The sequence below is a fragment of the Telopea speciosissima genome, chromosome 5 (assembly GCF_018873765.1).
Source record: "Telopea speciosissima isolate NSW1024214 ecotype Mountain lineage chromosome 5, Tspe_v1, whole genome shotgun sequence".
Lineage (NCBI taxonomy): Eukaryota > Viridiplantae > Streptophyta > Magnoliopsida > Proteales > Proteaceae > Telopea > Telopea speciosissima.
Genome location: NC_057920.1, coordinates 14,287,425 through 14,358,583, shown reverse-complemented (window position 1 = coordinate 14,358,583; position 71,159 = coordinate 14,287,425). Strand labels below are relative to the sequence as shown.

The 71,159-nt window shown below is 40.0% G+C and overlaps 4 protein-coding genes and 1 non-coding gene across 7 annotated transcripts; 2 read left to right on the top strand and 3 right to left on the bottom strand.

Moving 5' to 3' along the window:
* The first annotated feature begins 10,728 nt into the window (after positions 1-10,728).
* Positions 10,729-12,753, top strand: LOC122660993 (pathogenesis-related protein 5-like). The gene is made up of 3 exons (XM_043856270.1): positions 10,729-10,880; positions 10,967-11,663; positions 12,457-12,753. Exons 1-3 carry the CDS (start codon positions 10,820-10,822, stop codon positions 12,650-12,652), a joined length of 954 nt encoding a protein of 317 aa, XP_043712205.1. The 5' UTR covers positions 10,729-10,819; the 3' UTR covers positions 12,653-12,753.
* Positions 12,754-40,498: 27,745 nt separating this feature from the next.
* On the bottom strand, positions 40,499-40,582 carry TRNAL-CAA. The gene has a single exon. It is a non-coding gene; the product is annotated as a tRNA-Leu (tRNA).
* Positions 40,583-44,012: 3,430 nt separating this feature from the next.
* LOC122660946 (thaumatin-like protein 1) lies at positions 44,013-45,299 on the top strand. Its single transcript, XM_043856209.1, has 3 exons — positions 44,013-44,120; positions 44,229-44,901; positions 44,994-45,299. The coding sequence occupies exons 1-3, from the start codon at positions 44,054-44,056 to the stop codon at positions 45,262-45,264; spliced, it is 1,011 nt and encodes a 336-aa protein (XP_043712144.1). The 5' UTR covers positions 44,013-44,053; the 3' UTR covers positions 45,265-45,299.
* A 3,794-nt stretch (positions 45,300-49,093) lies between these two features.
* LOC122661461 (endoplasmin homolog) lies at positions 49,094-56,119 on the bottom strand. 2 transcript variants are annotated; one of them, XM_043856850.1, is made up of 15 exons: positions 55,925-56,119; positions 55,306-55,429; positions 55,004-55,157; positions 54,793-54,873; positions 54,577-54,688; positions 54,329-54,455; positions 54,044-54,182; positions 52,301-52,418; positions 51,923-52,110; positions 51,611-51,826; positions 51,320-51,485; positions 50,935-51,076; positions 50,663-50,813; positions 50,122-50,526; positions 49,094-49,571 (listed from the first exon to the last, which is right to left on the bottom strand). In XM_043856850.1, the coding sequence occupies exons 1-15, from the start codon at positions 55,989-55,991 to the stop codon at positions 49,296-49,298; spliced, it is 2,466 nt and encodes an 821-aa protein (XP_043712785.1). In that variant the 5' UTR covers positions 55,992-56,119; the 3' UTR covers positions 49,094-49,295. The 2 variants fall into 2 exon arrangements, with proteins under 2 accessions (XP_043712785.1, XP_043712786.1); XM_043856851.1 differs by having other exon boundaries at positions 51,923-52,107.
* Positions 56,120-63,129: 7,010 nt separating this feature from the next.
* Positions 63,130-68,305, bottom strand: LOC122661462 (endo-1,4-beta-xylanase 5-like). Of its 2 annotated transcripts, XM_043856852.1 has the most exons (8): positions 68,126-68,305; positions 67,971-68,005; positions 67,531-67,699; positions 65,576-65,748; positions 65,356-65,457; positions 64,441-64,587; positions 63,598-64,245; positions 63,130-63,508 (listed from the first exon to the last, which is right to left on the bottom strand). In XM_043856852.1, the coding sequence occupies exons 1-8, from the start codon at positions 68,220-68,222 to the stop codon at positions 63,173-63,175; spliced, it is 1,707 nt and encodes a 568-aa protein (XP_043712787.1). In that variant the 5' UTR covers positions 68,223-68,305; the 3' UTR covers positions 63,130-63,172. The 2 variants fall into 2 exon arrangements, with proteins under 2 accessions (XP_043712787.1, XP_043712788.1); XM_043856853.1 differs by lacking the exons at positions 67,531-67,699; positions 67,971-68,005; positions 68,126-68,305 and having other exon boundaries at positions 65,356-65,450; positions 65,576-65,678.
* Positions 68,306-71,159: the final 2,854 nt, after the last annotated feature.

The window sequence follows — 71,159 nt, the reverse complement described above, 5'->3', positions numbered from 1 at the left end:
AGGCAACCAAAGAGTCCACCACTCCAACCAACGAAGGTTAACCAGTCATTGTGACAATGGAGAGCTAATGTTAAAAACCGTCTCTATAAAATAGATTCTAAACGACCGCGAGGAATTTCTGCTACCGGAAGAGGGGACTCAGTCAGAGAGAGTCTCTGATTTGTTAAAGACGAGAAACTCAAGGCATGATATTAATTAACAACACCAATCGAGGTAGAGGATGAGAGATTTGACGATCTCGATGACCAAGTGAAAAAAACGTGTCTGTTCTCTGAATTTTGATCCATTCTCAGTTAACAGTGAACTCTTTCCAACGGTCCAAAATTCTCTAAGGCAGTTGGCGGCGCAGCCCCTCTCCGACGTCGACACTATCAGTCTACCACCATTCCCCCTCGAACGTCGATACTGACTCAAGTCTGTCTTCTCGGAACTTCGGAGCCTGTCCTACACCAAAAACACCCTTAACTGCAGGACGTATTTACGAGAGAACCACTCCCGTCTTTTGAAATGGGTCGGAGTTAAATAACCCACTTGTGGGTCGGAGTCACTACGTATACGAGACCCGACACAATATTTCTTTTTTTTTATTTATTATTAATAAGGTTTTTTCCCCTAATCGATTTCTCTTTTTACTCTTTTTCACTTTTTTTGTTTTCTTTTTCCCTTTTAGTCCTTATAAATTTGTCATGGGTGTTTGTATGGGTTGTCCACTTGTCCCATAAACTGTACCTTCATATTTTTTTTGTGTGGTTGCCTTTACCCGAATTGTAAAGAGAATCTCTTCAGCTGTTGATACAGTACATAAGTCTCCATATTCACTAGAGAATCCTCTACTTAATACCGTTGATTTAGAACCCTTTATATATCAAACGTGAATAAGCCGATATGAAAAGCAAACTACACTCTCAAGTCTCAAGGGCAGCACCTCATGATTACCTTTCTTCGAGTGGTGGTTACGCCTTTGCCCTTTATTACAACTTCTTTGATCAAAAGAATTGGGAAGAAATGACTCTGTTAAGGCAATTTTCCTTTTCTATTTGGGACTAACTATGTGATAAACAAAACCAAGGAGTGAAGAATCTTTGACATGGCAGCTTTGCTGGCTTTCCAAAAAGATCAAACTTTTCTCTCATTGCTGATCAATTTACAGCTCATCATCTCAAAGACAAATTGGGGGAGGAAAAGAAATCAAAAGTTGTATACTTTTTACCAACAAATACGGAAATAGTTTTGGATTTGCATTCTAAATATATAATATCTAAAATAATATCTTAATTTTTTTTTTGGTAAAGAGAGAAATTTATTCAGCAAATGACCGTGAAAAGGCCAAGGAGTCCAAGGTACACAAATCCTAGATCCAAGGAGTGGAAAGAGGCCAAACTGTCTCACACGGACAAGACAGGGCCCTCCTGGCTAGGGAGTCAGCAGCGCTGTTAATCTCCCTAGGAATATGGTGGATATTGAAGTCCACAAAGTAAGAAGAGAGGTGCCGGATATCCTCAACAACTGGGCTTACATCAATAGGGGTGGGCCGAGAGTGGTTTTTTATGAACAACACAAGATCCAAGTTATCACATTCCACGATAATGTTGTCAATACACTCACCAACAGCGTGCAACAGAGCAGTGCGCATAGCAAGCGCTTCTCCCATCAGCCTAGAACTGAACTCAGTAGGCTTGGACACAGCAAGGGTACAAGAACCAGCGTGGTCTCTGATAATTAAACCCAGACCCCCCCTCTGTGAGCCAGGACTTAGAGAAGCATCGCATTTAGTTTAAAGGTCCCTGGGGGTGGGCATGTCCACGTGTTGACTTGACTGGGAAGTTCGGAGGGGGCATGGTCTTGCTTGTGAGAGTTCTTCAAAGACAGGGAGAACTCATTATGGGCACCGATGGCTACTGATAAAACATCTACCGGAGACCACGATTCTTTTGAGAAAATCAGATCATTTCGAGCGCACCAGATATACCAGACGATGAAGGAGGCAAGCCCTGAAACGTCCTTGGAAGCTTTGCGATTATTTGGAACCAGAGAGCCCCAGTTGTTGATCCACAGATGCAGGTGCGCTTGGACATCAATTGGTGGGGTGTAAGACAATGGCGAGCCAAACCAAACGGCGTGCGCAAAGGGGTATTCCATAAAGATGTGGTCAACTGATTCTACTTGAGCCCCGCAGCGCAAGCAAGCGGAATCAATGAGGATATTCCGATGCTTGAGATTTTCGACAGTAGGAATTCCATTGGCACATGTCCTCCAGAGAAACGATCTGATCTTGGGGAGAGTAGGGCAGGTCCAAACAGTTTTCCAAACGTTGGTGCTCACGAGGTCCCATCGGTGTATGGCTGAGGTAGAGGCTTTCTCAGAATTGTGCTTGTGTCTTTGATCGGCCAGAAGGCGGTACGCTGATTTGACTGAGAACACCCCATTTTTTGAAGCTGCCCAGTACTGAGAGTCCTCTTGAGAGAAAAGGCTAAGTTGGAGCTTTTGAATTGCATCTCGATCTTAAGGGTGAAAGTGGGCTTCCAGAAGATCATACCTCCAGCAGCGATTATCCTGGTCAATCAAATCGTGGACATATTGCAGATTACACCCCTCAAGCTTACGGAATTGGATCTTATAGTCCTGTAAGGATGGAAGCCAACAGTCTTCCCAGATCCTGATCTTAATCCCTTTTCCAACTTTCCAACATAGGCCTTGTAAGAGGACTTTCCTTCCCTCAATGAGACTATGCCAACCCCATGATGGGTGCTGGCCGAGCCTTGCTTCTAGAAAGGTCTTGTGGGGGAAGTAGATACTCTTTATAAATTGAGTCCAGTGGGAATCTGGCTGGCTCCATAGGTGCCAAGCTGCCTTAGATAAAAGCACCGCTTTTTGAAGAGCTGGATCTTTGAGCCCCAATCCTCCAGTGTCCTTATGTTGCGTAAGCCTCTCCCAGGAAATCCAATGTATTTTGGATAGGCCTTGCTTACCCCAGAAGAAATCAGCTGCTGATCGACTGAGAGAATTAAGGGTGGCCTTAGGGATCTTGAAGTGCGCACTAGTATAACTGGGCATGGAAAAAATCTTTGCCTTGAGGAGCACTTCACGGCCTGCCGGGGAGAGCAAGTTATGCTTCTAGCTCTGAAGCCGCTTCCCAACCTTATCTGTGAGCTCCTTAAACACTTCAGATTTGGACACACCAAATTCGGTTAGCAATCCAAGGTACTTTGAAGGCCCCTCGTCATAAGGAATCTTTAGAATTCTTGAAAACCAACGCCTGAATTTCTGATGGGTGTTGCTGAAGGTGAGCTTAGACTTCTTTAGGTGTATGGCTTGCCCGCTCGCTTGGCAGTAGAGGTCCAAACATGCCTTCAAGTTGAACACCTCTTCCAAGTTCAGCTTTGAGAACAGTAGACAATCATCCGCAAACATTAAATGTGTAAGTGAGGGGCCTCTGTTGCGCACCTGAATTCCATGGATCAAACCCGAATTTTCAGCCTTAATGATGATTGAAGATAGGGCTTGGGAGCACAAGATAAAAATAGCTGGCGAGAGGGGGGTCGCCTTGCCGAATACCTCGGGTAGGCTTGATGGATCCTTGAGTTGTGCCGTTAATAAGGATGTTATCATTAGCCGAGGAGATACAGGCCATGATCATGTTGACCCATCGACCATAGAAGCCTAGCTTTAGAAGCATTTGTCCAATAAAGCCCCACTCTAGCCTGTCGAAAGCTTTCCTTATGTCAAGCTTAATGGCTACGAATTTTTACTTTCCTTTCTTCCTCTTCTTAAGAAAATGAAACACCTCGTGAGCCATGTAAACGTTATCAGAGATCAGCCGGGAGGGCACAAAGGCAGATTGGGAGGGCATTATGATTTCATCCAGCGGTGCATGCAAACAGGTGGCAAGAACCTTTGTAAGAATTTTAAATGCCACATCGCACAAACTGATGGGCCGCAGCTGGTCCACTGTCTCAGGTGAAGGCACTTTGGGGATGAGACAAATGGTTGTGCTATTCAACTCAACCGGCATATGACCTATATTGAAAAATTCCATTGCAAAGTCAAAAATATGAGAGCATACCAGGTCCCAATATTTGTGAAAAAATACTGGGGGCAGACCATCAGGACCTGGCGCTTTCATAGGTCCCATTGAGAAAAGGGCCTGTTTTACCTCCTCTACTAAAGGTGGCTGACAGAGAGAACTATTAAGGTCACTAGTGACAACAGAATCAACATGTTGTAGAACCAGATTAAGGGCTTCATAGTCAATTGGCTTAGAAGTGAAAGAGTTTTCAAAATGGTCTAAAATGAGACTGTTAACCTCTGAGTCGGAGTTGGACCACTCACCAGAATCCTTTCGCAGCCTGAGGATTTTATTGGAGTTGCGTCTTTGAGCAGTCGTGGAGTGGAAGAACGAGGTGTTGAGATCTCCATGGGTCAACCAGTCCACTCGAGACTTCTGGGCCCAGAGGATTTCTTCTCTCGCGAGCTCTTCAGCCAGGGCCTTAGCTGTTTTGTTGATCTCGGCCAGTGAGTACTCATTTTGAGGGGCACCTTGCAGACGCTGAAGATCATCTTTCAAACGTTTGATGTTGGATTGGATGTGCCAAAGGAGGTTCTGCTCCACTTCTTAAAGTGCTCTTTGCAATTTGAGGTTCTTATGCAAATTTGACCAGCGATTGAATCGTTCAAAGGCATATGCCAGACTTGCTTAGCTGCTTCCTTGCACTGCTCATGATTCAGCCAAAAGGCTTCGAATCTGAAAGGTTTCGGTCCTCTGGCCCGGCCACCCGTCGCGTCAACCAGGATGGGATTATGATCTGAGCCTATGGCTGGCTTGACAAAAACAACGGCATCCTCAAATCTAGTTCTCCAGGCTACATTGGACAAAGCACGATCGAGGCGAACATGAATATTTGCAGCACTCGTTCGACGGTTCGTCCAAGTGTATTTGGGACCTTTAGCTCCCAGGTCCAACAAGTTACAACAGTTCAACATATTCTGGAAGTGCACAGCGTCTAGACTATGCTTTTGGCTGCCCCCAACTTTCTCGTGCCAGCTTAGAAAAGAGTTGAAATTGCCCAAGCAAAGCCATGGAGCTTGCCAATTAGTACCAAAGTTGATGATTTTGCCCCAAACCCCATGACTGTTAGCTCAAACCGGATCGCCATAGACGCACGTGATATGAAAGGGGTCCTCCTGAGGAATAGAGACTTCACAATCCAGAACTCTGTTATCAGCGAATAAAACATTCAGAGTAATATTGGCATTCTAGAGCAATGCTAAGCCTCCGACAATGCCCACAGGGTCGACAACAAAGTGAGACTGGGGCTTTAGCTAGCTTGGCTGAGTTACAATGGGATTCCATAATAAAGATAAGATCAGGCCGATCGCATATGCAGAGGTTACGGAGGGCTCGAAACGTCAAGGTGCCCCCCAGGCCTTGACAGTTCCAGCTCAAGATTTTCATAATGACCCATGGGGCTGTATTCCCCCAGCCGCCACGGGGCCAATCGATAAAAAAGACTCATCTTCATTTATTGGTAGCTCCTTCTTAGTTGAGTTACTGGTTCTGCGAGGCCTCTTGGACTTACCCCGAATGCTTTTTGGTTCAGTGGGGGGGGGGGGATGGAGGTGTGGTTTGGGAAGATTTAGGTGTGGTTGAGCTGCAAGGTGGTGGGTTTGGGCATGGGGCAGAGGGGGGGAACTGGTGGTCCCCTGGGAATTAGGAGTGTCCATGGGGGTTGGTTGGTGGCTAATAGGACAAACGGGTTATGGGAGCTAAGAGTGGTGGGCCAGCTGGGGGATTAAGGTAGTGTTGGAGATGGAGCACGCGGAGAGTTGGGGGAGGAGGTTCAAAAGGGCCTGTGTAAGGTCTGGTCTATTGCTGAGCTGGGATTATAGGTAGGATAATGGGGTAGTGTGAGGTGGAAAGGGGGGGTATTGTGATGAAATCGGACAGGTTGGAAATGATTAGGGTACGTTGGTATGGGGAATGGGAATTGGGGGAGTTGGTTAATGGTATGGGGATCAGGTCTTTCGACTTGAGGTGACACGATGGAAATAGGATACAAAGGAGGGGGACAAGGGGACAGGCGCCAGTCATTAGAACTTGCCTGGTTCTGAAAAGCTGACCCAACTGGTGTGCTATCACCTCTGGAGCAGTTGTCCTACACAGTTGAGGGGGATGAGGCACGCGGTACATCTATCGTGCAATCTTGGCTTGGCAGGGTATGGTTATCGTCTCCTCTAGCTTGAGCTCCATTGTCACCGGAAAGAGCAGTCTCAGTAGCTCCGACATTCCCCTGATAGACCAGGGAGGGTGCATGTTCAATGAGGCGTGATGATGGAGTTGTACCTCAGATCTCTGGCCCAATTTTGTATTTGGGAAGACTGCTGCAGTGGGAGCCAAAGGAGCAACCATGCTCCTGCCTATGTTGTTGTTCTGCGGTGAACCAACTAGCGCAGCGACTAACTTCATGGCCTATCCTGCAGCAAAAGTAACAATAGGAGGGCAGGCGCTTGTATTTGAGGTATATAGGGAGTTGGGTACCATTTCTTCGTCGGAGGGGTAGCTGGGCTCTTAGCGGCTTGTAGATGTCAATGGTGGTTCTGACCCGTAGGTACCGAACTCTAGTTCCCATATGAGTGCCATCAATGAGCATCGCTGTTGAATGTTGGCCAAGCTTTGCTTCCATCTGTAGAGCCAGTTTCAGGTCCTGAAGTTCATGGGGGATAGCGTGCAGCTGAATCCATTTATCGACTTTATCGAAGCTCCAATCCTCGCCATCATTCCATCGCTCAAGAATGAGGAGGTTCCCTGCTACAGACCAGGGGCCTTCAGTGAGGACATTCTGCAAGTCCAGGTCATGGTTGAAGTGGAAGGTAAATGTTTGCTCCCTTAGGGGGAAGACCTCGACACCCTCCTTAGTGTTCCAAGCATTTAGAAGTGCTTCTGTAACTGCTTGCGGGCGAAACTTCTTCCCATCGAGGATGTATCCAACTAGGGTGCGCTCATAGGAGACGGCTAGCCTGTCTTCAATGTCGTCATCCAAATAGAAAGGGTCATCCATTTCACTGGTGTGGTCGCTGCTTGGCTCACTGCTAGGCATTGGTGGTGTATTCGCATGCGACGGGGAGGGTGGAGGGGGTGGAAGTAGCGGTGGGGTAGGAACTCTGTTCATGGCGAAGCTGGGAAACAAGAGAGAGGGAGAGGGAGGGAGGGAAAGGGGAGAGGGGGAAGAGAAAGTATTGGAAAGAGAAAAAGGAGCCCAAACAGAGGGAGATAGTCGGAGGATCAGAGCAGATACTCAAAGAGAAATACCAAAGCTCTGAACATCTTGAGGCAAAAGTAAGCGAATAGAAGGGTGGCAATGAAGAGGTGACAGATCAGTGGGTCTACAAAAGTAAGCGAATGGAGCCATTTGTTTGCACAGCGACGGAGAAGAAAGACAAACTACCTCTTTCTTAGTCTGGAATAGGGTGAAAGGGTAGTAGCAGGCACACCAAAGCGGTGGAAGGTATCACGCCATTCCAGCGGAGATTGTCTAAAGCAGTTCTTCTAAGTGGGCATTCTTCACCATAAATATAAAGGGTAATCCTGATGGTCAAGGAGAAGGAGTTGGGATTCCGTTCTCATACGAGAACGCTTGATAGACGTACAAATCAAGTGAGCGCAGCCTAAAAGGAGAACGCGTACTTGAAATTTCTCATTCTATGTATGTAAGTGAATTTCAACCACAAAGATACTCCAGCTATGTATTCTAGTTCCCTAATGCTTCTAATATTCACCACGTGCTCAAAATTTTTGCCCGAAAAGATTCAAGGTACCCCACGTGCATATCAAGTTTGAGCCCATAGAGCATTAATCATGGGACCAAACTTGACATAAACATCCTGTCGTGGCGGGAGTTGGAGGATCGGCCCAACAAAAACAAGAGTATTTAGGGCATTTCACAGGAAAGCCCCCCTATGAAATGACCAAAACCCCCTTGTTTTTGCTGGGCTGGATCCTCCAGCTCTTGCCACAGCTGGAGGAGAGCCAGGTCCCACGTGCTCTAATTGCCCCCTGCATGCTGGTGCATGGACTACACAACCAAGCAGTGAATTCTTGTTCATTTATAATTTTTTTTTTCTCATTCAAGACCGTTATGGCCTCAACTAAAGATAACATGTTGTGCATTGCCATTGGTGTGGCTTGGGAGATTCCTTCTACACCGGTAACATGGAAACCTCTCATCCTAACTTTTTTAGAGAAAGGCTAAAACTTGTCACATGGGTCATTCCAACAGTTGAAATTTCCTCAGAACCTTTGCATAGGATACAATGAATGTTTTTTTCCTTCTTTTGGTAACTTGAAGCTTTGCTGAGAGGGATGTGATGATGCCGAGGCTCTAGAGTTACATAGCTCTAAAAGCCAAGGAGTGGAATTTGGTCACACTATCTTAGTATCTTATATGTCAAAGATAAGGCATCCGAACAAGGGTCGAACAAGGGTGTTTGTAACATTGTTTTGATCCCTTGGAACAAAAGAACTAATACATTCTTGAAAACTATCTTACCATGGGAATCTCGAAGATTGAATCTCACTCCACGAGAGGATTTAGCCTTAGGCAGGCTGCTTCAACAAAATAGATCACCTCCTCAGGAGTCCATTTTCTACGACTAAAAATCAAGTCATTTCTCGCTTTCCAGATAAATCAACATATGAAAGAAATGTGGCCTATAACATGATTGCTGGCTTCCGTCCCTACATTCTTCAGTGAATTCCAGCTCTATATCTTGCGAAGAAGCGTTGGTTACTCAGTGTTTGGCATAAAAAAGGTGAGAAAGCATCCGAACCAAACTACTCCAGTGAAGGAACATCAGTTCTAATCAATTAATTCAGTTATAGAACCGCATCTTAGACATGATAGGTCAAAGGGAAGCCAATGCAACTGAAATCCTTCCCCTATGGCCAGACCGTGAGCACATAGTGAAGTTCAACCATTCACCAGTTTCTTCATAAGGGTTAATTCAAAGGACCTTTTGCCCTCAATTAAACAATAATTCAACATATTCTTGAAACAAAAATCAATTTTAAAGAATAAATCTTAATTTCCTCCACTCATAGAGGACGGTTCACCCACCATCCTGGGGTTCACAAACCCCTCCCAGGGTTTAAGTATGTTCCAAAAAACCCTTTCGATACCCATTTCCTTCCTCTCCTGCCCGTGCATGAATGGGATCCCATTCAATTCACCCGTGGGTGGAGGGAAACTCGGTCCAATTTTAAATGTACTATAAAAATTTGAATGGTTGCATATATAACGGATGTTTAGGATTAATTAATCCATCTACATCAATTGAAATCAACTACACAAAAAAGAAATAGAAATGACCAATTAACTTTTACAGTCATACTATGATTCTCCCACTCTGTTCTGCATTACAGTTGCATGCATGACCAATGCAAATGCTGAAGTGACTCACTACCAAAGGTTTTAAAAAAAACGTTAGGCTTTCCTTACCACTCTCCAGTGTCCATCTCTATCTCATCTCATATATTGGTTACTAGTGAGTTGCCTTTTGCTTTCAAGTTTCAAGTTCGCAACAGTGACTGTTGTCCAACAACTTACCTAAATACTTCACGGAAACACAAAAAAAACAAACATAAATTATGGGAAAAGATTAGGCATTCCACCTGCAAATTGCAAGCTAGTGTCCTTTTGTGTCTCTCTTTCTCTTTACCTCTTTTGAATGACTCCTTTGTCTCTCTAGTACGATGTATTGCCCATTATTGAAACTGAACGGTTCCAATACCTAATCCATAAGAAATGAAAAGGGTAAACTTGCCTCTTCTTCTTTTTTTCTTTCTTTTTTTTGATAAATATGGGAAGTAGTTCTTTGTCCACGAGTGTGACTTACACCAGCACTCCCATGTATCTATCTCTCTTCTCCTCAAAACAAGGGAACATAGGTGTCGTTTCATATGAGGAGAAGAGAAATAGACTCATAGGTATGCTAGCGTAGGCCACACTCTCGAAGAGAGAACTTTCTCCCATAAACTTAACCTACAAAATAAGGATCAGGGACATAAAGAGATAACCCTTAACCTGTCCAGATCGTCTCAACCGACTATGGCTACAACCTACAAAGAATTTCAATTAAAAATCAAAAAAAAATATTTTGTGTCTTTCTCTCTCCTCCCCTATGATATAATATTTCTACCCTTTATTGGGAGAGGAGACCGAAGGGCTAGGGGAAGAAGTAGAGAATTCTTCCCCTTAATTTAATCAAGAAATTTGGATCCATAAGCTAAGGAAAGGGAATTATGGAAATAGTTATGGTAAGTGGTAACTTTTCTCCATAACTTTTCAAAACCCAAAGAGATTCAGACAAGGAAAAATAAAATAAAAGGAAAACTCACAGTTCACTCTCTTCTGTCACCAAAAAAGAATGGTAACCCTTCTTCCTTGTGAAGGGCCTTTCCGTACGATTATAATAGGAAAATACGGTGTATTTCTGTATGTACAGTTGTACAAATACATTTCTAAATACGTACTACAAAAAAAAAAAAATCAGCTTTTTCACTTTTTGCCGACATAGGGTCCACCACCTTCCAGCACCTCTATATATTCCCATCTCATTCTCCCGTTATGTTTCTTACCTTTCCCTTTTATTTCTCTGAGATTGGAAGAAGGGTTTGGGTGGGTCTTTGGTACTTGGTAGCCTCACCTCGCACCCCAGCTTCACCTTCTTCTTTCTCTCTGGCTGCTTCTCTCAATTCTTCTCTTCTTCTTATCATTTTCTTTTTTCCATACTGGTTCCTACTTCTTTTACCTATTCTTCTCTTCCAATGGCCAGAGTTTCCTCCTCTGTCTCTCTTGTTTCCTTGCTTATTCTTTTATTCATCTCAGGTATAAATTAGAAACAATTTGGTTTTCCTTGCTTTATATTGGGAGATTATTTTTCTCAAATTCTCTTTTTGATTTTGGTATTGCAGGGATTTCTGGGGTATCATTCACTCTAAGAAACAATTGCGGATACACAGTATGGCCAGGGATTCTCTCTGGAGCTGGAACGGCACCCCTTTCTACCACAGGTTTCGTACTTCAAACAGGCGAGTCAAATTCACTCTCCGTACCGGTTGGGTGGTCCGGCCGGTTATGGGGTCGGACCCTATGTAGCCAAGATTCCACTGGTCAGTTCTCATGTGTCACCGGTGATTGTGGGTCAGGGAAGATAGAATGCGCTGGAGGTGCTACACCACCTGCTACTCTCGCCGAGTTCACGCTTAACGGCGGAGGTGGGCTTGACTTCTATGACGTCAGTTTGGTGGACGGTTACAACCTGCCCATGCTAGTAGAACCCCAAAACGGTTCCGGTGGAAATTGCAGCGTAACAGGGTGCGTGGTGGACCTTAACAGCGCGTGCCCATCGGAGCTCAAGGTCACCAGCACAGAGAGCAGTGGGAGCGTAGCGTGTAAAAGCGCGTGCGAAGCGTTTGGTGATCCACAGTATTGCTGCAGCGGAGCCTATGGAAACCCAAACACGTGCAAGCCATCTTCATATTCTCAATTCTTTAAGAATGCTTGTCCTCATGCCTACAGCTACGCCTACGATGACGGCACTAGTACCTTCACCTGTGCTAACGCGAATTACCTGATCAGTTTTTGCCCCTCTTCTGCCTCTGGCACCAGGTTAGTGACCTCATTAGTCATTACCCTACATCCTTTATTTACCTGGTAATTCTCGGAAAGAATTAAGGGCAGTTTAGTCTTTGCCGTCTTTACTTTCACAGTCAAAGAGCCGTTGTCATTCTACTTGGGAACCAACCGTTGGATTGGGATTTTCTTTTTCTCTTTTGACCAGTCCATAAGAAGATTCCAAACCAACGGTCTCTGAACGGCACGCTATACGATAACTCCAACGGCTCACTGAAACCTGTGTGGACTTGGAATCTGACCTGAAAACAACAAAATAATATCAGGTTCAGAGGTCAATTCATGGAATTAAGAGCGTTTTCAGCTATCGTCATGGTGGCTGATAATAGGTCGGCGAGATAGAAAGGAAGCGATGAATGCTTCTGCTTGCCGTCTTGCCGTTGCCGATATATCACCTAATATTTATTATTTTAGTCGTGCCGACGTTGCCGTTGCCGCTGCCGCCACCGACCCATTAATCTAATAATTTAATACTTTCTTGGAAAATATTAATTTATGAAGTCGGTGCGGAGGAGTAAAAAACATAACAAAACCAGCGATGGCTGGTATTTGTAGCAATGCCTGTCACTTGTTTGATGAAAAGCCTGACTGGATTTTACTGGCAAAACTTGTACAAGCTTTTCATCTCCCGCACGATAATGAAACGGTTGGAGATGGCCCGGCGTTCTGGGAGCTTAAAATAATTATTACATCTCCTCATAGAGATAGTTAGTGTTTTAATTGAACAATTAAAGTGTAATGTGAAGGTGTTTAATTGAATTGGTTGCAGCCGTACGTCGTCAGAAGGGAAGAATCCACAGGCGGCAGATGTACCGCCGGTGAATGATACGACGATGATATACCTGGGTGGTCCATACTTTAGCGGAGCGTCATCATCGCTATCAAGGGGAAGTGGAAGTGGAAGAAGATTGATCATCGCCGTCGCTGTTTTTGCAGCAATTGGGCGGTTGTGGCTGCTGTTCTAACTTATCATCATCATCATATTCTCAACTTTTCAGAAGATACTTTCAAACCAACACACATTCACACACATATACACGCTAACGCTAACTCTAGCGGAAGGCAGTGGAATTTAGGTGAGCTAGGGGTGGCCCCCTCACCCCTCCTCACGTTACAAGTTTACAAGTTACAACAACCCGTCGTTGCTTTGCGGCCATGCGGGTGGGGCTGACTGGGCTGAGCTGAGCTGAGGTTGATGGGAAAGTGACGAGAAACACTGATGATGGGTGTTCAAGTTTGTAATTATTAGGAAGGATAGCAAGAAAGATTATGGCTAAAGCAAAAGAATCATCCTCCTCGCGTTTGAGAGAGATAGATACGACTTGATGAACAGAGTGAGACAGCATGAGGGAAGGCAACAACCGAATTGACATTGCTGGGAATGCTTCTTCTTCTTTTTTCTTATAATTTATTGCTACACTATGATTCTTTCTATTGATTTTTGTAGCTTTATGAGAAAAATTAATAATTAAGAAAGAAATGAAGTTCATTTGTTCTGTTTTTGGTGGGAATTGATTGATTGTTGTTGTATTTGTATTTGCATAATGCCGATTACTGCCAAAAACCGAGTTGAAAACTTGAAATTCTATTTGGATTTTAGCTCTCTCCAGTCTCCTCTTCACTCCTCTATTATGGTTTATAGATGTTGATCTACACATTTTCGCTGTTTTTCTTAACAGTTCGAGCTTTTAGGTGAAACGATAACGAACAATAGAGAAAAAAAAAAAGGGGTTAATCTTGTTGTCACTATTTTGATAATATATATACTGCAATAGCATCCAGTTGCTTTGTCGCGCATGTCAATTGAGATAAATGATTGAATTTGAGATTGAAATTTGATACATGATTCAATTCTCCCTTTCACTTGATAAAAATCATAAAACTAGTGATACATGATTGCAATTCATTTGTCACAATCATAGTGATAAGAAATTTTCCCTTTCCCAATTAATATATATAAAAAAAAAAGAAGATAAAATTAGTTGGGTTGTTAGTGTGAGCATGGTTGTGGTATTATTCCTTCTCCCTCAACAACTACTAAGCTGATTTATCATCTCTCTAATTAAGTTGTCTTGTTATGATGTGATGTGAATTGTTTGGAGGAATCCCACAATTACCTTGAAGCTAGGATTGCTTTTGTTTTGGTTAAACATGATGTGTTTGGCATGAGATTATTGATAATTACTACTTACTAGTGTAGTTTATTCATTTATTTAATTAATAATTAATTACGTTGCACTAAGTAGCTAGTAGTGGTAGTGTGACCTCACTTATACCTCTCAATAGGGATTTGTGGGAAGGAAGTTGCTTTCTCACTATGGGCCGCTTTAAGGTTAAGAACGAATATGGCTCTGTGGAAGAGGCCTTGCACTCTTGGCCACCTATGGAGGATTTGACCTCTTTTGGGAATGGAGACCTCAGCCCTTGAGGACGCCTGAATTGGAATCTTTGTGTCGAGCATCATCTCCATGGAATAAATCCAACCCAAAAAGATTTAAAAAAAAAAGGTCTTTTGACAAGAGTCTTCAGAACATCTCCACTTTTTTTCCTCTAGTGATTAGGGGAAAGAACACAAATAGAGAGTGTATGTGTCTATATCTCATCATCAAAAAAAAAAAAAAATACAGTATGTGTCTATATCTAAAAAGAGAGAGTGACTATGTCTTTTTACGAAAAAAAAGAAAAAAGTAACTATGTCTATATCTAAGAATAAGATGAGGAGTTCACGTGGGTAGTAGGGACCTGAGAATTGTTGTTGTTGGAATCTGAATCGTCATATTGTGAGCAGATTGGATTCTGAGAGGAACTCTCCAATGCTTAAGTTAGAATTCGAGCAACAACACTAACAGCTCGAAAATTGAAAGAGCACCGAGTTTAAGAGGGTAATTGTGTGTATTACCTTGTACCATATCTTCCTATTTATAAGATGGGCAATGGAGAGCCATCCAATGGGAGAAGGATTTTCCAGGCGCCACATGAACATTGACCCCCAATGTCTTAGATGTGGAGCGGATGCGGAGTCTATCGAGCACATCCTGCTTAACTGACCTTTTGCCCAATTTGTCTGGTTTGGTAGTCCTGTGGCCCTTAAGTTGGAAAGAGAGGTGTTCACTTCGGTCTCAGACTTTATTGGAGCTTGGAAAATTTTCCATAGTGTAGGTAAAAAAGAAGGCAGAGAATTAGAGGGGTTTGTTAGCTTCACTCTTGGTTTTTGTGGAAGGCCAGGAATGATCTTCTCTTTGGTTCAAAGAATTGGTCAGTGCCAGAGGTTATTGAAGGAACAATTAGAGCTTACTCAGAATTTCAGGTGGCCCATAAACCTCATACTACTGCTACTGCCTACACAAAGAGCAACCACCATCCTCCTGTTTCTCCTCAAGAGTAGACTCTTCCACCAAGAAACTTCTTAAAAGTGAACTGTGATGCCTCAAAAGACCCGAGGACTGGACGATGTGGTCTGGGAATGGCTGTTCATAATTCAAATGGAAAGGTCAAAATATGAAGTGATTAACTTCAAGGAGATTGAGGTTGGTGAGGCTATGGCTATACGCAGCGGTCTGTTGGAGGGGATAAACCAAACTGTGGATCATCTCATCATGGAGTCAGATAACAAAGGCGTAATCTCCTGCATCAATGAGCCTCAAGCGTGGATTCCTCTCCATCTTCAGACGATTATAAAGGACATAAAGCACCTCTCATCCTTTTTTTTTTGGTCCTGTATCTTCCTCTTTATTCCTAGAGAGTCCAATGTCTTAGCAAACTCTTTAGTCCGGAAGGACCTGTCTTTAGAATGTACGACAACATGACTTCATTCTATAAAACCTAATACGATGCAGAGAAGAATGAAAATCGCAAACACAATCACACAATACACACAAAGATTTATGTGGTTAGACGAAGTTGCCTACATCCACGGTGAGAGGAGATCTGTTTCATTATCAATGGAGAATATGGTTAATTATAGTTACTCGTTCCTCACACCTCTCTCAAATTTTGCAACACAAAGAAAGAACTCTCGCTATAGATTTATAGTGAAACCCTATCCAGAAAATTTATTGAAATATTCATACAGATGGCCCCCGATAACTCCACACAGCAATCCGTATTATCAGAAATCAAGACACCAAAACCTCAATATATTCCACTCCGTGGCTGATGAATCTTTATAAACCATTAGTTGTGTGTACCTCACATTCAAATGAATAAATTTCAATTTACCAAAAAATAGATGGACAATACAAAAATTCGATTCCCAATATAACTCCAACCGAGGCAGATCAATTTGTGGCCGATCGGTATCTGATAATAGCTTGCGGGACCACTAATCGATTGAATCCCAACTCCTAATTGAATCATCCATACCATTTAATAACCTTTGAGATTAAAGATTCTCTGACTCAGTTGGGACCCATATAGTGATGGGTCCTGACCCTTAATACATGAGACGTGCGAGATTTTGTCATGTAGGGACATTATGAGCTGGTTGGTTCTTACCATTAATCATTGAAATTTATCTATTTCCACGTATATATAAATAAGTATAACAAAAGTCTCTCCAAAAGGAGGAAACATGAATGAGAAAGAAAAGTCAACATTTTGTCATCACTGACTGTGTTCCGATTCACAGTCCTATAACTCCTATGAAATCCTCTTTTAATATGATCCAACAGCTTTGGATATTCCATAGATCCTTCTTGGATCTCAACCATTCGCTACTGCTCTTCTCTACCACCAAAGTAGGAAAAACCGATCGATTCAAACGATTCAAAACTCTATTCCAAAGTCAATGTGGCTCACATCATGCAAGTTTTCAAGTGCATTGGTTGGAGAACATGGAAAAATTATTTTTAAGGCAAAAGTTTTTAGTAATGGTCCCATCCAGAGAGAGTATTTATGAGTGATCCATCAAGTTTTGTCATGTGGACTAGTGATAGTAGTATTTCTAAATTTAGATTTCTAGAGAATGGCTTGGATCGATCACCTGCAAAATTTCATATATAAATTCAATCATATATCTTCTCATTTATTGGCATGTTTCTTTTAAATAGCCTTTAAGCATTGTCATGCACCCTCTTGGTTGTCGTAGATTAAAAAAATATCAAATTGTATTAATTGCCCCTCAAAATAGTGATATGTAGATTTTTTAGTTATTTATTATTTTACCCTCTCCTGTTCTAATACCATCAATATGGTATTGATCAGGTACATTCAACATCGATCATAATCGATATCGATTCAAATCAGCCAATACGATCAATCAAACACCGATACCTAAAACCATCTACACATGATAGCATATCTGGCTTAGATATATAACAAATTTTGATATGGAACTGGTCCAAGGAAATGCCGGCAATCCAACTCACATGTCTAAAGTTGTGGCTTGCTAAAAGCATTTAGCTTTTGACTCACTAGTGAGAAGAAACTCCACTTATCATAAAGATACCCATTCATTATTTCTTGCACAATAGGTTTGTATACATGGTAAATACCCATCCTATCAAAAAACAAAAAAAAAAAAAAAAAAAATGTAGGGGGAGTGTTTTCTGTGGGGGAGTGCAGAGGACACTCGCATGCGGCAGTCAATGAGAGCATGTGCGTTGGCATCTGGGGGGGATTTTCATTTTTCATGGGGGACGGGGCAGTTATTTTGTCCTTCATTGTATTTGAGCGTGGCTTGTGCCCTCCGAATTTTTTTCGTCTTCGGTTCCTTGACCTGTGCGGTTCCCTAGTGCCTCTCACAAGAGAAGGGTGGACCCTACCTGGATAGGGTGTTCGGTTAGGTGCCCCGGGTGAATCCCACCCCCCTCTTGTGAGAGGCACTAGGGAACCGCACCGGTCAGGAAACCATAGACAATAACGGTTGTGTGCCCTTCTCCACCCCACCCCTCGCCTCCCCTCCCCTCCCCTCCTCAAACTCTCAGAGAACAGTTTCCCAAAATGTAAATAACTTGGGAGCTACAACTCAACCCAACCTTTTCCCGACTAAATGGGTTGACTATATTGATTCTATTTCTCCAATTAGCTCTAGTCAAAACCATACAAAATGTAAATAACCCGGCTTGCAGTCAATTTTTTTCCACGAAGGAATCCAGTCCTAGGCTATATATGATTCTCTCTCACCATTTCTATGGTTATTCTCACTTCAAATACCTTGGGAACTACCTTAACACCTAATCCTTCGACCTAACATGGGGTTTCTCACTTAAATAGAACAAATTCAAGAAAAGAGTGCTTATTTGTTTTAGATTATATTTATTTTAGTATTTTAAAATTTTAAGTCATTATTTAACCTCACTATCTTTGAATAAAATTATAAATTTGAAGTAGGTTAAGTTTGTTATAGAAGAGAGGCATACATGATCTGTGTTGTAGCCTACATTTTAATACATTGAATCTGTAATTCACCCTCTCCAAATTCAGTAAATAAGTTTCTATTGACCAAGAAAAAAAGGAATTAGTTGTCAGAAGTTTATAGACTAAACCAAACACTGATACTGCCAAATGGTCCTAGATTTTGGTTCAACCAGATCCCTCTAGTAAGCCAATTTTTTTTGTGGAAAAGAGGCCCTTCATTTCATTTTTTGCCAAATGGTCCTAGATTTTGGTTCAAACAGATTCCTCTAGCAAGCCAAATTTTCTAGGTTTTATTTTTTGAAACAAATTCCTAAGGTTCCATTTGTTTCAAAATGCTTCACAATAATTCTTCTTAAAAGAAAAAAGAAATTAAATAAAAACATAAGTTATTTTGCTAAAATTAGATCATATGATAAAATCATAATTTTCAAAAAACTATATTTTACAGAAATAAATGTAGGAAAAAGGCTGGGCATGCTATCGGTATACCATATGCTAGCACCCTATGTGTCTATCGTTCTCATCCTCCCTATGCGGGATAAGGAAATCATTCAAAGGGAGAAAGAGAGAAATAGAAACATAGGGTGCAGCTAGCATACCGTATATTGCTAGCATACCCATCCCTCTCCCAATTTCCACCTAAATTTTTGAATGTAGCTTTTTGTAAATAATGATTTTATCATATGATCAATCATAAAACTATAATTTAAGAGGACATAATCCTTCAATCATATTACTTAGTTTATTTTCTCCTTCAAACATGCCCAAGAAAGCTTTACTAGCATCATTACCCTATATGAACATCCTAAATGGGATGACCTCACATAAAATCTCATACATTAGGGTGTTCGAGAGACCAAAAAAAAAAAAAAGGGAAAGAGAAAATTATTTGGTTGTGTGGCTCCTAGCCCCTGCACCCAGACACAGGAGCATGCAAAAGTTATTGCCTTGCCCCCATGAAATAAAAAATTGCATCTATATTGAAACCCCACACCATCATAATTAGTCCCCACATTGGTGCAAGCGCCACATGACCAGACAATGATATCTTGCCTGGAAAAAAAAAAAAGAAATTATAAGAAATGATTAGATAGTCAAGTCATTTTCCAAACAAAGACTGTCATGTTAGCATCGCCTAATTGAGTTCACCATAAAATAAAGCATTTAAAAATGTAAGATTATAGTAAGGATGGTCTAAACAGGGATCATGGACACGGATGTGAGAATATATATATATAATTGAATTTAAGGCCGAGATTTAATACATAACTGATTCAATCATTTTCTAAATATCTAATAACAATCGAGATTGTTATATTTTACTTGCATTTGACACAATTAAGTTAGGTGGGCAAATGAGGTAAAATTATATGCATGATTTGTACATACCAAGAAATCTTTTATTGTATATTTGTTGTTTGAATGGTTCTATTGCAGGAATTTGGATCACCTACGGCCTGCCTGACCGTAGCAGCTATAGCAGCACCCTAATGAGGCACGTCACAATGACCGCCTTACCCCTGCTCAAGCGTCTTGCCCGAGTAGGGTTAAGGCGGTCATTATGCCATGCCTCATTAGTGCGCTGCTATGGCTACTACCGGTAGCAGGCCATAGACGATCCTGATCCCTATTGCAGCCCCAGATTGGATAACCAGTGTTTTAGTTGATGACATTCGATTTCAATGTAATAGTTTTGAGTTTGTTAGATTATGTTTTGTCTCTCCTTCTAGAAATCGCGAAACCCATTTATTATTAGCTAAGATGGCTTTTTTGGTTCACCTGTCTAAGATGTGGTGGGTTGAGCTACCTAGCTATCTTCCTTGTCAATCCTGTTATTTTGAAATACGAGAAAAAATATTTTAAGTTGTTTCAATAAATCATTTGGTGGAGGCGTTTCTCCTTCTTCTTTAACCCCAAAAAGAAAAAAAAAATACTATTGAAATACTTTTATTTTGAAACAAATAGAGCCTAAAAAGGAGACACAATTTGGTAAACCTTTGAGTGTTTCATTCTACTTTAGCCAAATGGCCTGGTCTCATTGGGTAATTGAGAGATAAGACTGGCCTGGTTGAGTTGAAAAAAAAATTTGGATCATACCTGGTGAGCCACTAACTTCAATAAAACTAGAACAAAAATAATAATTCTGATCACCAAACCTTAAACCAGTGAAGAAAGACAATTGGATTCAACTTTATTAATTTTTCTTGGGTGGCATCTCTTGAATGGCAAGCAATACTTTTTTATATGCACTTTATATTATCCAGATTCTCTGCACACCTCAGTCTTCTTTAGTTTTTCTTCTTCTACTTATTAGCGTGATCTACTGGGAGAGATCACGTCCAGCTGTGTCCCCCATATTTAGCGTGATCTCTCCCAACTCTTCTTCATATTCCACCAACACCTTGAAAGCCGTGAGTGAATGGTCGATTTTTGTAGGAGATAGGTGGCCACCTCACCTCTTCTCTTTACAGAGTTGTCACACTACAATATCTTTTGATGTGAATGAAATTTCTAAAATATAAGTGTGAATACTCATATATATGATGTGTGTATCGAATTGAAACATTATGGGCGTTTTGCATGGTAGGTCATCAACACACTACAAAATATTGATTTTTTAGCCGCGGTTTTTTTCGTGGCAATAGATCTTAAAACCGCGGGTAAAGATCAATGACCGCGGTTTTAAAACCGCAGCAGCTTCGCGGTGAAATCTACCATGGTACTTGAAAAACCATCTTTGGCTACGGTTAAAAATCCGCGTGTGTATTAGACTTTTTGCTGCGGTTTAAAATAACCATGGATATACGTCTAAATACTATTTTAGAGTAATTCTTTTTTCTTTTTCTTTTGGCAAAACCTTTTTAGAGTAATTCACTATTTTTTTGTTAGAAAAATACTTTTACATTTAACCACGGTTATGAAAAACCACGGCTAAATGTAAGTGTTTTAATAATAATAAAAAACAAAGGAATAACCCACCCCTACCGGCTCTGATGGGAGAGGTTATTCCCGGCATAGTCATCATACTGCTCCCCTGCCTCCAACCCCACCATGATCCTACTGTAGCCCCGCCCCTTCACACTGTTATGAACTCCATGGTTATCCAAATTCATAGCCAAAGTGCTTCTTTAATGGTTGTTCAAATCGATCAAAGGGACGTAGACACCCCTGCTACTAACCCCACCCCTGTACAACACTACTGCCCTGCTGCATCCTCAAACCACCGGTACCCCACCCCTACCCCTTCACACCACCGCCCTGCTGCATCCTCAAACCACCGTTACTCCACCTTGCCCCTTCACTCCACCGCCTATTGCATCCTAAAACCACCGGTACCGTGCCCCTCACACCATGCTCCTACCCATATAAATAGAAGAAAAATAGTTAGAGAGAGTGAGAAAAAGAAAAACGGAATCCCCTACCTGGTCAATGTTGGCCACCACTCTGCTGCAACTTCTTCTTCTTCTCTCCTTGCTTTGCAAATGAACGATATAAAGTTAGAGAGGGAGATCGAGACAGAGAAAGGGAAAGAGAGAAAAAAAATTTTTGGGAAGAACTTACCTGGTAAAAGTGGGCCCCCTGCAACAGAAGAATTTCTTCTTATTCAGATGAATTTCAAAAAGGGAGCGGGGAATAAGAGCGGGAATGTGAAAATTCAGGCGGCTTTTTTTTTCTTCAAAATTTTGCTATACGGCCGCGGTTTATGAAACCATGGCTGTATATATTTATACGTGTTGATTTGCAATTGGCTCATTGAGTTCACATATAGTTGCGGTTATAGATAACCGCGGTCATATAGTGATATATACTTGCGGTTATAGATAACCACGACGATACAGTGATATATAGCTGCACTTACTCATAACCGCGGCTATATATGTATTATTATTATTATTATAATAAATCCAAAAGTAGTCATAAAAAATTTTACTCATTTATAAAAACAAATATTTGCAGAAAGACTTCAAATAATTAATATATATAAATGAAAAAAAGTAAGAAATCCCAGAACAATCAAAAAAGTATATTAAAAAATAAAAATAATTATTCAATAGAGAAGGCATAAAAAGTATATATTTTTTAATCAAATGGTGCACAAAATATATTATTTTATTACAATAAATATGCAAAAAATATAAAATCCAGAAAATCAAATACATTATTAAAACTAAAACTAGAAACACAATATAATTTTATTTTAATACAAAGTTAAAAAATATGAATAATTGAAATAAACTAGATTCACCCCAATATAATATATATATTAGAAAATTATATTTAAAATAGAAAATTATAAAAATTATAAATTTATTGGCAATATAAGTTCGAGGGAAAAATTTGTAAAAACAATATATAATATAAATATAATATAAAAAAATCATAAATTTAGATAATGTGTTGTCAAAATATTATATAAAATTATTTTCACACAATGATGATGCAAGCCAGAAATTGGAAGGGGAGATCAAAATTTTAAAATATTAGGTCTAAACTACCAAATTTTGATATTGGGGATCTGGTGACCTTGAAATCAGATCAGTCAGAGTTCAAGGGAAAAAGATACAAATTATATATATATGTATAAAATCCAAGAATAGTCATGAAGTTTTATATAAAAAATATATAAATAATTATTTGCATTATAAAAAATCATAATTTTAGATAATGTGTTGTCAAAATATTATATAAAATTATTTTCACACAATGATGATGCAAGCCAAAAATTGTAAGGGGAGATCAAAATTTTAAAATATTAGGTCTAAAATACCAAATTTTCATATTGGGGATCTGATGACCTTGAAATCAGATCAGTCAGAGTTCGAGGGAAAAAGATACTGTTTTGAGGGCCGTCATTGGGAGACAATGATGCAAGCCAAAAAATTGTGGGAGGAGCATGAAAAATTGATAATTGTTAGTAATATGTGTGTATATATATCCATGTAGGCCATGGATGAAAACTATTGCATATTTATATTATTATTATCTATATATATATTATATATGGCTAAATGACCATGCATATATATATGACCACGGTTTTTGGAGATCGTAGCTAAATATATCATATTTAGCCACGATTTTTGAAAACCGCTGCTAAATATAGGATATTTAGCCATGGTTTCTGAAAACCGCAGTAAAATAGCGTATATTCAACGCGGTTTCATAAAACTGTGAATAAAATAGGATATTCAGCGTCGGTTATACTAAACCGCGGCTATATGTACACCAAGTACGGTTAATTACAACTGCGGTAAATTTTTACCCATTTTGCCGCATTTTCAAAAACCCGCAACCATAAACGATTTTTTACCACAGTTTTCGACAACCACGGGTAAAGACCTCCGCCCAAGTGCGGCGAATGAGCGCTTTTTTTGTAGTGTGTACAGTGGTATATTTGCAGAAGACTTATCATTGTTGCTCTAGTCTCTACACTTGAGAGGTCTTCATTGTTACAAGTGGTAGTTGAACGTTTTTGTGTACCAAAGGTTAATGTCAATATTAATTAATATTGGTGTACTAGATTAGCAGTATTCAGTTGTGAATGAGATTCTCATTAAGGAATCCACTTCCCGAATAGAGAGAATATCGATCAAGTGAGAATTCATTAACTGTGATTGGACAAAATTTTGAGCTCAGCGGCATTTTGTAAAGTGTTTACAAATTGTTTTTATATTTATATTTAAAATATGGATCCTTCTATAATCACTATGAAGAGTTCAACAATTGATTTTATATTATATTTTATTCAAGTTTTAATTCAAATCCATGGTCAAGATCCAAAATGAACTCCTGCTTCCATCATCTCTTCCAAATTGATGTTCCAATATCTTCTTGTCATTTCTCACCACACTTCCTCTTTTTTTTTTTTTAATTAAAAAAAAGAGACGAGATACCTTGAAATAAATAATTGTTCCAACGGAACTTTCTACCGGAGATTGGCCATTGATATACGGTTCAAACCATTAATTCCTTTGTATTCATTATTATCTTTATTACCATTACCAACTAAAATGATCAGACCAAATAGTTAAAATTAAAAGGATAAATCCGCTCTTAGGAATCAATAAATCCCGTAAATGATTGTTCTGATATATCATGGAAATTGTTTGGGCTACAAAAATAAAATAATTCTCTGTGGTGGAACAAAATATCTCTCATTTCCCCCTCGAATAGATTTTTCTTTTTAATTTTCAAAGAAATGTTGTTATGTTCGTTTGAACGGCGCACCAATCCTTTGAATCCAATACCAACAGGTATCATTCCCCCAGAACAACATTGTTGATTAGAAATGTTCGACAAATTAAGGTTTTTGACAATATTTTTTCTTACCCAATAGTCTTTCAGATGATATTGTAAAGTGGAGAGACCAATGAATATTGTTTTTAACCAATATGTGGGTTTTTAATTACCGTCCCGCTTAGGGTAGATTGATTAGTAAATAGTTTGTTTTTCACTCAAGACTGCTATGCCTTTTGATAAATAAAAGATCAGCTACAATAATCCTAGCTAGATCACCCTATAGGATCCCACAACTTGTCTAGCAAGTTCCATTTAGATTAGGGTTATCACTTCTTTATAAGAAAGCTAAAGAGGAGGGGAGAAGGATCTCTCTCTCTCTCTCTGACGAAGATATTTGAATTCTCTCCACTTCTCGTATCCTCTTTTCCTACCTAAGGTTTTGAACCCTAACCTCTATTGATGAAAAAGAGATCGAGATACCATATATAGGTGTATGAAAACGCTTGCACAAGTGTTGAGATACTTGACAGGTCCTCTTTTCCTACCAATAATTTGTTGATTTATTGGCACAAACACAAACAAAAAGGCCCGAATGCAAGACTAAAGAGAGTCGTACGTGGCACTATCTTTGTCTGTCACCCTCCTCATGTGGATGTCATTCTACACCTGATGACTTGATGGTACCTCTCACCAACCTCATGACCTAATACTTAGGTTTTGATTACAATAAAAGCATCTAATCAATTGTCATTAACTAGATGAATTGTAGAGTTATAGCAACAATAACTCTATAATTTTGTTTAGGAATATTTTTTGTGCAAATTATGCATGATTAGAGTGTCATCATCTGATGTACACCATGTAAGACATATGGTAAATTATGCATGATTACAATGTCACCATCTTCCCTTGCGGGGGTAACATGTCTGTGGCTAGTCATTGGAGATTTTAATGCTTATTTATTAGCATCTGAGAAACGGGGTCCGGATCGTTTCAACTTGGGCTCGGCGGAGGACTTTGCAGCAATGGTAGATTCGGCTTCTCTCTTGCAGATACCTTCCACAAGCATCAAGTACACATGGTCAAATAACCGACGAGTGGGAAATGTACGGGCAGTTCTTGACCGAAGTTTCTGCAACGATGCATGGTGGCATCGATATGAAGGGTGTGTGCAGCAGGTTCTGGTCAAGGGGTCGTCAGACCATTCCCTATTAGTTATTTCATGTGAGAAGGTGGCTCGCCCTACTAATGCACCTTTTCGGATGCAGCGCTTCTGGTCCGAGCATGAGAACTTTCGAAGTTTCGAGCAATGCTCCTGGGTTGAACCTATTCGGGGCACTCCACTTTTTGTGGTGGTGGCAAAGCTCAAAAGACTCAAAGGTTCTCTGCGGGAATGGGCGCGAAGGGAGTTCCCCCATATAGATCTCGAGGTCTCTCGTTCAAGGGAGAATTTGGAGGCTGTACAGGCTTCTTTGGATGCCGATGGCTTCTCTGAAGAGCTGTTTGAAAGCGAGTTGCAGGCTAGAGGGAAATATGACCTGGCTATCCTACTACAAGAGAAATTGTGGAGTGAAAAAGCCAGAGATAAGTGGATTAAGCAGGGTGACAGGTGCTCCAAATACTTTCACATGTCTGCAAAGATCAGAAGGATTAGAAATACCATTTGGGAATTAAAAAAGATGATGGAGGGGTTCTGTCGGAACCGGGCACTATTCGAGATTGTATGGCTTCGCACTTTGAAACTTTTTTCAAATGAGGGGATACTACTAGGAAAGTGAGTTTGCTTTTAGCAGTACCGACATTGGTTTCTAATGAGGACAATGAGATGCTTGTTGTAAGTACCGTGGTCTTCGGGACGAGGGTTCCTCAGCCTCTTGGCGACAAGGATTAGTTTCGATGAATAATGGTGTATTGTTTCGATATATCATCATGGGGATTGGGATCATGCTTTATAAAGAAATGGAGTTGCCACCTAGGGTTAGGGCCTAGGACCCAATGGGTGTAGCCCCATCCGGGGTTAGCAGAAAGGGCTACGTGATTCCAAATGGTCTGGTCAGAGATTCAGGGTAAGTAGTCAGGTTACGAGAGTGGGAAGGTGTTAGGCACCCACCTCGCCCGGATAAACCGGTCTTTCTACTAGATGCTGATTTTTTAATATTCTCCCTTAATAATATATCATATACTAACATGTAAGGCTAAGTTATGATGCACTAATCATGACAAAGAAAGAAAAATCATTTACTATGTGCACTAAAACGAGTTACTTTAATTGTCTACATTATGCCAAAAATAATGAGAGGGAAAGAGACAGATACATGTCTAGAAATGCAAGAAATAAATGAAAGCGCACCAAGGGCGAAATATGTGATGTCCCACAACTCAGGTGGAGACGGACGGCTTGTCTCTCTCTTGTCGGACAGAGTAAGGATTATATAAGATGGGTTTCGCTACTCAAACTTCGGGCAAAGTAACGGCTACATAAGGGATTCTTGTTATCTGTATACAGACAGAATAACGACTGTGAAGGGGGGTTTTCGTTATCCGTACACTGACGGGATAACAATACCTAAGAGCAGAATCGCTCTATGCTTGGATGGGTAACCGAAAGATCTATCCACGTCGAAGAACTCCACTCACTCACATACTCATGAGGGAAAGACGGAGGAAAAGAGGGTGAAAAGGGGGCAAAACAAGCCCTGGAGGGTCTCCCTACCCGAGAAAAGCTTGAGAAATGAGGGAGGGGGACCCTCCTATTTATAGGAGGGTCCCCTCTCTCTCCTGGCCAGATAAGTCCTCCACGGCGCAGTGGAGATGTCCACGGCGTCGTGGGGGACTTTTCCACGGCGCCGTGGGTGATGCCAGCAAGCTGATGTCACACCCCCTCGTGGCGCCCTGGAAATCCTGTACACATCCCCACGGTGCCGTGGGAAGGAGCCTACGGTGCTGTGGAAGGAGCCCAAGGCACTGTGGGAAGGAGTCCACGGCGTCGTGGAGGCACAGTGCCATTTTTCCTTATTTTTTGGGTTTTTCACTCCCTTCTAACTCTTTAGAAAATTTTCTGTCGGGGGGCTCCGCCCCTCTGCACCCCCCGCAGTGGTGGGGGAGGGTGAGCAGTACCTCCTTCAGCATTTGGTAAAAGGGTCTAATAAGTCATTTTAAGGATGTTAGGGTGATTTGGTTCAGATGTAGGGACAAAAGTCCTTCTTGAGAGAGATACCGATGTCTGTCCGTGTCCTGTTGTCATCATCGCCGGGGGGTGACAAAATCCAGTGTCTACACTTGCGAGGATACCCTCTCAAGAGGAGATTAAAGCGGTTGTTTTCGACTTGGACCCCTCTAGTGCACCAAGACCGGATGGGTATCCAGGCACCTTCTTCAGAGTTTGATGGGATATAGTTGGAACAGATGTTTTCAGGGGAATCCAAAATTTTTTTAGGGAAGAAATAATCACGAGAGGCATCAATAGCAATTTCCTAAGCCTTGTACCAAAGGTGGAGAATGCAAATAAAGTGGGGCAAATTTTGCCCAATCTGTTTGGCGAATTTCTTTTTTAAGTTGATTCTGAAAATCATGGCAACTCATTTGTCCACGATTTTGCAGAAATTGATCTCCCCTGAACAAGGAGCATTCTAGAAGGGTAAGGTTATCTTTGAAAGCATAGGAGTGGCGTCAGAGTTAGCCAACGTCATGTCTCTGAAATGCAGGGGTGGTGGTTTGGTCATGAAGCTAGACATACCAAAGGCATTTGATTCTCTTAATTAGGGTTTCCTATTTGACGTCCTAGGGGCTTTCAGCTTCTCTCAGTTATGGATATCGTGGGTGCAACAGATACTGTAATCTACAAAGATTTCTATCTTAATAAATGGAGGACCAGTGGGTTTTTTAAGGGTGGAAAGGGGGCTGAGGCAGGGAGATTCTCTATCCCCTCTTTTGTTTATCCTATCTGAAGAGGTCTTCTTTGCAGAGGTCTTACAGCGTTGCGCAGAAAGGGAGGGATCTCGGCTCTTCCAGGCCCCCGTCAGGTAGATACCCCATCTCATCTTCTTTATGCTAATGATCTATTTATTTTTATGAAGGCGGATTTGAAAAGTGTGAAGCGGATCAAGTAGTTCTTAGAAGACTATGGGTCCTACTCGGGCCAGGTGATTAACCTAGCAAAAAGCAAGGTATTTTTGGGAAGAGTTACAATGGCCAAAAAGCATCGTCTAACTACAGCCCTTCAAATTTCAGTCTGCAAGCTACCTACCCGGTATTTGGGAGTGGATCTGTTGCATGGAAGGGTGAATAGAGAGGTACTCATGCCATTGATAGATAAGTTCAAAAGAAGGTTATCGGCTTGGAAAGGGCGTCTTCTATCCATGGCGGGTCGTGCGGAATTGGTGAGATCTGTGATGTGCAGTATTCCAATACATAACTTTTAGGTTTACCTGTGGCCGGCATCAGCTATCGACATCATGGAAAGATGGATTCATAACTTCATCTAGATGGGAGAAGCAGAAAAACCCAAGGCCATTACAGTACGTTGGGATAGTCTCTGCAAAGCCCAAGAAGGAAGGGAGCCTAGGGATACGTCGCTTGCGGTATTTAAACTTGGCATTGGTTGCAAAGTTGGCATGCTCAATAAAAACGGAGAAATCAAGCTTTGCTGTTTTTTTGAGAGGGAGGTTGCTGAAAAAGGATGGAACCCCAAAGAGTGCGGTTGGATCTTCTTCAGTGCTTCCTGGCCTTCGAAGAGTATGGGAGTTTGTTCAGTTTGCAGAACGATGGGTAGTTGGAGATGGATCCTCAATTCGGTTCTGGTACGACAAATGGGTAGGAGAGCATACTGTTGAAGACTTATTGAAGCCTTGCCAGATTCCACGCAATCTAACCGCCTCAGTTTCAGATTTTTCAGAGGGAGAGCAGTGGGAATTCCCTAATGTCTCGGCTCCGGTGCTTCAGGCAATATTTACAACAATCCAGGGCCTTGGCATCAAGGCTACTGCCAGAGAGGATTTGTAGGTTTGGGCTCATTCTAAAACAGGGAGTTTTCCGGTGAAGTCTGCATGGAATGGCCTGAGATTGAAGGCAGCTCCATCGGAGTGGTGCTGGGCGATATGGCAACGTGAGCTTCACCCTCGCAGCTCTTTGTTTGGGTGGCGAATGGCTCATGGTGCTCTCCCAACAGATGAAAAAGTGCGACAAAGAGCGGTTCCCATTGTCTCAAGATGTGAACTCTGCCAAGCGGAATGTGATACAAGTCCCCACATTTTTATAGGCTGCCCTTTCTCAATCCAAGTGTGGAGAGAAATTCTCTATTATTTTAATGAAAATTGGTCCGGGTTCCCCTCGATGGAGCTTCTCTTTTCCTGGTGGCGAGGGAAAGCGAACAGTGTCTCTTTAAGCAGTGTTTGGGGGTTACTTCTCATAATAGGTTGTCAGCAAATTTGGTTAGAGCGCAACAGGAGAAGATATGACAATTTAAGAGGGACTCTGATGCAAGTGGTGAAATGCTACTTGAGAGAGGTCTCTGATAGTTCACGAATTGGTGGTGTTCGGGTGAAATCGGTTGATGATCTGGTCATGGCCAGAAAGTTCCAAGTGGCAATTGCTAGATCGCAGGCAAATTCTTTTTCAGAAGGGAAATGGTGTCAACCACCCTCAGGCTAGACAAAACTGAACATTGATGGTTCATTGTTGGGAAATCCGGGGTCCCCAGGAGCAGGAGGGATTTTCATAAATCACATCGATTCCCCAATCAGGTGCTTTGCCACCTTCCAAGGCGTGGGAACAAATTTTACAGCTAAACTGGCAGCCTTCTTTGAAGGAATCAAAGAAGTAAAGAGCTACAGATCAGTAGATTGTGGGTGGAATGTGATTCTACATCAGTGGTCTCTTCAATTCTCTCAAACACGTACCCATGGTACTTCCTGCAGTAGTGGTGGACAGTATCCAACTTTCTTGGCTCCATTCAATGGTGCATCACTCACTGTTTTCGCGAGGTAAATACTGCAGTGGATGCACTTGCCAAAAAAGCAACAACACTACAAGAGTCCTTCTTCTGGACCACTGCCCCTTCTTTCATTGCTCAGGCAATCGAATGGGAAGCTTTGGGCCGGCCCTATTACAGATTCTAGCCAGTTTTTGGAAAGGAAGGTGTTTCCGGTTTTTACTTTGTCTGCATAAGTGGGATGTGAAGGGCCAAACACGGCTATTGTATGCTACCTTTTCACTCCCTCTTAATGTAACTTCCTCATTTACTTTCTAATATATACATTGCTGATATTTACCAAAAAAAATACAATGTCACCATCTGATGTACACCATGTAAGACATATGGTAATTATATTGTACTATACATAAATTTACACATTATTATTTATGTCTCATACGCAACAAATAAGACTACTCCCTGTTATACGTATGGAAGATTTAGTATAATGACAGACTCAGAGTAATCAATCGTGAAATTACACAAAGCACGACCAACACGACCATTCTGTTTATTAAAAGGAAAAAGAATACTGCCTAATAGTGCCCCCTACACCCTCTCACATGGGGTAATGAAATGACCACCTCATCTCTCCTCTTAATGCCCATGTGTATACTTCCATTGCCCCCCGCACTGGTGCAAGGGCCGCATAACGTTTCATCAAAACCCTTCTCATATTAGAAAAAAAAAAAAAAAAAAAAAGGAAAAATGAATGTTATTAGGCTGTGTAGCGTATGCTAGTGCCTCCCTATGTCTATCTATCTCCTGCCTCCCATATCTCCTGCCTCCCATGAAATGGCATATCTACCACTTGTTGCGGATAAGAGATCAGGTAGACATAAGAGGTGGTAGCATATACTACGCAGCTAGACAGGGAACTCTATCTCTAGAAAAACTACAGATTTTTTAAGGAAAAGAGAACACTACCTGGTTGCATGTGGTGCATGACTTTTGTACCTAGACTCAGAACCAGGTGAAATGACCACTGCATCCCTAAGGATGTTTGCATTTCCATAAGGGTGCGATGGTCATTTCAAGGGCTATGTGCCACACGTGACCAAATAGAGTTCTTTCTTCCTTCTTTTAATAAGAATTTTTTACAAATGCCCTCCTAAAAATGCCCCTTTGTCTAAATGCCCCCTACAACGTTTTTAATTGCAAACTCCCCCTACTTTCAAAACAGTGCAGCACTTTGGTCCAGTCCGTTAGTTTGGGACGTTATCTTCAAACATCTACACTTCTTTGACTATTTTGCCCTTAATAGGGTAGAATCACCAACTTGCCCTCACTAACACTCAACCCTGCAACTCATCTTCCACACCCTAGCTATCTCCACCGTAATCCATGGTCGGAACCCAATTGACTGCACCACCACTGTCAAGGGTTTCAGGGATCATCTACCCAACAAGGCACCTCCCAGTACTGGATTCGATTTAAATGTTAAAAAAAAAAAAAAAAAAACCTATTTTTTTAATCTTCGTTTTCTTCTCTCTTTCTCATAAAAACTCTCAGATCCCGTTCTCTCTCAGATTCGCTCAATTTATGCCCTAATTTGGTTCGAGACTGTCATCTGCTTTGATCGTCAGAGAATTGAGCAGCTTTGTCTTGGAGAGGTCTCGATCTAGATCACGTTGAAACCGAAGAAAAGGAGGGTTTTTTTTGTTTGATCGTTCCATTAGACAAAAAATGGCGAAAAACCTGCTCAAATTTTTGGATGTCTGGTGCCCGAGCTCCAAATCGCTCGGCGTAGATCGTTTCGTTTCTTTCAATGCTTCTGGTTGTTCTTTGCTGTTTGGCTTTTCTAGAACTGTGTGGCTTTGGTTTTTTTATACTTATTTCTGCTGAGACTGGGTTCAATGTTCCATTTTTTGGGAATTTCATAATTCATTTGTTCACTACTTCGTGCTTGAATGGAATGGGGTAGCTTGGTAGAGAAGTTATTTTAGCCCCCCTTTGTTAGAGGAACTGGGGAGCTGGGCCGATCAGCAAACTGAAGGTGATAAAGATCCATTCCTAGACACCCATCGAAGAACCAACGAAATATAATATTATAGTAGCCATTGATGAAATGCACGTCGGCACAATTTCAGTAGCGAGGAAAGTGTGCTACTGCTGACGCATTATTTATAAACGTGGAGAACATGTCTATGTGGCACCAACTCACCAACCACCACCACCCCTTATCCACTCAAAATTGTGGGTTCCACCACATTATTCATTAATCTCTTAATAATATTTTTAAAATGATTTTTTTTTATTAAATTATATTATCCAAATTAATTTATTTTCTCCCAGCAGTCCAGCACCATTCACGCATGGAGTGTTTCCAACGTGAATGGATGATGTGACCTCGTATCCTCCTCCTTCAATTCCTTTATTTTTTTTGTTTTTTTTGAAGTGTAGAACCTTAATTCTTCTTCTTTCTACAAACACACATGTCCTTTTTTATAAAAATTGAGGAAATTTTTGCTTATAATTGTGGAAAGCCACCTAACTATAATTATTTGTAGAGAATACTTAACAGCCAAAGATGCCATTTTTTTTCTAAGCCTTCCTCTCTTGGAGATTCGTATTATACAAGCTGGCAATTTGAATGCAAGAGCTTCCGTGAGGCGACTAATCACACAACTGAATTGACTTTTTCTTTTTCCTATATGTGCCCTAGTTTACACACATGTCCTTTTTTATAAAAAAGAGTTCTACGTTGCTATAGCTATAGGGGGAAGGGGGGAGGGGGAAGGATTCCTAAGTCCCTAAGAATACAATCCACCAAAAGAGAGGAAGGATCGAAATCTTGATTCCTAACAACGAGAGAAGAGGGGCAACTAATTAGAATGCTGGTCAGAAAAGGAAGAAGAAAAACAAATGAAACACAGCCAATAATATTCATATTCTATAAATAAGTGGATTTTGACTTTGGCCCACCATCAAATCGTTGAATTTTTGGAACAACAGTAAAGTAAATAAAAGAACACCTCTAAGCTTTTTCATGCTTCACGGCTCCCACAATCTACACGAGTCAGGAAGGCCCTGTCAATGCAATGTAAGACAGTGTAGTCAAATTTCACTCTGTGACTTAAGGAGCCTTGTAATCCTGTTGTCGCGAACTCTACTCCTGATTTTCAATGAATTTTCTCTTAACGGAAAAAAAAAAAAGTACACGATCATTGTGAGGGTGTGGGTCCTTATTTATCCAACCGAGTAAAGCTCTGTTTGGATATATGTTTCTGGGTTGATCTGATTATTATTGAACTTGGTCTATGAGGCCTAATTCGTTGTATTCTCTTATTTCTAGTCAGCAAAATTGAATTTTGACTGCTTAAATTCACAACAAAATTAAGAGAGAGAGAGAGAGATTGTCAACCATGGACTATTGACCTGACTTTGAAGTTTGAATAAGAAAATTAAGAAATCTACTCGGGTACGTGATACATTGCCTTCTTCTGTTTTTGTGTTTTTTTATAACACCCCTTCCATTGGGGATTTTATTCATCCTCTTAGCCCCATACATCACCCCTGTGTTGGGCTGCGTGTGTGGGGGGAGCAGGGCCATCCGATGTGTGTGGACGCCCTGCTGCGCTGCTGCAGAGGATATAGATTCCAAACTATCCCCAAAGTCAAACTCTATCATCAATCTTTGAAATGATTAATTTGTGTTGGACTATTATATGCCTACCTAGATTGCAAAGGCCTCACCAACTATAGTTGAAATATGATGGACATGATTCATCACTATACAAAGAATCTGTCTCATCAATGAGAATAATGTTGCCAGTGACGGAAGTGCAACGAAACAAATACTCATTACAAAAATTAATAGAATAACGATCTCAAAGAATGATGGATAACAAAAATAAGTCAAGTTTTATAGGCTATCTAGAATGTATAATTGACACGTTCCTTTAACGAAATGCAACACGAGTACATGATCTCCATCGACTGAAACACCTCCAATGGCTATAACTCTTGCTTGAAGAGGAAGAAGACACTCATTTTCCCTCTTAAGTTTTATTTTCTGTGAAAAAATAATATTGTGTAAATTATGCTTAATGCAATTAGAATTTCAGCAATTTCACTTAAATAGAAGAATCTAACTTAGGAGATTACAATCTAAAAGACAAAATGATGCTACTACAAAAGTCGTAACTTGAAAACTCCAGTAATGACCGACAACTGTCTAGTACAGTTGGTGAACCGTGGTGTGCTTCATGCCCATGCTCACCAGGAGGTCTCGAGTTCGAGTCTCCTGGCTGGTACCTTACCCCCTCCCTATCTCCCCCCCCTCCCTTCCTAAAAAGTAAAATATATATAAAAGCTCTCAATTCAAAAAAAAATAATCTAGTAATGTAATTAAATCTATTGTAATAAATAATAAAAGTGTCATAACAGTGACTGGACCCAAAACAATTAAAAATAATTTTCAAATATAATTTAATAATATAATATAAAACACTTTTTACTCAACAACCACCACCTGGCTAGGACTTTGACCAGTCACAGTATGACAACTTCTCTTACTTGGATGTTCTCCTTAATCGGACAGTAATAACCTTATTAAGTGTCACCCCATTACCATTCATGTCGTGTACGTCAAGCTCATGCCGTGTACGTCAAACGGCTAGAGCATAGATGATCCTATCAATAGCAACCATTGGTTCACCCCAAGCACAAAAAATATAAATGTAACCTGGAGCTACACTGCCAGGTAGAGAACCATCTCCCAAAATTCAATGTTCTTACACCAATTAGAATCATCAAACATGCAGTTTAAAGTGTGTAATTAGGTAGATTGTGTGGCCATTGCGATTGACTTTATGAAAACTTCCAACCCCTCTAGCTAATGATAGTAACTTTTTTTTTTCACCCTGCACTTTTTCATAGTTTTATCATGTACACCTTTGAATGTACTTTTGTTTTTTGCAATCTTTGTTGGCAAGCCCAAATACTTCTCTGGTTTTATCAATCTTATAATTTCAATAATTCTAGCAAAAATTTTACGAATCCGCATTAGGGTGTTAGGACTAAATGCTGCTGAAGATTTTGAAAGCTTATATAAATTACTCAGAAGCTCCACAGTAGAGTGCCAAGATTTATTTCAAAGCTCTTAGAGAGCTATGATCTCCTTCATGACTATCAAATAATCGTCTGCAAGGACTTTGCCTTCAAGCTCTAATATATAACTTGAAACATAACTAAGCTTGTAGCCCTCGTAATCAATCAAGGAAGTGAGACATTTTGTGCATAGTATGAATAGGGTTGAAGACAATGGGTCCCCTTCTCGTATTGGGAGAATTCTTCCCTTCTATACCCCACATCCCTACAACTCCTATAGCATAGAAAGAGTGTGTTGATGGGAGAAGTGATAAAGCAAATCATTGGGGCAGGTCATCTTATACACATTAGTCATGAATAATCTTACTATTATTACTAAACCCTAGTGGTGGATTTGATTTGAGATACCAATCTATGGATCCCATCTTGGTGATGTGATTGACTAAATCATTATCAAACCAAAAATGATAAAAGAAAAAGAGGGATGTCTCGGTTTCCTTGCTTGATTTATGAATTTTCTTATGATTTTATCTATTCGACACATTTACATTTAACCATAACCATGAACTCATTTAATTATGATAAAAAGAACACGAGACTCGAACCACATTTTCTAAACGAACCAAAGCCAATCCCAATTGATTTTATAAGAGATCCACTACATAACGAATACGATTATTTTTCAAGTGATTCATATCATCAAATGTATTCATTCCAATCAAATGATCCGCAGCTACCAATACATCTTGAATTCCATTCAAAAGTGTATATATGGGTTTTCCCTTAACAAATTAAACTTAAGAGTATAGATAAGGATCAATTTTAGGATCAAAAAAAAAAAAAAAAGGTACGTAAAAAGAAGATGACATCTATACCTACCTCTCTTTCTGATCTATTGCTATGGATAAGGAGAAGAAACTTAAAAAGAGAGAGACAGAAATGTCACAATCCTCTCTTAGCTTTCGAGTCAGGTTTCTCTTATCTCCTTTGACCTCTTTCTCAACCCCATTAATATCTTCTTCAATCCTAGCCTTTTGTATATATATATATATTAAGCTCTTGAAGTGACGACAAGATGTTTCCTGAACAAATTAAGCCGCCCCCCTCTCCTCTCCTCTCCTCTCAATTCTCACTTACGTATGTATTCCTTTTCGCCACAAATATAGATTAAGAAGCCAAAAAAGCTTCAACCATGAAAAGGGTATAGAGCAAACAGATTCTCTTTCATAAAGAAGAGGAAGGCGAGAGAAAGAAGAAAGGCCAAAGCGAAAAGGGTATCGGAATATGTTTGTTACAAAAACAAAGCAAAGCAAAGAGTAAGAAAATGAAATCCTATCTTATCTACATGACGCTTTACACTACTCTTTGGCTCATCAATAGACATCCAAAGATGTTAAAGGAGAGTGAAGAATAAAGAGTCATTTAAAGTCTCATTTGATAAGTTGTCTCTCTACTTTCACACTTGGAATTTGAAATCTCTGATATGTCTTACAAAAGTTATGGATAATCAATGAGGAATTAATGACAATGACCCATGCATGTGAGAAGGAGTCTTAAAATAAATCAACTGTTATTGGTGAAGCTTGATCTCAATCCAAAAAGTGTTGTGGTGATTCTTTGACGAGTCATTTTCTTTTTTGAATGCATCAGAATGGTCAAAAAGTGCATACATCAGCGGTATAAGTCCAAACCGATTGAATTACAGGGGCAGTTTGTACCTTTTGGGGGTAGGGGTTTTGAGAGATGTGTGAGAAAGTTTTGTATTTTGCTTCATAGATTAGTGAATTCGTACTATCGCTCATTCGTGGACGTAGCCTTCCTTCTTGGGGGTGAACCACGTAAATCTTATCTTTTACGTGTGTGTTCTCTTTCTCTTTGCATTTTCTTCTGCAAAATCGTTATTCTGGACATTGTGTTTTTTTAGCAGACTGATCGAATTAATGACAGTGCAATCCAAAGATCAGATCATGGAAAGAGCCCTTTTGAAATCTGTTGGAAAACATATCTTCTTCAAGATTAAAAGAATCAAACACACAAAATTAATCCTTCCAATAAAGAACCATGAAAAGCTAGAGAGACCCTACGAATTCAGTGGGTAGTTGATGGGAATCATATCCAAGTTTTTTTCCTAATCATCTTATTATTGTACGCAAAGTTGAGAAGAAAAGACAAACATGAGCTCGATCTGTTCGATAAAAGGTTACAAGGGAGAAGTCGATGACTCAACTCAGACATTTACACATCATTATCCCATTAGCCAAGCATGTGGGACTGAGTCAAACCCAAACGTGATGGGTTAGATTTGCTTTGCATGCATGGAAATTTTTTTTTCTTCTCCTGCATAATTAGATGGCTAGAGGTCATGTTTTATACATTGAAATGAGGTTTTTCCTACCATGTGGACTGCTTCCATGGTAGACCCCAGGTCCTTAAAGTATCTAGGACTCCCTCTATAAATTAGCCATTTGTAATGGTTGTTGGGTTATAGAATCTCATTAGAATTTGGGAAGTTGGAGCTTATTATTGGACTTGTATTTGTAATTGGGTCTGGTTTTGAGGAAAACCCTTGATACAAGTAAGAGATCATAAGGAGAGGAGGAGACTGGAGAGTGGTGTAGAGAGTTTTTTTGGATTAGTGAAAATTTCCAATTCTCTCAAGTTGGCATTCGTATTGAACCACGTTAATTCCTCATATTATGTGTGATTGTTTATTTGATTTCTTCCTCATGATTGTGCATTCGTCCCGAACAATGCTTATCTGTCATTATCAATACAATTGTTGAAACAATGTTGGAAAATTGGTTCTTTTTTACCACAGTTAATATGGTGAATGTGACCTATAATAGGACACGTACAGGTCTTGTTTAGTCCTTAATCTAAAACATACCGGATAGTCTCATAGAAATTGATTGAAATGAGGACTAAAAAGTTCGCAATCAACTGTTCTTTCTCATTCTTATTTGTAAACACCTTTAGGTGGGAGCATTATCCATAACATAAAAATTAAAAAAAGAAAGGCTAAGATCGGCCTGTCCTGACCCCCGGTAGAGGTACTTGGGCTGAGATATACAAGGCCGATCTTGGGTTGGGCTATGCCTTGTGGGCTCTGGGCTGGCCTGAGTTTTAAAAAACCTCGACTCTGTTGCACCCTTAATATGGAGAATGGGGATAAAAGGTCTATCCTTGACATGACCCACATGCAAACTCTTATAAAAAAAAAATTAAGGGATTTAACAAATGCCCCCTTGAAAATGCCCATTTGTCTAATGCTCCCTTACAACTTTTCTACTTGCAAAATCCCCCTTACTTTCAAAACAATGTAACCCTTTGGTCCCTGCCGTTAATTTGAAACTTTATGCACAAACGGTTGGAGCTTTTTTTTTTATCATTCTTAGACCATTCTGCCCTTGAAAGGATAGAATGATCAAACTAACTCTCACTAACTACATATGACCATTAAAGTAAAGTGACCAAATTACCCCCATCTTCCCCAAATCGTTTAGGTTTGAAACTGAAAACCGGAAAAACCCTAAACGATTTCCAAACCTCTCTGAAGTCCAATCTTCTTCAACGATTTCCACAAATCGTTTAGTGTTCTCCCAGCGTCTGGATGGAAGGCATATCAGCGATCTTGTACAAGGGGCTGAGAGATAGTTGGTGGAGAAGAGACTACGAGTGTCTGGATGGGTCGACCAGGTTTCGCCGTTGGAAAAACAGAGTGAAGCTGGCTTCTTCTTCGGAAGACACCACCGAACCGGTCAACCAGTGGCGTCGGAGGCGGTTCTGGTGAATCAAGGTGACACCCAAACTAAAGGGTTTGATTAATTCCGTGTTTGATCCTGATAGGTCAGAAGATGTCACCCGCCAATGGGGACCCAACATGTGTATGAGGAATGAGCTGGGGTCATGAAGGTCAGACGCGCGCTGACCAGGCTCATAGAGAGCGAGGTCTGGTGAACGACAGACCTCACGAAGCGCATGCGCGCTGACGGAGCTCGTGCCATTGCGAGAGATCGCTACGTTGACACCCTGACAATAGCGACCTGACTCATATTGAGAAGGGACGACCTCAACACTTAACCCAGTTAATCCAAAACTCGCCATGAACTAATGTGACCCAAGATTATCGCCCATATTGCGCCTGATAAGGCGCAAGGGAAATCAGGGGATAAACGTTATCCCTAAAATCACTCCTAAACTCTCTCACTCCATTCCGAGGACTCTACATTCCTACTAGGGCACGGTTCTGCCCATGATCACCCATAAATAAGGAGGTAACATCCTTCCATGATCATCTGGATTTCATTATCTTCATCTGTGGCTAAGGATTCTGACTTAAGCATCGGAGTGGAGTCACTGGCATTGCCCGGCCCTCTCTGCTAACTCTGTCTTGCAGGAACAGGACGCTCCGATACAATTTTCTGACACAACAGATCCATTTCACGCGGCTTAGAAATTAAATGGTTTCATAAAAATCCTATTAAGTCACTTCGCGGGTTGTATAAATAACCTACCACAGTTCTGTTGGTTTCTAGGCATTGTTTGACTCTTTGTTTTGTTCAATTACTTCTAATAATACACTACTCGATCTCCTCTTCTCTCCTCTCCTCTCCTCTCCATGGCTTCACACATTCCTCCACCACCACTACCACCACCAACACCACCAGGATCATCAAACGACCTGGGGATGCGAATCGATGTAACTACACTCACTGATATTTCACTAGCTGCACGTTTGTCAATTGAACCGGATCCATCATTGTCACTTCAATTCTCTAATTTTGAAGTGAAACTTATGATGTTTCTCAGATCTATACTGTTCCGCTGGGCTTTCTATTCAAATAACCCTAATATATTTGAATCAAAATCATTAAATGATTTGTGGGAGCATAACAGTGTTACTAGACCGGTGGCGGCTCTCAAGAATCTTATTAAGTCACTTTGTTCCAATAGGGTTGAGTTGAATCGAAGATGAGTTGCAGGGTTGTTTTTTTTAATTTTTTTGCAAGCAAGGGCATTTTGGTCATTTTATTTTTAATTTTGGTGGGTTATTATCATACGTCTATAGCAAGGGCATTTTGATCATTTTATTGGCAAGGACCAAAGTGCTATATTATTTTGAAAGTAGAAGGGAGTTTGCAATTGGAACAGTTGTAGGGGGCATTATCAAAAACCCAAAACTTAAAGAATTTGTCAGAAGTGGGATTTGAACCCACGCCCTCTAACGAGGACCAGAACTTGAGTCTGGCGCCTTAGACCACTCGGCCATCCTGACAATGAATGATACATTACTTACATGTCATCCCTAAACATTGAATAAATGAAAAACTTCTAAATAATCCACCTATCATATTCTTATCTAATTCCAATTATATATGGCTCACTAGAATATGGAGTCTACTGGGGTGAACATATTTCAGTTTTTTCTTTTTTATAAACTAGGGATTCTCAATTGGCATCCATTTGTAACGTTAATTTCTTGCCCTTGCAGTCAAAGGAGATGCTAAAGTTTACCATAATCCAAAGGGTGTAGGTTCCCCTCAACTTGCTTCGTGAGTAATATCTTTTCTTCTATTGAATCGTCTTTGGATTTTATTCTTGGTCATGACTCTCAACTCCAACTGAACATGCATCACTGCATGAGTGTATTAACTGTGCTAACAACAATGAACAACTCTGTATCCAAGCCATATTGCTCAACAAGACTTTAGACATTATGATGCATTAATTGGGAATTGATATTGGATGATATTCAATGATATGTCTTGAAACTTACAATGGGTTGTAAAATTTATATCGATTTTGGATGTTACAACTATTTTGAAAATTAGAAGTAGATATTCAAGTAAAAATTCCTCAATGTATATGAAAATAGGATTTTTTATTTTTTTTTATTTTAAATATACATGCTTAAAACCTGTACAGTCCGTTATTTTGTTTTCTATCGTTTGATCATTTTATTTGATCATCCATTTATAATTTTTTACACAAACAACCACTAGCTCGATTGGTTGGAGGCATTGCCTGTCCTCTCTCTCCTCCCCCCCCCCCCCCGAATTTTTATCCTATGTAGTTACTGCAAAGTGCAGTATTGCATCGGGCGGCAACTGTAGAGGCCATGTGCACTATGTGAGGCCCACTATGCCACATGATCTCTACTACGGCGCATGATGCAATAATGCACCATGCAGTTATAAGAGAGGATAACGATTCCTCCACCCCCCCCCCCCCCCGCGCCGGTTGTAGACTTGTAGGTTGTGGACTTGCTTAGCCCTCCCCCTTAGTTTGTAGTTGACCTGTGGACCTGGAGTATGATAAAACCCCAAACTAAGTATAGTGGGGACTAGGGAGTAGCCGAGTAAGGACTAGAAAGCAGAAGAGAACTGAAGAGGGACATCAGACCCCACACCTCGACGTGGCATCCCCTTCAACAGTCAAACCATAGTTACATGAGGACTTCCTCAGCCAACCGATGAGCAGATCCCACCTACATGCGGCGTCCACGTCACAGTTAATACACTGACGAGGATCCGCATCAGCATCCCGTTTTTGTAGGTGGGTGTCATGTGTTACGTGAAGCGTAAAGAAAGCCATTGCTTTACAACTTTAGTCTGAGTCCCCCATCCCCGAGATCGTCAGTCGGTGTGGGCCCACTTTAACACTTTGCCTCCACTGTTTGACTTCTACGTTCGTATAGCATAAACATCACACGGTCACAGATCCCCATTATACAATCTTTTATGCTCAATCATGATCATCCGATCTATAAACAACGTATCTGATCATCATTAATAGACCCCCGCGTCTCGGAGTTCGGGTAGAACTGTAGAACTCAAGAACAGGGTTTCGGGGAAAGCCCTAACGGCCAAGGATGACGGTGCCGACTACCGTCAGCTTTAGGATGATGCGTTAGAGATAACGGCATTAATCGAGGTTAATTGCGACGCCTCGTGGGGCTGTCGGGTATTGCTGAAAAACGGTCGGGCTCTGATGCATTTTGTCTAGTAACGAAGCACCTGCACCGTCAACAATCCATTTCCACGAGGCCCACGAAGCCCATTGCCCGTAATATATATAATTATTTTTTTAATTGCCTTAATTCTTATCATCTATTGTTTGGAGTTTGGACACATTTTCTTAATGACGAATGCACCCCTGCCCTAGGGACAAGAAGCCCACGCCCTTGTTACAAAACTGTGGGGGTAGCCTCAACACTTGTTATTATTTTATCTTAAGTTTCTGTTCATTAGTAATCATCATCATAGGATGCCATGTTTGTCCCCGGAATACCCGAGTCCGACCCAATATTATTGCAAGATCCAAGTATCTAACCAATCAGATCTTTCACAGTAACTCTTGTGGTTAAACCTTTGGGTAAAGTGACAGCCATCGATTCAATCTGAAACCAGACTCGGTCAAGGGTAATGATGGGTTGAAGGAATTATTTGAGAACCTTATATTCTTTTTGAAATTTAAAAGATGCTTCTTTTTCAAGCAGACCAAGAGTCTAAAACCAAGGATTACAAATGTTGACCAAAGATGCTCCCAAATCACGATTAGTAAAGTACTAACCCTTCACTTTTCAAGAATCATGATTCAACTTCTTATTTACTCTACTTAATTGAGGGCATTTGTACAGTAAATTAGATTCCATTGTGGTGGTAATCCTGTCATTTCAGCAAAATAACTGCCTATAAATTTGGTAAAAGATGGGATTAAATCCTCTTCGATACAGGCATTATGTAGCCTGAGAGCTTGACACATGGAAGAAGCTTCATCCAACGGTGCGAGTTTAATACAAGTCTGGGCATTTGCGGTACACTGCAATGCGGGCCTGAGAGCTCAACACGTGGAAGAAGCTTCATCCAATAGTACTAGCTCAATGAAAAGTAGTTTTTCTTTCTTTCTTCTCGAGCTCGGCACTGTTGGATGTCGCAACTTCCACGTGTTGAGCTCTCAAGCCCACATTGCAGTGCACCACATGATTAGGGCACTGCAATGGATTTTTTCCTTAAAAGATGTCTTAAGAAATAAATAAAGAGATTAAACGTGTAACGCATTAATCAAAGATCAAAAGCTGAGTGTTGTTGAGTATAGTAAAAACCTTATAGAACCACATTTAATCAAGCCTGTAAACGGATCGGATTCGGCTCGGATACGGATCGGATGTAATCGGATTCAGATATTTCTTGGTCGAATACGGATACCTCTAAACGGATTCGGATGGATTCGGATGCAGATCAAATTCGGATTTTCGACCATCCGTTTACACCTCTGCCTTGTGTAACCCAAACCTTCCTCCCCCTAGTGGATACAATTCACTCTCAATCCATAGTTTTAGATCATGATTCTCTTTTTCTCATATTCTAGAACCTGTTGAATCTTCAAAAACCCTCAAGATCGTTATTTACTTAATTTTTTATAATTAAGTATTCGGATTCGGATTTTTATCGGAGTATTTGGATTTTTTTTCCGGATATCTCTAATCGAATACAGATACCCCTAAACGGATACGAATGCGAATCAAATTCGAATTTTCGATTATCCATTTAGAGCCCTCCATTTAATGTAAGTGGAAAACCCTACCACATTATAAGATGTGAGATCCGATAAGGGACCATATATCCAAATTATTTTATTATTTATGGTTCCTTCATTATATTCTAAACATGGATGCAGAGCAGCTAACAACATAGGCTTCTCTCCTTTACTCTCTTTAGCATAATAACTACATTATATTCTAAACATGGATCTGGTCTCCTCATGCTCTCCCTCGTTCATCCTCAGCTTTGTTTTGTTACTAATCTGTAGAGGTAAATGAGAACAGTTCAAAAACTTCCATTTTTAGATCTGGGTTCCTCTCACATTTTCATTCCATTAAGCTTTTGTAATGATAAATCTTACTGGTTTTTCTTTCGCAGGTGCTTCAGGGGCTACATTTACATTTGTGAACAAATGTGACTACACAGTCTGGCCCGGAATCCTCGCCAATGCAGGCAGCCCAAGGTTAGATAGCACAGGATTTGAGCTCCCAAAGGACACCTTTCGTGCCTTCCAAGCTCCAACAGGGTGGTCAGGCAGGTTCTGGGGCAGAACAGGCTGCAATTTCGACGCTACAGGCCAAGGCACATGCTCCACAGGCGACTGTGGATCAGACCAGGTAGAATGCAACGGCGCAGGTGCTGCTCCACCTGCAACACTCGCTGAATTCACATTAGGCTCGGGTAGTCAGGATTTCTACGATGTGAGCTTAGTAGATGGGTATAATCTGCCTATGATGGTGGATGTGAGTGGTGGCACGGGTACCTGTGCATCGACCGGGTGCGCTATAGATTTGAATCAGCAATGCCCCATGGAATTGAGGGTGAGTAGCGGAGATGCTTGTAAAAGTGCCTGTGAGGCGTTTGGGAGTCCCGAGTACTGTTGCAGCGGCGACTTCAATACGCCCACAGCTTGCCGGCCGTCGGTGTACTCGGAGATGTTCAAATCTGCTTGCCCGAGATCCTATAGTTATGCTTATGATGATCCTACCAGTACCTTTACTTGTTTGGGAGCAGATTATACCATTACCTTCTGCCCTTCTTCTGTGACTAGGTAAGAAATCAGATCCCCAGGGAAATTCATCTTGAATTCCGTTTTTTGTTAACGAAATTTCTCTTTAATTAATTGATTTACTCCCCTTGCAGTTTGAAGAACTCGAGAGATTCAACTCCAATAACGACAGGAACCACAACAGATGGTTCAGTGTCAGGTGGAGTGTCACAGTCAGGAACAGAGACAGGGTCAGGAACAGGGACGAGTACTATGCTGGCCGATACATCGATGTTGGCAGCCTTGGCCACTGGAGACGCCACTGGAGACTCAACCAGGACGACCCTTTCTTCTTCTGTTCTTCAATCTACACTCACCATTGCAGCAACCATCGCTCTCATCCTCCTTCCCTTCCTTCGATTGTAGTCTCTCTTCTATCTTCTCTTCATCTTTCATGGCTTCTCCCTGGAAACCACTATGGTCGCCTACTAAGTCCATTTAATGCTACAACATTCATGGCGGTTTTGGGTTTTACTTTGTTTGGGAAGTCCGATTGAATCAAATTGTAAACTACCCCATTTTCAGGTTCTTCATATTTAATTTGACATTTATATTGCATATATAAAGGTTTTTATTTTTTCCCTTTTTATTCTGTTAATTGTGGAGCCAAAGCAAAAAAAATAAAATGGCTCCTCGGTATGTAATAAAGAGAAGGTGTTTGCTTTAACGCTATTTTGTGTCCAGTGGTTGCTAAAAGAGCAAGTGAAGGCCACTTTGCTGGACTTGCAACCTTGTCAGTTTGTCTGCAATGAACATGAGAGATAGAGAGATAGAGAGAGTGTCCTGGGAATGTTATTTCTTTACGTAGCAATTCAATCGATGTAATAATGTGATTTCAATCCGAGTGTCGGTATGATGTATTTTGTATTCTTTTTATTAAAAAATTTCAATCCAAGTGTTATGATAAACTTTGTATCTAAAGATTTCAATCCAAATGCTATGATGTATTATTGTACGTTTCATCCCATCTCATCTTGAGACGATCTGGGTCTAACCTGTGCGTGTATGAAAAAGCATCTCAAACCTGTTGCATGGGAAGGGAGAGTCTTCACTCTAAGGGGCTTACACCCCTATAGACTCTTTTTTTTTATATATGTCTCTATTCTGTCCCTTCCGCTCCCAATATAAGATTAAACATTTCACACAGTAAAACACATGAAGATAAAAATGCAAGTTCATGTAAGAGTGAAAATCAAAACCAAATTTTAAAAAGAAAGAAAAAACAAAAACATTGCAACTTATTCAATTCAACATCATTTAAAACAACACTCTACATTTGCAATGTGACAATATTTATATATTTGAGGGAAAGTGGGAGTGGGAGAGGATACACTACCTCTATGTCTATCTCTCTCCTCCCTTTATGAAATGATCTCACTGTCCTCTTATATATAATATTGTTTTATCGCACATCATTGGTACATTCTCCAATATTAACTACTCAGAGAATCCTCTCATGTTTTTATTAATTAAATGTTTGATAGGGCATAAGAAATGCTTTGTGTAGTTTTTTAAGTTGTTGGTTGGATTATTTACTTCGTAAGTGTGATATAAAATCATCGATTTTTTTAAAATTTTTTAATTTTGGCGGGATACCTAACAATAAAATTTTATTTTATAGGTAAAGCTTCGTTGACTTTAGTGTTTATTTGGAGGGAGAAAGAACGCCACTCAATTGCCCTTGGCCTCTATTTCGACCTCACCACCTGTTATACCATGATCCAGCCTAAACAGATATTGAAAAACAAAACAATAAGCCTTTAATTCTGACAATGATCTTGGTATGGCCTTGGGGGTCATTCAGTATACCACGGGACATTTATGTGGGTTGTAATAACTTTTTTCATTTTAATTTTAGGATAAATTACACGTCACCCTCTGATTTTCAAACGAAACTCAGATCACCCCCTGGTTTTTGAAAAAACTCAAATCACCCCCTCTACAGTAACAGTGTTAGTCTGCTATTAGTTATTGGTGTGAAAGGACTATTTTACCTTTGTACTAAAACATTAGAATAAAATTTACAATACTACCCTTACTTCATCTTCAACATTGGTCAAGGGTAGTTTAGGGATTTAAAATTATTTAACTGGCTGACATCATCACTTAACAACATAAAACTAACGGTAGGGACTAACTTGTCATATTGGGGTCTAAACCAGGGGTGATTTGAGTTTTTTTCAAAAACCAAGGGCTGATCTGAGTTCCGTTTGAAAACCAAGGGGTGATGTGTAATTTACCCTTAATTTTAAGTTGTGACAATGATCTTGTAAAGTTTGCTTCTTCCTTGGCAAAGCAAGCAAAAAACAATAGATAGAACTAGGTGAGAATGTGGGCACTATGTCTCTTCTTTATGTTAGTTGTTGCGTGTGAAAACCTCCGCCGCCCGGTTCGCCCACGGATGAGTCTGCAAAAATCGAGTGAGCACAAGAGAGCCGGTGTGGTCCGAACAAGGACTCTTCGATACTTAAGTTAAGTCTCTGGTGCAACAGCGTATCAACTTTGTGAAAAGTGAGATGAGCGTTTGAGCTCTATACTTGGGTATTTACAGGATGAGTTGAGGCGATCGGATGAGTCCTTGTATGGTAAGAGTTCTCTTTTGGTTGGGCTCTTCCATGCGGAACAGAGTAGAGAGTTATTCTCGGAGTTGGACTCGTAATAACGAAAGAGTCCTTATTGGAGTGTGATTTGATTCCGTTTCTGGATTGCGGCCCGATTCGCGTACCGCAATTGTCGAGGTATGATGATGTGGCCCCGTGATTTCGGGAGGGCCGTAGTTATCGCTTTTGGCGGGGCCTTGACCTCGAACGGCCATGCCCCTAATGTTCGGCTTTGGGCTCGGCCCAGACGGCCAGTGTTTTGAACCTTGGCGCGATGCTCGACTCGGCCAACTTATTCCCGTAGCGGGTTACGCGGGAGCTCAGGCAGGTATTCGTCCTTGGTGATCCTCAACAGTATGGCCAAGCAAAGTGGGCTCGGCTTAGTGCACAGCCGACAGACACCGGTAGGCCTCGAGCTCGGCCATGTCGGTGAGTGATCATCCTCCTCTTTGGCGCCCGACATGGGGCCTCATCATTTGGTTTGGCTCGGTCCTCCCGTTCGGCCTGGCTCCATCCACGTATCACCCTCTGAATGGAGGGCTATTTTATGGCTCATCATTAGTCAATAAATTTTTCATTTTCTTTCCATAAAAAAAAATTAGCATCCTTCAGGGGTGCGGATGTAATTGTTTAAAACGTGGGATGCTTGTAATTGGACCAAAGAATAGGGGAGGGGCATGTCATTTGCTCTACTTCTAATTGCTAATTAAAGGAAACCAAAGTGATTCTACAGCAGCAGCAAGAGGGGATCTTTATCTCATGGGGAGGCAAAAAAGACAACCTAACCCCCTACCCGAGTGGGGTCTAACCCCTCTCTTATTACAGGCACCAGACAACTATACCGGGCAGAGAACCTGAGAGGATAAAAATTCACCAAGAGGGACATTCAATTACAAGCAGGGCATGAGATTACACGGGCTGCAAGAGTATGAGCCGCGGTTGTCAAGAAGAGGCATCAGAATCTAAAGTTCCAATGCGATAGAAATGGCAGAACTCTTTAACAGAGCAGCAAACATAGAAGGACCAGAATAGTAGATGATGCCGGAAGAGGGGCTAGGATACGGGTCTGAATGTCTGATGCTCTGTTACTAATCTTTCAATGCATCGGAACCAAGTTTTAGGTTGCTTTCCTAAGATCCTATTTCTCATAGCTTGGCCTCAACTAGGGAGAGCAAAAACATAAATTCCTAGTCATTCTAACCATACTGTATAGATGGAGAATTCCTCAAAATAAGTATGGGTTAAATTAATTTTCCTATCTCAACCAAATGGCCCAATGTGGACGAGGCTCAATAGACACTGCTATCCTGCAAATAAACCAACAAAGCAGCGAGGGATTACAACCATGCCATGGCCATCCCACTGCAATAGTCCTACAGCCAAACAGGAAACTATGTCAGTATTTGCCACGACATAGATGGAAACTAATACAAGCTGATAAGAAACTTAACCGGATGAAGACTAAGTGAAATGGCTAAAAGATGCTACACATATATACGGCTTTTAATAATGTTGTGAGGAATGGTTCTCATCAACATTACCATCAACATTACCAGACATGCCACATTTCAGGAGTAGATGGAAAGAGTGGTTGAAAGCAAAACTCTGATTTTAGAGGATTGACTCTACCGATATTCTCTGAAGTATCTTTACTACATGACAACAATTCTAGTGACATGCTTGCATTAATTTCAAAACCATCTAAATTCTTTCTCCACAAACTTTGCAAGGGTTGTCTCTTAGGGAATCTAGGCTGTCAGAAAATCTGAATGAGAAGGGCACCATCCCTTGACTAATTTACAACTCATCCTTGATCGAAGATTCTGTTTCTGCATTATCCTCAGTTGTTCCGGCCTCATCACCCATGGAAGTAGCTTCCTTAATGTCAGATTCAACCTCAGCCTCTTCTACATCATCCTCCTCTTCCACTGCAGCATCTGGACTGATATTCAGGCTTGACTTGACTGAGCTGTAGATACTGGAAGCAAATTCCTTAGGGTCATTAAGGATGAAGCCACTCTCCATAAGGGCTGTTTGGTATATAAGCCGTGCTGTCTGCTTTACATTCTCATCCTGCCAAGAAAGACCATTTCAGGTTTTTAGCTTCTAACATACACGTGTGGGCATAAGAATATATATGTGTGTGTCTAGAGAGAGAGAGAAAAGAGAGACATGGGGGCGTTAGTAAATACAGGGAAAAAGCAGTTATCTAGCATAGAAGATAATTCCATGGCAGCTTTAGCTAATCCGAGATAATGGGGCAACATAAATACCATTTTGGACTGTCATTTTGTTATACACTATGATTATCATGTCGGGGTTAGGGGGAACAAGGTTTTCAAAAGGTAATATTGTGGGAAATAGGGGTATTTTTAAACTAACTGGCTCTGGTCCAATCAGCAATCACTCAAAATTTTCTGGTCTTAAGCCAAGACCCAAGGAAGACAAGTTACAAGTCTCAATAAACCGATTTTCTAGATATTGTTTTTTACAAGGTGTTCAAAGATGCCAAATCCATTGTTCCCACGTGCAGTACAGGAGCAAATATTTGCATGAAGGTGCATATAAAAATGACAGAAAGCCTGCATTCTAGAGGTGCAAATTAAAAAGTTCCAAGAAATACCTCAGAATCCTTGACAACCCTTTCCCGAAGCTCCTTGATGATTGGGTGCCTTGGGTTAATCTCAAGAACCCTCTTTCCGCGCATATAAGCCTGCTTGTTGGCGTCAGATAGAGTCTGGGATTGCATAATTTTTTCCATGTTTGCACTCCATCCATACTTGGATGTCACCACCACACATGGGCTGTTCTCCAGACGATTGCTTATCTTCACATCATCAACATTTTCACTGGCAAGAGCTCCCTTCCACCATTTTGTCAGCTCTTTGAACGATTCCTTGAGCTCCTTATCTTTTGATTCCTTCCCAAGCTTCAGCCCTTCCTTGGACACATTCTGGAATTTCTTGTCTTCATAGTCCATCAGGTATTGCATTAGGTATTCATCTACTGGATCAGTGAAGAAAATAACCTGGAATAATAAAAATATCCATCATAGCTTATCAAATAAAAGCAGCAGCAATGACACTCAACAACCGTCAATAAATAAACAAATATCTGTTTGAGCAGGTTGTCAAATAAACAAGACAATATTTGTAAAATAGTACCTCAAAATTTTTCTTTGTGAGCCTCTCAAGGAAGGGGGATTTCTCCAATTGTTCCTTACTGGTTCCTGTTATATAAAAGATATCCTTCTGTCCAGACTTCATTCTTGAGATGTACTGATCTAGAGATGTCAGCTTGCCACCTGACTTCGTGCTGCAAATATGAATGCAGAGAAGCAATTATCACTTAAAACGAATATGATCCAAAGATACCCCAACCCAAATGCTGATGAGAAACGTAATTAGTATGAAGTACAAAACTAACCAGGTCTCACCTTTCAAATCTGAGTAGCTTTGCCAGGCGATTTCTATTGGTGGCATCCTCAATGATACCGAGCTTTATTGACTTTCCAAACTCATTCCAGAACTTAGTGTACTGACCTTTCTTCTCATCATTGTCATCAGCATTTTCAGCATCTGTTTGCCCAACATTTAATATCAATAGAGAGAGAGAGAGAGAGAGAGAGAGAGAAAATCAGCTTTACCAGCACTATTTTGAACTATATTAAATGTATCATCAATGAAATATTAAAATAATCCAGGTATTTCCCTATACATGCCCACCCACACAGTGAAAGAAAAATTGGGGGCGTGGGAGGGGAGGCATCAGCTTAGTGGACATAACCATGTGATATTTCTTACTAGGACTAGGCTCCATACCTTTATTGTCATTACCAATAGCCTCATCAGGATCCTCATCAGCAATCCTACGGATCATATCAAGAGCTTTGCGAATAAGTTTCTTCTTGATAGTCTTCAGACTGTTGTGCTGTTGAAGCATTTCTCGTGATACATTGAGTGGTAAGGTGTCGGAATCAACAAGACCCTGCTCATGATGTAGACAAGCATGACAGAGTGAGATTGACCTACTTCAATACATCAAAAAACTAAGCTTGGAAACCAGTCCTCATATTTTTCTCATTTTTATCAAACCAATATCAAGGATCTCACCTTCAAAAAGTTCAGGTACTTGGGAAGAAGTTCATCAAATTCATCCGAGATGAAGACACGTCTAACAAACAACTTCAGGTTGGCTTTGTTGGAGTTATAGTAGCTTTCATACAGATCATGAGGAGCCTTTGGAGGAACAAACAGAATAGCCTTGAACTCCACGTCACCTTCAGCGGTAAAGTGACTCCATGACAAAGGTTTCTCATCACCAAAGTCCTGTTCAACAGATGAAAATGTCAATTCAATCAGCAATTCCCTATATGGTAACTTTATTTTTTATTCTAGTAGTTAACACAGAATGTGTAACTTTACCTTCGCAAGAGAGCGGTAGAATTTTGTGTATTCCTCATCTGTAACCTCCTTTGGATTCCGTAGCCAAATAGCCTTCACATCATTCAAAAGCTCCCACTCATATGTTGTTTCCTTCACTGTCGTAGTCTTTGGCTTTTTCTCAGAATCTTCCTCTTCTGACTCTTCCTCTGAAGAGCTACTTTCAGCTGCTACCAACAATGTCCGTAAAGTATGAGTAAAAAAAATTACAGAATAACCAAAAAAATGGGTCTACAAGAACATGGACTATTAATCTATTATGATCCATAAAGATGCATGGATAGATCGTGAAGATTTGAGTATCCAAAAAAGGGGGGGGGGGGGAATTTGAAATCATCTAATTTGTCAGAAAAAACATACTTGTTTCCTCTTCTTCATTAGAGTCATCTTCATCTGTAGGAACCTCCACATCAACTTCTTTGCTTGCCCACATGTTTATAGGGAAGTTAATAAATTGAGAGTATTTCTTCACCAATTCCTGCATTCAGAGAATAATCTAAAACCTCAGACTAAAAAATGGAACTACAAAAATACTCATAAAAGATGTATAGGAGGGAACATCTAATCATCATTCTGGAAAATAACGTAAGGTTCATATTTGTGAGTTAGAGTAAATAGACAACCTACTAAGCATTGTAAATGCAAGAGCAACCCATAATTCAGATCATGTAGGTTTCATATTGTGGGTAAGGTTCATATTTGTGGGTTAGAGTAAATAGACAACCTACTAAGCATTGTAAATGCAAGAGCAATCCATAATTCAGATCATTCTGGAAAATCTAATCATCATTCTGAAAAATAACGTAAGGTTCATATTTGTGGGTTAGAGTAAATAGACAACCTACTAAGCATTGTAAATGCAAGAGCAATCCATAATTCAGATCATGTAGCTGGGATTAATTCCATAGTTGTCAAGGCGTCGCCTAGGCGTCCAGGCATCTTGGTCACCTTGGGCACCTGGACGCCTTGGTCACCTTATTGGTGTCGCCTTGAATTTAGACCCCCTCCAACGCCTTGGGTTGCCTAGACTCCGTGACAACTATGATTATTTCAATTAGTTCACATCTTGAACGTCAGGGTAGGATAAATTTTTAGTTAAAAATTGGGAGGTAATAATGTAATTTTTCTTGTTTTAAATATTGATGCGGACAGGCGGCTGGAGATGTTCCCATGTGCAGTCAACAATTGTGGCTGAAGATGTTCACATTCTGCAATCAACAATTGCAGGAGACATACTTGAAAAACTATGTTTTTCGACCCGACTCGCCCTACTCAAAACCTTCTCAGAGAGCTTTGCTGGGCGACTGCAAAGGTTTAGGCCTTCACTGTTTTGGGCAACTTTATTAATCAACTATAATACTATATATATATACATATGAGAGAGAGAGAGCAAGACCGTCTAGTTCCACGACAATAGATAGGAAGTTGTTCCACAACAATAGATAGGAAATTGTTTGCAGAGCTGCGTTTTCATGCGCTTACAAGAAAAACTGGAGAGAAGGGCTACCTAGGGGGTACTTGCCTCTGAAATCAGTCTGAGCGACAATAAGAGATGAAGGTATCCATTGTTATGGAATCAGATATCTTCACGGATGATATGGTTCAGAGTCTCGAGCAAGCGCACAGGGTAGAGGGAGAAGCGAGGTGACCGGACTCAGTGAATTTCATGTAACTCAAGCATAAACATCGAGTAACTTGTAATTCGATCAAAACTCAAACCTGGTCTAGTCATTTTTTATACTGACAAAGTCTACATGACTTTTTACCAGGTTTTTTCCATTTTTTGATTCAACTCAGACTGACTTGCGAGTCAAAACCTAGTTTTCCAAGTATGGCTAGAAGTGTCCACTTTCTCTTATCCTTGGCTAGAAGTTTCCTATTGGTTGAATGATGTAATAGGTTAGTTTAGAGTTTTTCTATTAGTTGGATGATGTAATAAGTTAGGTTGGAGCCTTCCACAGCCCTCTTCCCATACATTATTTCTTAAATTAATGATCAGCAAATCACAATGTCGGCCCAACAATTTCCAAACAAGCACTTGATAGTAATTAATTACGACAGTGTAAGAAACAAGACTATAAAACAAAGGGTAAGTACACTCACTTTTAATTTGTCTTCCTCCAAATACTCCTGGGCTTCCTCCCTAAGATGCAATCTGATCTCAGTTCCACGTCCTAGTGGCTCGTTATCTACATCTTCAGAGATTGCAAATGCCCCATCAGCCTTCGACTCCCAAATATACCTGAAAATCAGATAGGGTAATTGGAATGATATTTGTCCACACGAGGATTCTTTTTTCTTTTCCTTTTTTTTTTTTTTTTTTTTTTTTTTTTTTTTTGGGGGGGGGGGGGGGGTAACCTTGAGAAATTAATGCCTTGAAAGCCTTACTGTTTGTCATCATTGTGTTTACTAATGACTTCAACATAGTCTGCAACAAGATATACAGAGTAAAACCCAACTCCAAATTGCCCAATGAGATTGAGATCACCACTTGTTTGCATTTTCTCAACAAAAGCTGCATATAAAAGCAAAATTCAACTCAATAAGTATTTCATTCAATAAGAAAAAGGTGGAGCAAATGCTAGCAAAATGTTCCTGCATCTTAATATCTGGAACAATTATGTTAATAGGGATACCTGAAGTTCCAGACTTTGCTATGGTTCCCAAGTTCTTGATCAGATCCTCTTTTGTCATTCCTATACCTCTGTCACGAATAGAAAGCACTTTCTTTTCCTTGTCTAATTTAATCTGCATTTCGTCATATGTAAAAAATTTCAGCAAACTTCCAAAAAATCATTGGCTAAAAAGTTCAGTCTCAAGATTTTATTATTTCAACACAGCCAATTACTGACCTGGATCTCAAGCTTCGTGTTATCACCTTCACCCAAAATTTCCTTGTCTGTGAGGGAAAGGAACCTGATCTTATCCAATGCCTGATATAGAATAAACAAATTCAGATAAAATCAGCTCCATACATAACTGTGGAATAAACAAATACTTAACAGCACCTAACGTTTCAGTTGTTCAAGTACGTAAAATAAAGGTTTAGTAAAATCTTCTTACATCAGAAGCATTGGAGATTAGCTCCCTCAAGAAAATGTCTTTATTGCTATAAAGAGAGTTAATAATTATATCCATGAGCCGAGAAACCTCAGCTTGAAACTCGAACTTCTCTGCATTACTGCGGAGAGATCTCTTTGAGATAGACTCTGCCTCCCTGAACAAAAATAATTAGTCCAGTTAGAAAAAGATGGACAAGAGAAAGGAACTCCAAGTCCCCTCATTTTAACAGAGCTGCAAAGAAGAGAGTAAACTAAAAGCAGATCCACAGAGGAAAAATCCCAAAAATAGAACAAGAAGCCAACCTCTTAGCAACATCCGAATCGGTTGATAATCCATTAGGAACGGCACCAAGCTTGTCTTCAACCTTGGGAGGGTCTACAAGCTCTTCGGATTCGCTCTCTTCTGCATTGGCATGTATCTTACGACCTAAAGAATCGGATATTACAGCAAAGGATCAGAAACAAGCGAACCAGAAAAAATAAAAAAGGATTCGTTCGGCTTAAACTCCAAAATCAATTGATCTTCAAATCAGTAAATGCAGATAATGATAGAAACATTGATCACAGTTAATGCAAATGCAATCTGCGAGATAAAGCATTACAGAAACCTAAACCTCACCCGATTCGAACACTGACACCGTAAACTAAACAAATTCGGTTTTAAAAAGAATAAAACAAATGCTGGTCTAATGCCACATGAACAGTCACAGATCAAGAAAAAACTAATTATTGTCCACAAATCTGAAGCGCTAGCATTCAAATGAAACACTGATACACTTCCCGATCTACGAACTAAGCTTATAATCACAGAAAATCAGATCTAAGCGCATTCGACAACAGAAAAGGTTCGAATCCAGGAAAGAAAAATTGTACGTAGAATCAGAGTCCTAACGGAACTTCAATCTCAGAGAAAAAAAAATACCTTGATCTGGTAGGAGGGAGAGAAGAAGTAAGAGAAGCAGAGCGGAAGGGAGAGTCAACCTCCTCATCGTCTTCCCGATACGCAAATCTCAGCAGCTTCACCACTCAAACTCAGTAGTAAATCTGTAACTTCCAAATTAGCCTACGCTTTATAACTTAGAATTAATATTAATTGTGAGAGAATCAGAGCTCCAATTACAGTCGTTTTGGCTTGCGACGTTTATATAGCGAGCCTCAGAAGCTGGCAACCCGGAGACTTGAATGGGGAGCTTGACTTCCTTGAAACCGTACGGAACGGCTTTATTTTGCCAGAGTGGAAGATCCGACGGTGTCTGGATAATGAATTGACACATGGCGAACTTCTACTGGGTCACTCCGTCACGATTGACGTGGAGGAGGAGAGCAAGTGTTCTGGATTGTTCCGAACCACATTTGCTTTGTGTTCGTGCTTCGTGGTCTACACGCCGCGGAACCCAAACAACCAACACCAACAGATCCTACGGACAGTTTTCCACTTTTCCTTTTCAGTATTTTCTTGTTTAGATCGCTAATATCTGGTTAATCCACATTGGATTCTTCAGTCCTTTAGACCCTTCAGTTTCGGAAATTGTTACGAACTTACTAAGGAGGTGATTCAAGGAGCACGTACGGTACTTATTTGAGACCGACAGACGTAAACCGTTGGATTCGCACAAGAGGATTTCTCGATCTCTGATAAATACAGATCCTACTACAGTAATGAGTGGATTCCAATCTGGTGAACTTAAAAAAGAGAGTTAAAATAATGTTGTTGCATACTCAAACAAACCAGAGCGTTCAGCCATTGATGAATTCTTATATTTTTTTTTTTTAAAAAAAACTCATGAGGAATGATGATGAGTTCCAGCTAAGAGTGCAAGTTTGGCCCTATCGTCTCGAACCCACCTTGAGCCCGAATAGGACTGAGATGAGATAAATAGCCCTGAGGGCAGGTTAGGATTAGAAATTTCTACCCCTAACTTACGGTCGAGTCGGCCAAGGTTGAGGCCTCGGGCTGAGCCTAGCTCAACTTTATTTTAAGTTATATTATAAAATATATATTGATATACTATATATATTATAAATTTTAGATGTCACACATATTTCTGATATAATATATTATATTATAGTGTTATTTTATTTAAAGTGGTAATTTTCTCTTCGACTCTGCCCCCACTCCATGATCAGGGCCAATCAAGGTCAGCCCAGCCCAACCTTGAGGGCAAGTTAGGGTTGGATTTTTTCAGGCCATGAGTCAAGGTCGGGTCGAGCCTGGGCCCAACTAAGGGGACTCAGGGTTGGGTTGGGTTTTTAAAATGGCTTGCTCAACCCGACCTTATTGCAGCCCTAGCTCCAACCATGGTTTTTAGTGTACGATATCGGTCACCTACAAAACCAATATGGTATTGGCATGGATTGAATAAATTTACCATGATTTCCTTTAAAAAAATAAAATTTTGATAGTTTTATCCATTATCCGTACCATGTCAACTATACAGTATTAGCATGGTATCGAGCGATACTATACCAATATCTCAAACCATGGCTCCAGCTATCATATCATTTATCTCTTACCAAAAATACATATATCACATCACTTATCATTTCTTAGGAGAATTAATTTCTCTAGTGGCGTAAGGTTTTGTAGCAAAGGAACTTTAAGAGAATTGGAAAGTGAAAATTTTTAAACTTAAAAAAGAAACTTTTGAAATCACTACCTCATATGATTGGATAAAGCACTTAAGTTTCTTACCATATTTAGTAATGATATATTTTACATGTAATTTGTTTACCAATATATATATATATATATATATATATATATATGTTACATGTAATTTTTATTTACATTTAAATCCAAAGGGATTTGGATGCAAAACAAAGTGGCTTTTTTTTTTTGTAAAAAATAAAGGGGTAATGACACTTGGGATACCTAATGTTTGCAGAAAATATATTTTGGATACCTAACGTTAGCAATTTCATGTTTTGGATACCTTACGTTTCACTAATGTTACATATGAGGCATCTCACGTATCAGTAATATTACATTTAAGATTCCTTATTTTTTCATAATTCTATTTACTCCTTACCCACTCCATCTATTAGCCCTATTGCTCTTTTTCCTGTTACCTTCTCTGTCTCTCTCTGTGCAAATCTCCCCCTGCCCTGTCCCGGCCTGAGTTTTCTCCCCCTAACAAGATGCTCTTCCCTTAATCGTATCCTATTTTCTCTTCATTCACGGATGTGACCAAGGGAACAAACAAAGGTGCAACGCGCGAAAGCCGTTTTGCGTTAGCTTGGAGTTTTCTTGGTTGCCCTTCTTTCGAAATGTGAAAGAAAAGCCTCTACATTCTCTATTCCTAAAGTAATTGGAATGTAGCTTAATTACTAATTCTCTAAAGATCCTGAATGCTAAACAAGAGGAGTTCTTGGTACTAATTGAATTCCATAAGTGAGATTAAGGTTTCCCACCACCAACTTCTACCTCCACCCTCCCGCGTCCCTCCCCTACGACTTTGCTTATTCCTGCACTCTCTCTCTCTCTCTCTGCCACGCAATTCCCACAGCCCCCTCCCTTGCCCTGCAATTCTTGTAACTCTCATTACCGAATCCATCCGCTTCCTCAGACCATGGAAGAATTGGAAATAAAAATGAAGGCAGTAATATTTTTTACTATTTTCAATTTTTGTGTAGTTCCAAAACTTTAAGGGGAACAATGAGTTTACCCAAAAAAAAAAAAAAAAAAAAAAAAAAGAAGGGCAAGGCGGAAGTAGGGATTGTTGAAGTAGTCCTGACATATGGAATGGGACTAGGAACAAAAGAAGCTCAATCAATCTCTCTCAATCACAATCTTACATTCTCATTGGGTTTTGGAAGAATTTTCATGGAAATTAGAGAAATTGTGGAGAGATGATTGCAAAATTATGCAAAACGAAGTCATCACCCATCTCTCATTGCAGTAGAGAGGGAATAGCTAGACAATGGTACGGGTTGATTGGAGTAATTGAAAGGCTAAAAGAGAAATTCTCATGTCTCTACCTATCACTTTGTGATTGTTTAATTTTTCCCATATCCCAATAATCTCTTTTGTCCTCTTTTGCAAGACCCAATTGACGGAGACCCAAGTCAAGAGGGAAATGGACAGATAGCTTCAAAGGTATGTCTATTGAGGGGTTGCGGGGGAGGGATGTTGCAAGAGGTGGTAGTAGTGTCGGAGGAGGTGGTGGTGGTGTTGCTGTTGCGTTGGTATAAAATTATGTTTTGGGGGTATAATTGAAAACATAAATATAGGCTCCCCAAATATACTTTCCAAAATGTTGGGTACCATAGGTGTATTTTATCTAAATGTTGGGTATCCCATCTATCATTTACCCAAAATAAAGTAAAATTTAATAACCGAAAAATGAATGATTTGGAATTAGTGATATATTCACATGGGCTAGTTATTACAAAAGTTTTTTTTTAAAGTTAAAAATTTTCACTTCCCTTCCCTTTAATACATGTGTACTGATTAGTCGCAATAGATTTTCAATAATGGTAGCACCCATATACTACCTAATCTTGCATGTGTTACCGATAGATTTTATCGTTTGTTTCGCATCTGCATTTGCACCTCCGCCATCCTTAAGCAGGATGTCGAGAGTACATGCTCCCTAGTGACAAAATAGGATGCTTTTTCCTTTGCTTTTCGCCTATTATACATGTATCAGTCCAAGAGGGACATTTTATAAACACATAATTTTGCTACCCATGGCGATGATGATACCAAGAGATTACACACTTGATGTTTCAGATCTAGAGAATTTTAGACCTAGGGAGAAAAATGACCAAATTGCCCATATAAACTTTTAATGGAAAAATATTTTTCAAAATGGATTTGGATGTTGTGGATTAGTGTTGTTTGTTCCTGGCACCAACATGAAGTTTTTACCCCCCCCCCTCCAAAAAAAAAAAAACCACAGGAAGTGGTGTCTAATCCCCCTTTAAACTGTACGATGAAGGGTTTTTTTTTTTTTTGGGTGCAATTCAAGTGCCGATCGGCCATCAACTCCATCAGGACCCCCACAAGGAGGCAAGGAGAGGACCCACAAGGGGTCAAATATGGTACCCATAGGCTCCACTTCTAGGAAAGCAAATAAATGTGGACTAGGTATCGCTAAGGAGATTTGAACCACCAATCAAACTCCTAATGCAGATCTCCCAAGGGAATAGCGAACCACCAGGACAAGCCCTGGATTGACGATGGCCCAATGGTTAAGTTGTGCTATTGATTGCAGGTTCAAAACTTGAAACGAGCCTCTCATGCAAAGCGCGGATAAGGCTGCATACATTTGCCCTACTGGGCCGATTTTAAAAATCGTTGAATCAGACCAGGAATCAACTGGGATCGATCCCAGTTTTTGGCATTCTGAATCGGAATATACAAGCTGAGATTCCCCGATTTCTGCCGTTTCTGGCCGATTCCACAGACCAATTTCGATCCGATCTGAATCGCTAATAGGCAATGACGGATTCCGTGGCCAAGCCCCTTTTCCGTTCCTAATCTCTCGCTTCTTCAATTATTCATCTCTATCCTCCTCCTCTGTGTCTCTCCCCTAACCCTTTTCTATGTCTCTTTTTCTCTCTCTGGTTCATCCCTGAAAAGATTCTCCAAATGTCACAAATCAGCGAGTTCCAGCTTTTTCAAAGGCTGAGTTCGTTATGATTTTGTATTCCTCTTCCAAATGGTGAGGAATTTTGGGGTCTTTGTGTTTCATTCGAGAGTTCATTTTTGTTTTGTTCTAATTGAGTTTGTTGGATTTTGGAATTAGAGACAAAAGGAGCAGAGAGGGGAGGATTGTGTCTTTGGAATTTTTGGGTTTCGTTTGGTAATGGTTGATTTTAAAAAAAAAAATGAAGTTCCGCACAGGTCGTTGAACCTGAATTTGTATCCGGCTCTACTTTGTTCGTCCTGGCGATTGGAATTTGATTGTGAGTGTGGTCTTACCCTTTCACTGATCATTTATTTCCTGCATTCCATCTACATTAATTGCTCATATCAGTGCTTAATATTATTATGCTCCTTTCTTCTCTGGTTCTAAACCCCAGATCTGATATTGTTGGAGACCTGTGTTTCAGATTCATTCTTTTGATTTATTGATATCAGTGTTATTATTATTCTCTGTTCGGGTTCCCAATTCTGTTTCTCAGCTTACAAGATCTGAATTTGGTCATTGGGTATTGGAGTCCAGTTGGTGTGCACTGTTTTTTCAAAGGGAATTGACTTCCTGATTGAGCCCAAATTCAGTAAGACAGTAACTGATATGTTTCGTCTTCAACAAGTCTTGAAATAAAGAGTCATTCTCATTCATCACCGGCCAACATAGGAATGTTAGAAGAATAAGATTTGTTCTACACAGCATTCAATTTACGGGCGTACATACTGCAGTGTGCTTGAATTTGAATGCAATTTATGTCTTACTTGATTAAGAAATGCTTCATTTTTTTAGAGAGAGAAAGAAGAATAGGCCTAAGACTCCTGAGTCCTTATCCAAGAAAACATGGAATGAAATTGGTCTAGGAAGTTTATGTAAAGATATGCCTGAGGAAAGTTTTTCTGTCCTTAAGCATGACAATCCTTAACAAGCGACCCAATTGATGTTTGATAGCATTCCCCTGAAATTTGCTTTTCATCGAAAATTTTGGTTGAAAATTTCTTGAAGCTTCAGTAGCATATATTACAAATTCATTGTTCATCTGAAATTTCTATTTATAATTAAATAGTGCTTTGTCAGAGAGAACAGGAAGGTCACATTAGGCTTGTAGAAAATGAAACATTTCATTGTTTATTTATAATTCTGTTGTGAATAGGATTACAAAGAAAAAGACCCTATGCCCTCAGAAGTAATATTGTAGCAAAAATAGAGATGGTTTGCTTCAGTGACGTAGCAGACTAAATAAATAGGAGTTCTTGTAGTACAAGTGCCATAGAAGTCCACTTGTGGTGTAGGTGTAGCTTCATCAACATATGGTAGGGAATAACTTGGGAATTAAATGCAAATAATGAAAGTACAGGAATAAAACCAATTACAACTAACCTCAGAGCACTGTACAGGAGAATGATTGAAGCCATTGCATAGCGGTTCTTTAACATGTATGAAACAGAAATATGGAAATCCATCTTGCTTAGTTGAAACTTGATGACCTGAATTATTACAGAAACCTGTGGGGTGCCATTTTGCTTGTACTAGGGTCTCATATTGTTATAAGAGAAAGTGAAATTCGCATAATAAGACAGATACCGAATATTTAATGACCAAAACCAACTGAATACTACCAATGTACACCCTTGCATATTAGAGGATGACATACTGACATTATTAATACACAACAAAAGGCGGGAGACCCTCTGGATGAACCACATGTACTATGCCTTTCACCATTTCTCCAACACAGCTTGCTCTGAGTTGGGCTGTTCACTAACGAAGTAACCATTCAATTTTAGGTCGATATCCACTATAGATGCAAGAACTCAATTTGTATGGAATTCCATTCACTAAAGGGAGAAAATAAAAAAGATTTAGTTTTTGGGAATGGGATAGTAGCCCGGCTGCATGGCCACTGTGCGAATGGGGGCGTGCACGGACATCCAACCAGGGGTATGGGGTGGTCATTTCACGACACCCTGTGTCTGGCATTGGGGGGGGGGGGGGGCAGCGTTCTTTTCCCCTTAGTTTTTATATGCCGTAGGTGAAGAGATTGTTGATTTGGTGCTACAATTGGATTCTCTGAGGAGTAAATGACATCATTAATCCCCTCCTCTCCCACGCCCTATTGTTGAAGGTCCAAAATAATACCCTTCTCCAGTCCAATCAGAGAGTTTTTTTTTTGGATGAAAACAAAATATTTTATAAAGTTAAAAAGAAAGGAAGGTTTGTACATCATATAAGAAGGGGGGTATAATGGTTCTATTTGTAAGACAAAAACGGGCTAGGGATTGGAGTGGTTTAGACCATTGGGTTTTTTGGTACACAAAGGTTACCCTTGAGAAGTTTACAGTTTCTTCAGCTAACTCAAAGAAAAAAGGGATTAAGTCAATGACACATATGTACTCAATTGGTTTCTAACTTTTGATCGAATGAATCCATTTCAGTTTTCTCTCCAGGAGAGGGAAAAAAGAAAAAAAACATAGATGCAATAACTTAAAAAGTCTTCCAAAGCTACTACTAGTTCTACTTGGAGTAGTAGGAGCTCATAGTTGGATGCTAAAGTGTCTAGTCTCATCTCCTCGACTAAGTGAGAATGTTGTATTTGCAGCTTTATCACCATATCTAGCGTATGCCTTGTATTCTCCTAAGAAACCATAGAAGCTATATGAACCATGTTCATCTGTCTGACCCTCTAGCTCCCCAGTTTGCCATTCTTGAAGGAGCTTATCAACCACATCACCTGCGGGTAGATTGCGGAGATCATTATCTGTCAGGCACATTTGGTAGCATCCATTCGGTCCAAGTGCAGTCCAAAGAATGATTCCAGTCACAGAAGGATGAGAAAACCCTTCTCTCAGAACATCTTCAAGATAAATAGCCTGTAAATTATTTGAGGAGACCAATCAATGTCATATATATATGTCAACAATAAACATTATAAATTTTATAGTTTTACTTGAGGAATTACCTGTGTTTGTTTGTCTATGGTGTTGCTAATGTCAATTTCTGTGAGCCAGATTGGAAGGCCCAATGTAGCCAGCTTGTCCAAAACAGCTCTCATTAGAGGAATGTTGGGTACAGTGAAATGGCCCTCTAGGCCAATTCCGGCCATTGATGATGCACCACCAGCTCTTTGGAGTTCTCTTAAGCTGGAAATGTAGTCATCTACGGTTGAATTACCATCAGCACAAGTCTCAACCACATTAAAATCGTTCATGAACAACGTCGCTAATGGATCTGATTGGTGTGCTATTTCAAAGAAGTGCAAGGTGGCATTAAGACCGAGTCGTTGCTGGTAGAAATCAAAGTGAAGCATTTCATTGCTTACATCCCAATGTATGAATTCTCCCCTGTATTTGTTCATTAAGCTTTGAATACGTGATTCAACGGCCGACCTTAGCTCTTCTTCACTTGTGAGATTACGAACCCATACAGGTGTGTAACGAGGGTCTTCCCAGAAGATGTTGTGGCCCCTAACCACGATTTGGTTTGCTCTTATGAACTCCAACATCTGGTCTGCTACGGTGTAGTTGATCTTTCCTTGTTGAGGTTCTGTTGCATACCACTTGAGCTCATTTTCGAATACTGCCACATTGAAGCGCTTCACAAACCAATTCTGAAACAGTGGATCGATGAAGATGTTGCAATTAGTTTCAGCTTCAGCCTACAATCTGGGAGTAAGTTCACTTACTAACAATGTTATTTATTTTCCTTCTTCTGTAACAAATGAAGTAATGTGGTTGAGCATGCAACAAGCAAACACAGTAGTACTACAACTAAAATGTGGTTAATTTATAGAGATTAGTTTCACCTGGTAAGGCAAGTTTCCAATAATGGTATTGGCTAGTGCAGAACCGAAGAGGAAGTCTTTAGAGGTTTGCTCCACCTTGATTGCTGCTCCTTGCAACCTATTCCCAAGCACATCCGATACATGGATGTTTACGGCTCGTTTTCTTTCCTGTTCAGCAGATAAGAGAAATTTTTCACACTGTTAGCTTGGTAACCCATTTCTTTGAATTTTGCATGTTAGATCCATTTTTTATCTTGTCAAATGAATCTATCTGTCATTGAAATAAAAGGAAACTCTTGTAATCGATGTTGTTGAAAAAGTTGTAACTTCACATTTTTGCTCTTTAGTATAATAGACTCTTTTCAATGAGGGTAAAATCCTGTCATTTCACATGTGTACTACTTGAAAAACATTCAAGACAACATAAGCTGATGGTAAATCACTTTTAAATTCTTACCCAAAAAAAAAAAAAAAAATCACTTTCAAATTATTTTGGAAACATTTTTTTGCTACCGACTTAAAAGAACTTTTAGGATTAAAACAAAAGGGCAATCAAAAGAAGGTTATTGATGTACCCAATAATTAAATAATACCCATGGATCTTTGATAATTCAAAAATGATTATATCACCTGAGGATGAGCTACCAATGAAAAGAAGTATCTGATAAAAAAAAAAAGAGGCAGGAGGGAGTAGTAATGGACTTGGCTCTTGTGTAGCCGTGGCGGGAGCTGCACAGGTACAGCACGAAAACCACCCCAAATACTGGGGGAGGTGTTCATTTCACATGTGGGGCCCAGGTGGGACCCACCTGTGAAATTACTACCTTACCCCTGTTTTTGCTGTCATTTAACGATGCTGTATCTGTGCATCTCCCGCCACGGCTGCGCAAGATCTTTTTCCAGTAGCAACAGCATAATGTGGAGTTACATGCATACAGTGTTTATTTTGTAATCTTGGTTCATCCTCCATTGCTCATCAGTGAATGGCTGCAAGGAGGCACTTGCAATTGAGATATCCAACTCCCTCCCAACTGTATCCTGCAAACATATATAAAAAAGGTGTAATTAATAATTTCCTCATTCTTTTAATGATAGGAAAAATGAGGGTGAATCTATTCCAGGGTGTGTTGTAGTAGTATACGATGATGGTGTAGACCTGAAAAAATAGTGTAGATAGCTCTGAAGGTGAATCCAGAACAAAGCCACCTTTGAGAAAGGACCAGCACCCACTCTTTGCCACCACAGTCCCGATACAGTTGTACCTCTTTTGCTCTGTTGATAAACTCGCCCTTATGAGACTAGAATCTGCGCCACTGATCTTGATCCATGCTGTTACACAAATCGCACACATCAATAAAAAATATTAATGTGTAATGGGAAGTACGTGATGTCATATATTAATTATCTTAGATCTATTCATATTGAAACATGGGGCGTGGTGGTCATTTCATGCAACCCTGTGTTTGGTTGGAGGGACTGCGTATCGCATACGACCAACTATCGCTCTTTCCTCCTATGGTAATGATAGATTTATCCTTGCTGAAAAAATTGCATTACATGCTTTTGGGAATAAGACATGAGGCAATGAAATGAAAGTGTCAAGTTCTAAATACACCTATACAGGCGTCAAACTGTCAATATGTCATGTAGACAATACTAATAAGTAATGTTCTCCACTTCGGCTTCCCTCTTCTCCCTCCCCCCCACCCTCCCCCCCCCACCCCCCTTTTCCTATATATCTTCTGCTCCATCTGCCCCTCTCCCCCTCCCCGTTGGTTCTTCCATAATCCTCACTATTTTCTTGGGCCTCTAGAGCCTGCATGCGTGCTTGCCAATGTTAGCATTGTCTTGGGCGAGAGTTTTGCTTTTCCATGGGGATAGTGTGGTACTTTTGTATGTTTCTATGTCTAGGTGCAGGAGCCAGGCAAGCTATACGATCATTTAGCGTTTTTTTTTTTAAAATTTCACTAGGGGCTAAGTGGTTAAACCATGTATGTGGTTGTTTGGGTGTAGGAGCCATACAACCAATTACTATTCTTTTTGGGCAAGAGATCGTTGTCTGGTCATATAAAGCCCACACTAGTGCGAGGGTTAATGAGAGCACATAGGTGCATCAACATAGATCCAATATTTGATTTCATGGGGTGCAAGGTGGTACTTTTGCGCCCTCCTATGTCTAGGCGCAGGAGCCACGTGACCAAGTATCATTCTTTAGGTCACATCAGGGTGAGGGCATCAACATGGATGAGATCTTTTATTTCACAAGGGGTGAGGCGGTAAAATTTTTGGTGCTTTTGTGTCTGCGCAAGCTATGTGACTAAGGGTGTTAAATTAGAATTGGAACCGAAAATCGAATCCCAAATCCAGACCAAATAACAAGAATCGAACCAAACCGAATGGAATTTGCTTATCATCCAGGATTGGGATGCGGAAACCAAGCTCGGTTTGGATCTAGTTCCAGCATAAGAACCGGATTTGGGTACCAAGTTATTTATGTATATTAATTATAATTCTAAATATCATAGTGTAACATATAAGACTAATGTATTACAATATATATTATTTATATTAGTATTAGATGTTATAATACTACCATATTATAGTATAATATTATAGAATTATACAATACATATAGTATAAATTGAGTACAGGAATCAAGCCAATTAAGAACCGAATTTTGGAACTAGAATTGAACGTGTATGATACCAAGCATACAGGTACTGCTTTTTAGAACCGAGGCATGACTCGGTCCGGTTTCAGATCACTCCAACTCTCCCCATAACCAAATTGAATACCCGGTTCCGATCGATTTACACCCTTAATGCAACCGGTTCTTTTCCAAAAAAATAATTAATCTACGATGAAATTACAAAGACACCCCCAACATACATGTGTACAACGTTCTCTCCTGTTCCTTGTGTTTGGTATGCGTTCTTAGAACGCATTCTAGGTCGATTTCGTATTCTCGGGCAATAAAAACAACTGTTTTTATGCCCAAGAATGCGAAATGGACTTGGAATGCATATCAAACACTGTCAAAATTGTTTTTTCTTCTTTCAATAATTATAAAAGAATAATGTGAGAGAGAGAAAAGGGAAGTGGAAACTCAACCGGAGAAACAATATTTGGTAGAGTTAGAGAGATTGTGCAACAAGAATGCCTGGGAATAGAATCCTGTTCCGGGAGAACCGAGTAGTCTACTTTCTATATTTTTGGAGCTAGGGGTGAAATCTTTGAGAATCCCTCCGTTGTATAATGGTTCCTCCGGCTGCGATTTGCACTGCCAGGCCGCCATACATACATTAAATGGTACAAATTCATAGAATCATCAGAGACGGAACTTGTCCAACCAATCACATATCTAGCTACTTTTAAAAATATTTATACAAATTATCAAGGCTGCGTTTGGTATGCATTCTAGGTTGATTTTGCATTCTCAGATGATAAAAATAGTTGTTTTTATCGTGCAAGAATGCAAAATCGCCCTAGAATGCATACCAAACATAGGGTCCCATTAGAATTTAAAATTTTTGAAGTAATTTTCATCGTACCTCTGTGTAAGCAGAGGAATCATAGAGAGGCCCATCTGCAGTAACAATTAAATAAAAAACACAAACAAAATTGCATTAATCAACTGAAATTTCTGTGTGTATGTGTGAAATGTGAACTTTGAAAAGGACCGGGAGAGAGAAGAAAAAAAAAAAACCATAAGGAACTGCGAAATGAGTTTTGCTGAAGAAGCCAATGCAGAGAAAGAAGGGCTTGAGGAAAGCAGAGCAACAGGAGAGTGGTCGGTCTTCCATGCTCTTTCCGTGGACACACGAAAACTGATGAATTATATTGTAGAGAAGAAACTGGATGAAATGTAGGTGTTAAATAGAGAAAGGAAGACAACGAACTACCTCTACCTAATCTGCTCACTAACTCTTTATCTAATCTTGGAGAGCCGAGACCTCTCACGAGACTCATCTCTCTACCTGAATCTATTCTAACCTTATGTATATCTTCTCCTTTCAACCATAAAGGGGAAATATGCTGTAAAAAATAATCTAAATAATGAGAATTATGAGATTTGATGTAAAATTTGGAGAGAGAGAGAGAGAGAGAAAGAAGGATTGGGATCACAGGGGGAAGAGTGAGAGGAGTGCATCACTGTTTGGGCACTCAAAACCACTGACTCTTTAGCATTATTTGGATCGATGATCAATCCTTGGATGTCAATTTCAATCCTCCTTACTCCCACCGACCCACCACCCACTCCAGAAGGGGATTAAGAACAGAGGACTCCTACCCAACTAAGGCCTAAACTAAAAGTTTCAACTTCCTTCTATCAGAAAAAAAAAAAAAAAAAAAAAGGGTTCAACTTCCAGACTAGGGTATTGGGTTTGGGGCCACCATCATATTTCAGAAAATTTTATTGGCTCCAAATTCTCTGTTGGGTCTTACCAAGGCTACAAGTCCAAACACAATGTCTTTGGGCATTGTGATTCGCATTAAACTGTTGTGTCACGGAATTTAATGTCACATCAGTTGTGTTTAGGTTATGGAATGTTCATATAAATTACGATCAACCTTTACATGACATGACGCGACACATTCTGGGTCAGGAAATAGGCCTCATTAACAAAACTGGATGAGCTAGAATGTGGTTGTACCGAACAATATTGTGACGGCGTACTCTAATACAATTATGATGCGTTGTCGTGGACTATGGCACTTCATAACATACAGGAGGAACTTGGGAAACAAAAATTATTTTAAGTTATATCCAGATAACTGAAAAGCCTCAAATTTGTGAGGTTATACTTTTCCAATTGTGTTTGCAATATATAGACCTACTGGCTTATTCAAAGCATGCCCTCCCTAGGGTATTTGGAAACATAGATTCTTCAATAGCCATTAAGTCTTCAATCTTGCGGATTTTAATCCTCTCCAATTCCTAAAAGTGTGTAGTGCCTAAGAAAGCAATTAGGACTCTCTTATCTTCGTGGGAGAGAGACTAGTATGTACAGATATTGCAAGCCTGCTACGTTGGTAAATTGTTCAAAAATTGTTTTCATTGCTTTAACTGGCACGCCCACCTTAATTCCATTTTTGGGACCATTTTCGTAAACAAATAAGTGATTTAATGCATGATTTTGATGGGAATTTTTACATACATAGTTCATATACTTTCATTCTTAATTTTTTCAGATTTTTTGAACGACTATTACTATTTCTTTTGGATTTTCTTTTCTGTCTATATCATTTTCCTGATCACATGTTCTTCACTTTAGGTCATGATTTTATGCATGATTTTTTTTTTTAAGAATCTTAGTTTCATAGTGATTGAAAGTTTGGTTCTTGTAATGTTTAATGTTTCTGTTCCCTTTATTACTTCTTCACCAACATAATTTTATTTGTATTATTTCATCATCATGAGAAATTAGATTTGTTATTGAATACGAATTTTTAATAATAAATTTCAATTTTTATGATTTTTACATGGTTTATGGTGTTCAATATATCATACTAAGATAAAGGGATTATCATTCCATGATTTTTCCTAATTTTATTAGGCATGATTATCCTAGGTAAAGGTAATGCACGTAGGGGTATTTTAATCATTTTGGTCATCATTGCATGTTTGATCAAATTCGAATCTTTTAATTCTCAATTATTTTGTTTGATGTTTCACTTTCTCTCTGTTTATGAGCTTTGATATCAGTGAGGGATGCTTTGGCATTCATTTGATTTATCTTCTTTTTATTACTTAATAATTAATAATATATTGTGCTCATCACAAGGAGTTACATTATTGTATTGTCACTCATTTGCACATTAATGTTTTGATGTATTTGGGTTAACCTTTTAGGATTGGTGTGTGGGTTGTGTGATTACACTATCATAAAAAAAAAATTAAAAATGTTTAGATGTACTATTTACTGACAAACAACAGTTTAATGTGTCTATGTATGGATGTTCTTTAAGAATACCGAATGAATGTGAAATCAAGTTTAACTAGGTGAACTGAGGTATCTAACATCTTTCTTAGTCCACAACTTGACACAAACCATTAATCTCACGGTCGGACAAGTTCATATGGAGTCAAGATATTTGGGTCTCTGACCTTAGGTGGCGACTTTGTGTCATTGAGACTTAAACCTTGGAATAACAAATTTAAAGGGTCACTATTCTCGCACATATGCATATAAATAAGGTGTTCAAACCATGGCAGGTTGAACTCTACATGCCCAAGCTAGATGTAATGAAAACGAACATGCATATATACATGTAGGCATCTTGTTGTAACCAAAGTCACGAACCAATAAGTAACCTTCTTTTGAGTACCCCTCGTTTTAAAGTTAAGAGTAAAAAAGAGTTTCAAAATAATTTGAAAATGACTTACCATAATGCCATTCTTAAGAACCAATATTATTTTGCACACTTGTTGAATACACATGCGAAATGGTAGGATTTAACCCTCATTGGAAAAGAAAGTGTTATACTAAAAAGGCAAAGTTACACCTTCATTTTCAACAACATTGGTTTCAAGAAAAATTTATGTGTATGTATTTCAATCTTCACTTTTATAAAGATAAAAGATGGAAAACAAGGGAAGCACCTCCAATATTTGATCTAGAATTAATCGAATTGAAGCAATAGCGTCATCATTCGTTGGAATTGAAATATCTACAAGATCCAAGTCACAATTTGTATCGATTAAACAAATCGTTGGAATTTCCAAAGTGACACAGTCT

What these genes read in the sequence shown, in the direction of transcription:
- LOC122660993 (XM_043856270.1), top strand. Translation starts at nt 10,820, where the DNA reads ATGGCCAGAGTTTCCTCCTCTGTCTCTCTTGTTTCCTTGCTTATTCTT. An exon ending in TATTCTTTTATTCATCTCAG is followed by an intron (nt 10,881 to 10,966) that starts GTATAAATTAGA and finishes TTGGTATTGCAG; the next exon opens with GGATTTCTGGGGTATCATTC. An exon ending in TCTTCTGCCTCTGGCACCAG is followed by an intron (nt 11,664 to 12,456) that starts GTTAGTGACCTC and finishes AATTGGTTGCAG; the next exon opens with CCGTACGTCGTCAGAAGGGA.
- LOC122661461 (XM_043856850.1), bottom strand. Translation starts at nt 55,991, where the DNA reads ATGAGGAGGTTGACTCTCCCTTCCGCTCTGCTTCTCTTACTTCTTCTC. An exon ending in TAATCTCCAATGCTTCTGAT is followed by an intron (nt 54,874 to 55,003) that starts GTAAGAAGATTT and finishes ATTCTATATCAG; the next exon opens with GCATTGGATAAGATCAGGTT. An exon ending in TGGAGGAAGACAAATTAAAA is followed by an intron (nt 52,419 to 54,043) that starts GTGAGTGTACTT and finishes CTCTGAATGCAG; the next exon opens with GAATTGGTGAAGAAATACTC.
- LOC122660946 (XM_043856209.1), top strand. Translation starts at nt 44,054, where the DNA reads ATGGATCTGGTCTCCTCATGCTCTCCCTCGTTCATCCTCAGCTTTGTT. An exon ending in TTTGTTACTAATCTGTAGAG is followed by an intron (nt 44,121 to 44,228) that starts GTAAATGAGAAC and finishes TTTCTTTCGCAG; the next exon opens with GTGCTTCAGGGGCTACATTT. An exon ending in TGCCCTTCTTCTGTGACTAG is followed by an intron (nt 44,902 to 44,993) that starts GTAAGAAATCAG and finishes CTCCCCTTGCAG; the next exon opens with TTTGAAGAACTCGAGAGATT.
- LOC122661462 (XM_043856852.1), bottom strand. Translation starts at nt 68,222, where the DNA reads ATGGAAGACCGACCACTCTCCTGTTGCTCTGCTTTCCTCAAGCCCTTC. An exon ending in ATTCCTCTGCTTACACAGAG is followed by an intron (nt 67,700 to 67,970) that starts GTACGATGAAAA and finishes GCGGCCTGGCAG; the next exon opens with TGCAAATCGCAGCCGGAGGA. An exon ending in TTGGAAACTTGCCTTACCAG is followed by an intron (nt 64,246 to 64,440) that starts GTGAAACTAATC and finishes CCACTGTTTCAG; the next exon opens with AATTGGTTTGTGAAGCGCTT.